The 72,089-nt window shown below is 34.9% G+C and overlaps 2 protein-coding genes across 2 annotated transcripts; both read left to right on the forward strand.

Moving 5' to 3' along the window:
* The first annotated feature begins 23,630 nt into the window (after nt 1–23,630).
* LOC141720971 (uncharacterized) lies at nt 23,631–26,215 on the forward strand. The gene is made up of 3 exons (XM_074523688.1): nt 23,631–24,090; nt 24,233–24,519; nt 25,195–26,215. Exons 1-3 carry the CDS (start codon nt 23,853–23,855, stop codon nt 25,918–25,920), a joined length of 1,251 nt encoding a protein of 416 aa, XP_074379789.1. The 5' UTR covers nt 23,631–23,852; the 3' UTR covers nt 25,921–26,215.
* Nucleotides 26,216–39,038: 12,823 nt separating this feature from the next.
* Nucleotides 39,039–40,996, forward strand: LOC141720972 (thioredoxin-like 1-1, chloroplastic). Its single transcript, XM_074523689.1, has 4 exons — nt 39,039–39,352; nt 39,679–39,855; nt 39,962–40,126; nt 40,409–40,996. The coding sequence occupies exons 1-4, from the start codon at nt 39,116–39,118 to the stop codon at nt 40,688–40,690; spliced, it is 861 nt and encodes a 286-aa protein (XP_074379790.1). The 5' UTR covers nt 39,039–39,115; the 3' UTR covers nt 40,691–40,996.
* Nucleotides 40,997–72,089: the final 31,093 nt, after the last annotated feature.

A 72,089-nucleotide genomic window follows, 5' to 3' on the forward strand; every position in this document is an offset into this window, starting at 1 on the left:
TCGGCACCTTGGGTATTTCAAGGCAGTCTTTTCTTTCGATGGAAGGCGTCTTGGATTCAGTGAGATAGATAGAACCAGTTAAGCTCTGTGTCTCAGCCGAAGCTAGCCTAGATGGGGCGTCTTCCCGGTTGTTGTTCTCCCTTCCTATTTGTCTTAGTTCAAAAGTTTCAAATGACAGAGTAGGGTCTTTTACCTTAGCAGCATAGACTTTCATACGGGGATCCCTTTGTTCATATTCTCCTGAGAAGTGCTTCACTACCAGCATGGAGTCTCTAAATTTACTTAGATGTTTCCCTTCAAGGCTTCCGGCTAGTTCCATCCCAGCTAAGAGAGCTTCATATTCTGCTTCATTGTTAGTGAGGGGGAAGTTAAACCGAATATCTTGGCATATTTCAAACCCATCGAGACTAGTGAGAATTAGGCATGCCTTACACTTCTTCCCGGCAATCGAATCATCCACGAAGAGCTTCCATTTTACCCGAGTCCGAATGAGTTGTTCCTCAGGTGCGAGGTCCTTCGGTCCTGAGAAGGTGCATTCGACCATAAAATCTGCCAGTGCCTGAGCTTTTATTGTTGTTCGAGGAATGAACTCAAGGTTGTATTTTGCCAGATTGATGGACCAAACTACAGCCCTTCCCGAAGATTCTGGCCTTGTCAGAATTTTCTTCAATGGTTGATATATGAAGACTTGAACCATTTGGCCCTGGAAATAGTGTCGCAATTTTCGGGAGGCCATAACCAACTCATATGCAAATTTTTCGGCATTGGGGTACCTTTTCTTAGCGTTCTTCAACACATGGGACACATAGAAGACAAGATGTTTGTTAGTACCTTAACAATATGACAATAATTATAAAAGGGGGGTTGAATGGAATTCTTGAAACTCTTTCTTGAAATAAAAATGTTCTAACTCGAATATATATATAAGTGTTAATTGATTAGCACAATGCGAAATAGTTACTTAAATGAATCAAAACACAAGTAATTAAAAACAAGAGTCTTTAAAAACTTTCTGGTGGATTTGAATGATTCCACCAGAGATATATAATATATATCGAGAGAACCCTGTGTGCAAAATGCTCACAGCTGCTTACAAATATTGAACAACTAAGAATGCAGAGAAATGCTAAGAATTCTTCTTACAAATATTTCTCTGCTTGTTTCTCAGATAATTCCTTAGTTTCTACTTCTTGGTTTATATATCACCAAGATTATAAAGTAATGAGACAGGATAATAAACCAAAAACTATCTAGTCTATTACAATGCTACTTCATTACTCTATTCCAGCATCTTTGAATATCTTCATAATATCATGGAAATGGCAATGCTTCTTTGTTCTCGAAAACCCAGTTGAATAGGCTACCACATTCCATTTGAATCCACTCGACGCATGTGACTGTGTTGTCACTGTCAACAGATATTTGAATTCTTTATCCATCGGGTTCATGATCATCCGTCGAGTTATTGATCATCCGTCGGGTTGTTGATCATTCGTCGAATTCATTGTTGTTTATCCGTCGGGTAGCAATCAGGCACTTGACTTCATTTCACTTATGCAGAATTACAAGACATCATCTATGTACAATTAATCAACCTATTCTGCATATCTAATTAAAGTCAACATGACTTAAGTACTACTACAGATTCGAAACAATGTGTATGCAGAAATGTGCTACAGACTTATTGTTACATAAGCTACTCACTCGATGGATAATAAGTCATCATCCGTCGGGACTATATTAAGTCATCCGTCGGGACTATAAACCTTATCCGTCGAGTGCTACATAATTTCACTAAGTAAAATCTACCAAGGTATTTTGTTCATGAAATCATCAAGTACACAACATATACACAACAATCTCCCCCAATTTATGTCTACTGGAATTGTAGCCATAAATTAAGAGACACTTGATGATAACAAAACACCTTAAAAATACAACTTTTAAAAGATAGTAGATAATACTGAAAAGTGCTTCAATTAACAAAATGTACAAAGTTTTGCTCACAGTCATTTTCAAGATGCTCATCTAGCCTGAGAAGATTTATCTAGTTCCTTAAAGGTCTGGATCTCTTTCCAAGCTTTCTGTTGTTTTCCTCAATCTGATTAACTGGCTGTGGAATTCCAGTTCATCGAATTCTGAGAGATTTAGCTTTCCTTGCATTTCCAAAAGAGTCTCATTGATGGAGATGCTCAATTGGTCTTCTAATCTGAAAAATCTTCTCACTCCTTTGTCATCCATGAACTCCATCAGCCAGTAGGGCCTTAGATGCACTCTTCTCCCTGTGTAAGGAATGATTAGAGTCTTTGGGAGTGCATCTTTAGCTCTAACACTCCTTAGCTCTTCAATCTTCTTCAGTACCAATCTTCTTGCAGTAATATTGAACCCAAAGTTCTTCTTGAAGGATGAATAAACTTTAATCAGTACAGCTTGGCTTTCTTGAAGGATCCTGTGAAGTGGCCACTGATTCTCCTTTCCTCCCTTGTACTTGAACACTAACCTTTCAGGTAGGTTTCTGTATGCATCAATTCTTCTCACTTCATCTAGTTCATCTAGATAGAGGTTTAGATCAGAAAATTCTTTGATGTCACACAAGTACATGTAATCTCCCTTACCGACTTTAGATTGAGCTTTGACTAGAGATTTGGATTTGAGAGGTGACAGCTTCACTTTCTTGACTGCTCTTGACTTTGTTCTCTTTGGCTTGTTAAGGATTGGCAAATAGAAGTCAGGAATTGGTATGTTCTCCCATTCTACTGGTTCATCCTTAGGCACTATAGGTTCACCATGGATGTTCCTGTAGGGATCCACCACTTTGATATCTTCAAATACCACAGAGGGTTTTGATGCTTGAGTTGTAGTTGGAGTGGATTCCTTGGGAAACTGATTCTCCAATTCCTTATCAACAATGTCCAGTTTCCTTTTAGTTCTTTTAGCCAATTCCTTGATTCTTGGAGATTTCTTCTGTTGTTCAACTTGCTTCTTTGATTCAATAACTTCAGATGGTTGAGAAGGAATTTGTTGTGATGAATTTACAGCATGTAGCTTGGCCAAGATAGCAATTTGCTCTTTCTTTTGTTTAGACTTTTTAGCATCTAGAGCAGCTTGCATCTTTTCCTACTTCAATCTAGCCTTTTCTTCTCTCTTTGCTTGGGCAAATTGAGGATGTCCAACCACCACACAAATTTCTTTCCCATTCCTGAAAATTTTATCAATTCTCCTTTTAGAAGCTGAATCAGCTGGATCTTTGTAGAAAGCAATTGATCTTGATAATACCTTCTTTTCATCAGGCTTAGGTGTCTCATACACAGTATCCAAAGGGTTCTTCAATGATGATTTTGAGTAGTTCACCCTTTATTTCAGAATTGTTTCAGTCTTTAGAGATTTGATGCAGGATGGCTGTCCCTTTTCCAGATAGTTCATGCTCATCTCATTCACACTAATTTTCTTGACTTAAGAGTGATGGATGACTGACTTTACTGGCTCTTTGACTAGTTCAAACTTCTTTTGTATTTCCTCATCAATCTTCTCCTAGTTGACTAAACTCAACTTCTCCTTATCAGCTGCTCTTATGTTGGCTGCTGCTGTATTGATCAGATCTATACTGTCTGTAATTGGTGGCTTTGAGATAGTAATTGAAGGCACAATTACTTTACTGATTTGAATCTGAAGCCTCTCCCCCTCACTTGGTCCTTTCTCCCCCCTTTTTGTTATCATCAAGTTGATTAGAGGAGGGGGTTTGAGCAACCACCAATTTTTGAAGTAAATATGTCTGTTGAGCTTGATAAAGATGAATGGCTATCAAAGATGCTTCCATAGCTGACATTCTTGTATCTAAGGCATCTATCTTGGTTGCAAGATCAAAATTTTTCCTTAATTGCCTCTTGATGTCAAGCATTGTAGTTTCTGGAAGCTTAGAATCCATTTTGTCTAAAATGGCCTTCTTCATCTCCTCAATATCACTCTTCATGGTGTTTACATCCCTAGCATGTTGGAAGCCCTGGATTTGTTGAAGTTGCAGAGAGGCTAGATGTGCCTGAAGGAGCTTCTTGGTGCTGGCATTAGTAGTGGTTTGCAGAGCAGTATTTGTCTGATTGATTAGTTGGATCAGGGTTGTCTTGAAGTATTGCTCATCACAGTTCTTTGAAAATGCCCATGATGTCATACCTGATCTTGAACTTGAACCTACTTCTCCACCTATGTTCATTGCCTCATCTTCACTATCCCCACTCCCATCACCAAAGAAATCAGCTGAGCTACCAGTCTCATAGTCCACATCACCAGCTGTAGAAGGCAAAGCTGTGATGGCATCCTTGGCTCTTAGCATAGACTGAGTAGTATGCACCGGATTGAGCATCCTTTCTGCATTGTAATTGCCCTGTTCACCTAGAAGTTGATAAGCTGGAACAGGGTGAGTAAATGCCTCAGCATCAAGAAAGGTGGAATCTATAACAACTTTAGGTTACTGAGATAGTCCCTCCATGTCTGCATCCTGGATATTTATTGACTCACTAGCAATGACATCCATCCTTATAGCTCCAGTACCTGCATTTCTCTCGTTTTCTCTCTTTAGTTGCATCAGGGTCTCACCCTGGCTCCCCACCCTCACACCCTCACCTTCACCATCTAAGGTGGGACTCCACTCACTCTCTTTTGCCAATCCTGAAGAAATGGATTGCATAGTTTCACTCATTTCCTCTCCTTTTTCCTGGGAGTAACCCAGACTCTCACTCAAAACACTCTTCTCTCTCAGTCCTAATAGTGACTGTACAACCACTAAATCTTCTGCACTTGAAATAAATGAAGTTTGAAGTTGTGCAGAGATACTTGACGGATGAGTGATATCCATCGAGTGAGTGGTTTTGCTATCCGACGGATAACTGCTGTTAAGCTTATCCGTCGGGATACAATCACTACTCGACGGATGAGCAATATCCATCGAGAGAGTAGAAATGAATGAACTGGGAATAGAAACTATTGTTGACTCTGTGCTGATTGAAGATATTTTGGGCACAGATGATACAACAGTTCCTGAAAGAATTGGCAAGTGAGCCAACAAATCATCTAAAAGATGATGCTCACTTGCACTAGATTTTGGCTTCCCTAACAGAGTTAAGGAAGGGGAATCAGGAATTGATGTGTTTACCATATCCACATCCAGAGAATTTATTGGTGAGTTTGGTGTTTAAGGTGCTTCTATGACTAGAGATTTTGGCTGTGACTCCATATTTATTGGAGCCACATCAAACTGAATTTGTGAAGGTGCAGTAACTGTGTCTTTAGCACCAGTTTACACAGCGTGTGTACCCTGTGCATCCCCAAGAGTTTTAGATTTCTTCTTTCTGGCATAAGTTTGGGGTGAGCTTGTGTCCCTAACCCTCTTGGCCTGTACTCTTGGTTGAGAGCTATCCTTTTTGAGCATTGCAGTTTGTTGGGAAACTACAGTGTGGCTAGGCTGGGATCCACTCAACTCTCCATCCTTATCCTTAGGGTTTCTTTTATGTTCACCCCTTCCCTCACCTATCTTTCCCTCCTTCACACTCCCCTCTTTGGTTTTAGTGGATTCGCAACTGGCATCTTTTGGGAGATACCAGAGGGGGCTTTCTTTGATTTGGGTTTGAAAATATTTGCAGTTGTGGTAGCTTGGGTAGGCAACTGTTTGGTCATTGACACAATTGCCATAGCCACACTAGAACTCAAAGAAATTAGTGAGGTTGAAATAGTGGTAGGGATAGATGAACTTACCTCAATTACCTGAGGTGCTTGCATTACAGGAAAATAGAACAATGGCACATCCTTGTGATGATTGGCCCTGTTCAAATCTGCAATGAGCCTTCTCTCTTGAACCCAACAATCGAATTTGTTGTTTGGGTTCTCAAGCACAATCTCTTCACAGAGGTGGTTAGCTAACATCATAAGGAATCTAGCATAATACACATTTTTACCTCTTTTATTTAACTCTCCTAATTTAAAACCTAACTCAAACAAAACAAGGTCACTGAAATTATAGAATTTATCTGTAACTAGCATGTAGAGTATGTGAAGCATTGAGATATAGACTGAATCAAAATTACTGACTTTTCCTGAAAAGACCTTTGTCACTACATCACACATAAAACTCCATTCTTTCCTAAGACCCATTCTCCTAATATCACTTAACTTAGAAGTAGAAAGAGCATAGTTCATGGAATTAAGCATATTGATTATATCAGTGTCAGTGTGTGGTGAGGTCACGGTGTTATCAGGAATCTTGAAACATGCTTTTATAACATCACTATTGATACAGAACTCTTTACCTTTAATGGTGAGTGTGCTTGTCTTATCTGTTGAGTTGTAGGTAGCAGTGGTCCACATCTCTTCAACAACTTTATAAAAGATTGTGGGTGATTCTAGCATGGCATAGTTAAGCTTGCAATTCTTCACAAAGTCCATCATCTTGTGATAGTCACCAGATTGATGAATACCCTTGTTCACTAGTGCAGTGAAATTATTCTTCTCATAAATGAACCCAGTTTGAGACATAATCTTTACAACAGGTGCCATTGTTAGAGAATAAGAGCTTGAAGAGAAAGGGAGTAAGTGCTTTGAGAGAGAATGAAATTTGAGCAGTTGATTTGAGAAAGATAAAAGAAAAGCAATTGAAATGAAATAAGCTTTTATACTATCTCAAAAATAACTATTAAAAATAATAAAGTAAAATAAAGTAACCAATAGAAATTGCCTAAAATAGCGGTTTAAAAATAAACTGTAAAAATTCCACCCATTATCCGTCGTGTTATGCTTACAAACTGTAAGTATACTCGATGGATAATGTACAGGGAGTTAATGGCTGAGATTAAGACAATTCGACGGATGAGGATAAATTGTTATCCGTCGAGCCATAAAATATTACAGAAAAATAATTGATTTTATTAGTAAATAGTATACCGACGGATGATCAAACTCGATGGATAAAGATCACCCGTCGAGATGTAAATTTTGACTTAGCCAAAATTTCATCCCAGACTGAAAACTCAATTAAATTTCTGGCTGTATTTCAACTTGCAAATTAACTCATATAGATTTAAGAATAATTAAGCATACCTAACTCACTTACCAACCTTGAAAAGGTGGATTCATCCAGTGGCTTGGTAAAGATATCTGCAAGCTGGTTCTCACTTAAAACAAAATGTAGTTCCACAGTACCATTCATTACATGTTCCCTTATGAAGTGGTACCTGATGCTATATGCTTTGTCCTTGAATGTTGTACTGGATTTTCAGTGATGGCAATTGCACTTGTGTTATCACAGAAAATGGGAGTCCTTTCAACTTGCAAACCATAGTCTAGCAATTGATTTTTTATCCATAAAATTTGTGTATAGCAACTCCCAACAACAATATATTCAGCTTCAGCTGTTGAGGTAGAAACTGAATTTTGCTTTTTCCTGAACCAGAACACAAGCTTGTTTCCTAGAAATTGACAGGTTCTTGTTGTACTTTTTCTATCAATTCTACAACCTGCATAATCTGCATCTGAATAACCAGTTAGATCAAAACCAGAATCTCTAGGGTACCAAATGCCAAGTTTTGGTGTTCCCTTGAGATATCTGAAAATTCTCTTAATAGCTATTAAGTGAGATTCTCTTGGATCAGCCTGAAATCTAGCACATAAACATGTAGCAAATATTATATCTGGCCTACTAGCTGTTAAGTACAAAAGTGATCCAACCATGCCCCTATAACTTGAAATATCCACAGACTTTTCAGTAGTGTTTAATTCAAGCTTAGTTGCAGTGGCCATGGGAGTTTTTGCAGATGTGTAATCCATTAGATCAAACTTCTTTAAAAGATCAAAAATGTATTTAGTTTGACTAATGAATATTCCATCACTAACTTGCTTAACTTGTAAACCAAGAAAGTAAGTCAGTTCTCCCATCATACTCATTTCATACTTACTTTGCATCAATTTGGCAAACTTTTTGCAAAGTTTCTCATCTGTAGAGCCAAAAATAATATCATCTACATAAATTTGAACAAGTATACTAGAGCCATTAACATTTTTAAAAAATAAAGTTTTATCTACAGTACCTCTTGTGAAGTGATTTTCCAAAAGGAACTTTGATAAAGTGTCATACCAGGCTCTAGGTGCTTGCTTCAGTCCATAAAGTGCTTTCAAAAGATAATAGACATGTTCTGGAAAATTTGAATCTTCAAAACCAGGAGGTTGGCTGACATAGACTTCCTCCTCCAAATCTCCATTCAGAAAGGCACTTTTGACATCCATTTGATAGACTTTGAAATTGGCATGGGCTGCATAGGCTAAGAAGATTCTGATGGCTTCAAGTCTTGCAATTCAGAAAGGCACTTTTGACATCCATTTGATAGACTTTGAAATTGGCATGGGCTGCATAGGCTAAGAAGATTCTGATGGCTTCAAGTCTTGCAACAGGAGCAAATGTTTCATCAAAATCTATTCCTTCTTATTGACAATAGCCCTTAGGAACCAATCTAGCTTTGTTCCTGACTACTATGCCATTTTCATCCATCTTGTTTTTGAAAACCCATTTGGCGTCTATTGGATTCTTTCCTTTAGGCTTGGGCACCAGCTTCCATACATTATTCCTTTCAAATTGGTTTAGCTCCTCCTGCATAGCTAAAATCCAATCAGGATCCAACAAAGCTTCTTCTACCTTCTTTGGTTCTTCCTTGGAAAGAAAGCTGTTGTATAGACATTCTTCTTGAGTTGCTCTCCTTGTTTGAACTCTAGAAGATACATCACCAATTATGAGCTCCAAGGGGTGATCTTTTGTCCATTTTCTTTATTGAGGTAGATTAGCTCTAGATGAAGAGGCCTCATTGTTGTCTTGATGTGTGATTGAGTTTTGATTATTAGAAACTCCCCTGAGTTTGTGGATTTTTGATTTGAGAAAGGGGAACTTTCTTTAGGTGATCAATCTTGACTTCCTGCTCCTTTTGATAACCCGAATGATGGTGAATTTTGAGTACCGACGAATGAAGCTGGTTGTCTCCCGACGGATAACACAAATTGCCTCCCGACGGATAACACAGATTGGTAGTAGACTTTTCTGCATTATCCTTAGATACTGTTTCTTGATCACTTTCATCATCACTATCATCACTAACCATCTCCACATTGTCGAATTTGAGGCTCTCATGGTAATCTCCATCTTGCAGTCCTTCAATCTTTTTATCATCAAACACAACATGTATTAATTCCACAACAATGTTGGTTCTTAAATTATAGACTCTATATGCTTTACCAACAGCATATCCAACAAAAATTCCTTCATCTGCTTTAGCATCAAACTTCCCATTTTGATCAGTTTAATTTCTCAGAATATAGCATTTGCAGCCAAAGACATGAAGAAAATTTAGAGTTGGTTTTTTGTTCTTGAACAATTGATAGGGAGTCATGCATCTTGCTTGATTAACCAGAGAAATATTCTGAGTGTAGCATGCAGTATTAACAGCTTCAACCCAGAAATATGTTGGCAGTTTAGATTCTTCAAGCATTGTCCTTGCAGCTTCAATAAGTGATCTGTTCTTCCTTTCCACTACTCCATTCTGTTGTGGAGTTCTTGCTGCTGAAAACTCATGCAGAATCCCATTTTCCTCACAAAATGCTCTCATGATAGAATTCTTGAACTCAGTTCCATTGTCACTCCTCATTCTTCTAACCTTGAAATCAGGGTGATTATTGACTTGCCTTATGTGATTGATGATGATTTCACTAGCCTCGTCTTTAGACTTTAGGAAATATGTCCAAGAGAACTTTGATAAATCATCTACAATTACTAGGCTAAATCTTTTCCTTGAGATATACAACACATTGACTGGTCCAAAAAAATCCATGTGTAGCAGTTGCAAAGGTTCTTCAATTGTTGAATCAAGTTTCTTCCTGAATGATGCTTTAATCTGCTTCCCTTTTTGGCAGGAATCACACAGTCCATCCTTAGAAAACTCCACTAGAGGAATGCCTCTAACCAGTTCTTTCTTTACTAGCTCATTCATGGTCTTGAAGTTTAAATGGGATAGCTTCTTGTGCCATAGCCAACTTTCATCCTGACTTGCTTAACTGAGAAGACAAGTAACAGATTCTGCATTAGATGAGTTGAAATCAGCTAGTACACATTTCCTTTTCTCACACCAGTGAGAACCACTTTGTTGCTTCTTTTATTAGTCACAACACAGGCTTCTGAGTTGAAGGTTACTGAGTTGCCTTTATCACAAAGTTGGCTGATACTTAACAAATTATGCTTGAGACCATCCACTAAGGCAACTTCCTCAATGATGACATTGTCCTTTGAAATCAAGCCATTATTCACAGTGTAACCCTTGCTGCCATCTCCAAAAGTAATACTTGAGCCAGCTCTCTCCTTGAATTCTGTGAGCAAGGTAAAAATCACCAGTCATGTGTCTTGAACAACCACTATCCAAGTACCAAAGATTCTTTTTGTTTCCCTGCACACATCAAAATCAAATCAAGTTAATTTTGGTACCCAAGTTTCCTTGGGTCCTGCCTTGTTAGCTTTCTTTTTCCGTTTCTTAGGCTTTATCTCATTTGACTTGGGGATATCAGATTCATCCTTGGTCATTTGAGTTGGGCCTTTGAAACCATTCATTGCAACAGAATTATCATGCATATTATAATCAACAGGGAATGACATGCCATTAGTAAACATGTTATTCCAGTAAGGCATGCTAAATGGCATTTGTGGCATACTAAATGCAGCATAATAAGGATTAGGTGCAAATGACATATTAGCAAACTGTGCATTCATATTCTGTGTAGACATAACATTCATAGGCATGGGAGGAATGGCATTCATGTTAGGAAAGTGAGGTGGCACATATATGGAAGTAGGCATGGCAGATTTACAATTAACAGACAAATGATTTACACTACCACACTTGACACAGATTTTTCTAGGAGCATATTTATCAGGTGTGTAGTTATTGTGTTTGTTAATCCCTACTTTACCATTTCTATTATTTTTCTTTTTATCCTCTATTTTTACCTCAATCTTTTCAAGTCTGTCACTTAACTGTTTGACACTCATGTAACCAACATTAGCCTTTTTCCCTTTCTTAACTTGACTCGATTCTCCTGAAACAAAGTTCTTGGAAATAGATCCATACTTTTCATTTAACTTAACAAGTTTCGCTTTACTGATAGGCTTGCTTACAGCCGACGGATGAGGATTTTCATCAGTCGACGAATAACACTTTTTGTTATCCGATGGATGATCCTCATCATCCGTCGAGTCTACAGCTGTTAGCACTCCATCCACCAAATTTGCTTCTAGTTTCTCTTTGTTCTTTTTCCAGGCTTCATCACAGAAAGACTCAATTCCTTGAACTTTGGTGATTTGAGCATGGACGTCCCTAGATGTTTTCCATGCCTTAATCACCTCATGTTCACGCTCGAGCTGCTTCTTCAAAATTTCTTCTTTCTTCAAAGACTCGGTTAATTCCTCCTTGGCAATCTTACACTCAATTCTTAACTTTTCAAAATCAATGAACTGAGACTCAAGCACATTATTTCTCTCACTCAAAAACAAATTATTTTATTTGATTTTAGCATTTTCTTTAGTAAGAGACTTAAGTGTAACACACAAATGATATAACTCTGTAGACATGTCATTTATAGCATCATTACACTCAGCTTTAGATAAATGCGCAAGGTTTGTAGTAATTACCTGATTACTTGAAGAACTTGTATCTGTCTCATCAGACTTGGCCATTAGGGCTAGATTAACATAGCTGACATCTTCATCCAGACCATCTGCTGCCCAGTCATTTTCTTGTGTTATGAAAGCCCTTTCCTTTTGTTTGAGCAGTTCAAAGTATTTTTGCTTATAATCCACAGGCTCAAACTTTTTCTTGCTGGAATCTGGCTTTCTACGCTCACTAGCAAAATGCCCTGCCAAGTTACATTTGAAACATTTGAATTTTGATTTATCCACCATGTTTCTATTTGGCTTGGCTACTCCAAAGTTCTTTTTGAACTTGAGCTTGGAAAATTTTTCTGGAAAGAAATGCTAAATGTTCATCAATGTCTTCCATGTCATCTTGGCTCAAAGAATCTTCACTTTCTACTGCAAGCCCCTTGCCCTTGCTTTCACAGACCCTTGAAGTTGACTCAACATATTCCATCTTCATCTCCTTCTCTTTCCCTAACTCAGCAACTAGTGCAATGGACCCTCCTTTCTTCTTTCCTCTCTCCATCCTCTTATCTTGTTCTATTTCAAGCTCATATATTTTCGGGATGCCATACAGTCTCTCCAAAGTAAACTCCTTATAATCTTGTGAGTTTCTCAATGAGACTGTCATTGGTTTCCATTCCTTTGGAAGAGATCTAAGGAATTTCAGATTGGAGTCTTTTGTCTGATAGACCCTTCCATGCAGCTTTAGAGCATTTAGCAGTTTTTGAAACCTACTAAAAATGTCAGTGAGAGACTCACTTTCTTCATTATGAAAATGCTCATATTGCTGAATCAGTAGCTGCATCTTGTTTTCTCTAACTTGCTCAGTGCCATCACAGATGATCTGTATTGTATCCCAAACATCCTTGACAGTTTTGCAGTTGATAATGTTGTCAAACATATCACCATCAACTCTATTAAACAGGATATTCATGGCCTTTTTATCCTTCCTGACTTGGTCAATGTCAGGATCAGACCATTCATGCCTTGGCTTGGGGACAGATGGCTCATTTCCAGTCGCAGCTCTCATTGGAACATGAGGGCCTCTTTCTATGCAGTCAACATAGGCCTCATCTTGAGAAAGCAAATAAAGATGCATATTTACCTTCCAATGATGGTAATTATCTTTATCCAGAAAAAGAGATCTTGACTCCAACATCCTTCTTGTTCATCTTGCTGTATTGTTTTGATCTTTAAACTCTTTGTAAGTTAAGAGCTTGCTCTGATACCAATTGTTAGTCCCTTAACAATATAACAAGAATTACAGAAGGGGGTTGAATGGAATTCTTGAAACTATGTTCTAACTCGAATATATATATAAGTGTGAATTGATTAGCACAATGCGGAATAGTTACTTAAATGAATCAAAACACAAGTAATTAAAAATAAGAGTCTTTAAAAACTTTATGGTGGATTTGAATGATTCCACCAGAGATATATAATATATATCGAGAGAACCCTGTGTGCAAAATGCTCACAACTGCTTACAAATATTGAACAACTAAGAATGCAGAGAAATGCTAAGAATTCTGCTTACAAATGTTTCTCTGCTTATTTCTTAGATAATTCCTTAGTTGCTACTTCTTGGTTTATATATCACCAAGATTACAAAGTAATGAGACAGGATAATAAAACAAAAACTATCTAGTCTATTACAATGCTACTTTATTACTCTATTCCAACATCTTTGAATATCTTCATAATAGCATGGAAATGGCAATGCTTCTTTGTTCTCGAAAACCCAGTTGAATAAGCTACCACATTCCATTTGCATCCACTCGACGCATGTGACTGTGTTGTCACTTTCAACAGATATTTGAATTCTTTATGCGTCGGGTTCATGATCATTCGTCGAGTTATTGATCATCCGTCGGGTTGTTGATCATCCGTCGAATTCATTGTTGTTTATCCGTCGGGTAGCAATCAGGCACTTGACTTCATTTCACTTATGCAGAATTACAAGACATCATCTATGTACAATTAATCAACCTATTCTGCATATCTAACTAAAGTCAACATGACTTAAGTACTACTAGAGATTCTAAACAATGTGTATGCAGAAATGTGCTACAGACTTATTGTTACATAAGCTACTCACTCGATGGATAATAAGTCATCATCCGTCGGGACTATATTGAGTCATCCGTCGGGACTATAAACCTTATCCGTCGAGTGCTACATAATTTCACTAAGTAAAATCTACCAAGGTGTTTTGTTCATAAAATCATCAAGTACACAACATATACACAACAATGTTGATTTCTCGCATGATTTTTTTACAAAAACCGCTCCAAGAGTTCGGTCAGATATAGCTAGGTATAGCTGAATAGTTTCCTTCAGATCAAGTTTCATTAAAAATGAGGCCTTGGTGAGATATTCCTTTACTTCTTCAAATGCTCTTTGGCATTCCGACCCCCACTCGAAATTTTTTGACCCCTTGAGTACGATGAAGAAAGGATTGGCTTTCTCGGCTGACCTGGAGATGAATCGTCGAAGGGCTGCCAATCGGCCCGTTAGTTTGTGGATGTCTCGAATACACTTTTGAGCTTCCATGTTGATAACAACTTCAATTTTTTCTGGATTTACCTCAATCCCTCAGGAACAAACCATATAACCCAAAAACTTCCCATTTGCAACTATGAATGTGCACTTATTCATATTTATCCTCATATTATTTTTTCAGAGTGTCTCAAAGCACTCTCTCAGGTCTTCGATATGGTCTTGAAATAGGGACTTTACGATCATATCATCCACATAAGCTTCCATATTTCGGCCTATCTGTTCCTTGAACACTTTGTTCATCACAATTTGATGATAACCAGAAAAAACATCAAGAACACTAAGTACCTGGTATCCAGCCGTGGCGTCTATTAAATGGCCGATGCTGGAAAGAAGGTAGTGGTCCTTTGGACATGCCTTGTTGAGATCCGTGTAATCCACATACATCCTTCACTTTTTATTAGATTTTTTGACGACCACCACATTAGCCAACCAGTCGGAGTACTCTATTTCCTCAATAAACTTGGCTTCCAACAGTTTTTCCACTTCGGCCTCAATGACTTTCTGTCGTTCGGCTGTAAAAGTCCTCTTCTTCTTCTTGACCGATTTGGCCTCGGGTTGTACTTTAAGGCAATGCTTAGCCGTCTTGGGATCCAAACCGGGCATGTCATCCGCCCCCAGGAGAACACGTCATGATATTGTCGAATGACTGTAACCTCCTTCTTCTTAAGATCATTCTCCATGTTTCTCCCGATTCGAACCATTTTTCCCGAATGTCCAACATATAGTTCGACTTCTTTTACTTCAGTGGCTGGTTCGGCAATCAGACTAGAGAGATCTACACGAATTTCTCTAATTCAATATTCAGGGTCTCTCTACTTTTGCTTGGCTCAGCTTTAGACCTCTTTCTTTTCCCGGTCTCGTCTAGTTTTTCATAGGCCTAATCCTTCTCCAAATCTTTCAGCATTATTATTCTAGCAGTCTTCTGATCACCCCGCATTTCTCCTACCCCTTTCTCTGTTGAAAATCTAAGCTTAAGATGGGGTATAGATTCCATCGCCTCGAAAGTTGACAAGAATGGTCTTCCTAGGATCGCATTATAGAGACTCTCGATCCGAACCACATAGAATTTCATAGGATTTTCGATATTATATGGAAATTTACCCAAAAGGACATAAAGAGTAGTTGTACCTTCAAACTGTATTGGGTGTCCACCGAAGGCGTAGAAAGGGACTTCGTCGCATGGTTCCAATTGTTCACCCACCAGATTCATCTTACAGTAGGTTTTGTGGAACAAGATATTGGCCGAGCTACCAATATCTACAAGTACCTTCCAGATTTTGTTCTACCCGATTAGAGGATTGATGATGAGGGGGTCTTCATGTGGACGGATGACATCCTCATAATCTTATGTGCTAAAGGTAATAGGCATATAAGGTTTCGCCTGGCTGAACTGGTAGAGGTTGTACACTAGTCTAACATACTTTTTCTTTGTCGTCTTATTATCTCGGTCCATTATACTGCCCCCCAAAATTGTTCTCACTTTGCCCCTTATCCTGTATCTTTATTAAGCTCTTCAACTTCTGGCTCTTCTTGATTGTCCTTCGGCCCCAATTTATATTTTAGATCTCGGACGAATTGATTGATTTTGCCTTCTTTGATCATTCATTCAATAAGCTTCTTGAGGTGGTAACATTCATCAGTATTATGTCCCCTGTCCCTGTGGTAATCACAATACTTATCAGGATTTTTCTTATGATTCGGGACCTTCATCTTAGCTGGCCGAACGAATCTAGGCTTTCCTTTGATCTCGTGAAGAATTTGGAGATTGGTGCATTCAAAGGGGTAAATATAGCTGAATCTCTATCTAGACGTTATTCGGCCTCGCGATTTGCCTCCTTCCTTTCTTCTTTCCTAATATCCCATCAGTCACCCCTAGACCTTGAGTTATCATATCTCTATATTCGCTTCGGACGGTCATCCCTTCGGGAATCTTTGTAACCTCCAATGCTTTCCATTTTTCTCCAAATATTTTCTTCCCTCATATAGAAATCATTGAGGGATTTGGGGAGAAAATCATTAAGAGAGGAGCGAAGCTTTTTACCTTTATAGGGGTCCAGCCCCTTCGTAAGAAAGCCCATTTCTTTGACCTTGTCCAGGTTAGTGATCATTCCAGCTTTTTCCTTAAACTGGGCTAGATAATCCCCAAGTTCTTCGTTCGCCTTCTGCCTGCAGTGGACTAAAGCTTCGGTATCCTTCTCCTTCCGACATATATGTGAATAGTACTTCAAGAATTTTTTCTTTAACTGTTCATATGAACCGATGGACCGGGGTTTGAGGGACTTGTACCACATCGAAGCTGAGCCCTTTAGGTAAGTTTTGAACATTTTGCAAAGCATAATGTCGTTATGATCTATCCTTATCATCAGCAGTTCATATTTTTCACAGTGGTCCTCCGGGTCGCCCTTTCCGTTAAACTCATTCATCTTTGAGAATTGCCTTTCCTCGTCCAGATGAGGTCGGTACTGCTCAATCTCCTCATTCACGATTGGTTCTCGGTCTACCATCCTGTCGCCGAACATGGCTTTTTCCAGTCGAGTTAGCCTGATCCAGGACCCATCGGGTTCTTCATCTGAATCAGATGAAGATAACTTTGCTTCGTTCACTTCCTTCTGAGGTTCAAATCAGAGTCAGACTCATCTTCTTCGTCATACACCTTTCGCCCTTTCCTTGGCTTGGTGACTATCACTATCTCATCGACTTGTAACGCTTCACGAAGTGCCTTCTCTTGTAGCTCAATCTCTTCTCTCTGGAGCTGCAGGGCCTTTAATCGCAGTGCCTCAGCCTCTCTTCTCTCTGTTCATTTTTTTTGGATTTGCCTTTCTCCACGGCTAATTTGTCTGATCGGGTCTTTAGGAGCAAAGCTTCTTCTTCGGGAGTCAACTTGATGACTCCGTCTATATCAAATAAGGAGAACGTTTCCCCCCGTCATGAGGAGTGAAGCCATGTGGCGGTGATTTTTCGTGGATTGGGTTTGTCATTTTCTCAGTATCTCGTCACAAATCTCGTACTTCCCACAGACGACACCAAATGTTACGCCCAGATTGCTTCGGCTTTGACGAATAGGCTTCGACCCTCCAAAAACAGCCTTCGGTTTTAACCTAAAAAGGAAAAGAATGCGAGGTATTGTCCCGTCGATTCACCTCTACTGTGAGAATGAGTAATCTGGATGTAGAATGGGTTTCTGAATACAGGAACATAGAGAGAATTTGAGAGTATGTGTGTTAAGTTGTCTATCTCTTACATTACATGGGTATTTATACCAAAACTTGTAATAAATGTTCGTTCGTTATGCGTAAAAGACAGATGAACGTTTGAGGCGAGAAAGAGGGAGCCATTTTGATCCTTTGTTGTACGTCTTTGTTAAAGTGGGCCTTCGGTCTATGAGCGTATTGGGCCTTCGGCCCAATAGTTTAGCCGTCCGGTGGGCCTTCGCTCGTTGGACCTTATTGGGCCTATAACTAATAATAATAATATTATGGTATAATTAATATAAGGGGTGTACACGAGACAGTTTGATTATGTTCGAGAGTCAAAACCTATCTAAACTGCATCTTGTAGTTTACAAAGTAAACCTACATCTATGATCAAATCGTTGATAAATAGAAATTAACCAAATTCACGTTGGTTGCGATTTTTTTTACGGTTCAATCGCTAAAATAGTTTTAAAGAAAAAAAGGTTAACTTTAATTCATATTGCATGTGTAAAATGAATTATAGAGTTTTAACTCAAAATGGATCTTTTATCACCTAAATCTGCATAATATTAATAGAATAATTGTGATAAGTCAAGTTTAAATACACAAGTTGCTTCTAAATATATGTATATTATATATATATATGTATGTATTATGAACATATATTAATTTATATATTGTGCAATTGCAGTTGGACCTTTGCAATTTTAAAAAGTGAATCTGCAACCATATCTCAAATTAACGGTTATCTAAAATTCTATTCACGATCGCCCAAATTTTTCAGTTATCTATAATATACGGATCATTTAAGAGTGATTATTGCGATTGATGCGATTGAGCGGCTTAAATATACGGCCGTAATAAATAGCGCTCGCAATATTCTTCTCAACGGAACAAGAATACTTATAGTGTTCTAGTAGTGGTCTTATAACAGATATAAAATATAGTGTCCTATTAGTTTATGAAATAATTCATGTACATGAACTTCAATAATTTGCTTTATTATTAAAATAATAGAGTAATTATATGAATACCACTTTTTTATTGAAGAACATTTTTGTTCTGTAAGTGAAATCTTGCATAAAAAAATTGCAAAATGAATTATTTTGAGAATCATATTCTGCAAAAATCATTATTTTATTCAAAATCTTAAATATCATATATGTATTGCATGTATAATATTATAAAATATTTTATTCTACGAAACATGTTTAGTTTGCAGAATATTTGTTCGGTTTGCAAAATATACACATTCTACTTATTGAACTTACAAGATCCTCAACAATTTTAAAAAATCGGTGATATTCGTATAACATACTTGACAAAATAATATATTTTATAGTGTTTTGACTGCAGAACGTAGGTGGTTTCCGAAATCTCCGATGAAATAATAGCCTCCATAGAATTTTACTCTATTATATAATAATATAATTAATTAATAATTGGAGTAAAGGAAAAAGATGAGAGGAGAAAGATATATAAAAAGGAAGAAAATTTATTTTTTATTGATAAAAGTGAAATAAGACATATATAATGGTGTCGTACAAATATGGCTTGAAAATATTGTCTTATAAGATATAACTAGAATATCGTTGAATATAATTTTTTGATCAAGTGCCCTAAATTTTAATTTGGAATAACATATAAATCACTTATTGGACTTGCTCCTAGGATAAGACTTTTTGCCCCATAAGTTATTGCTGAAATATAATTTTACTTTGAAAAGTAGTTATTGTGCATTCTTCAAAATTTGTCATAAGTCATAAATATTTTGTATATATTTATATTGAAATCTTAAATTTTTATTAATTGGAGGGAATAAATGCTTGTTTATATGTGTTTGAATTAACAATTTTGAAATTCTAAAATTTTTAATTATTAAAACATATATTTAATCCTTACAAAAAAACATATATTTAATCAATTTAAAAGTTCTGTAAAATGCTAATAATATACTTCGAACCTTAGAGATAAAAAAATTCGCAGCATGAGTCAATCATTGGAACACCCGAAATTCCCAGTGAATTGCATCATATTTTAAAATTTGAAAAAGAATGAAACTACATAAAAAATTTGTTGGCAAATCCTATATATGTAACGTTCTTCTTGGTGTATCCAACGACCAAGGCCGTGTATACCTTGCCAACATGCACACACCACGTATTGTACGCGTAGAATATTAAGAAGGTGGTAGCGTATATGCAGATCCGCAAGCACTGTGTGATTTCTACTGCCTAATGACATGAAGACTTTATCACTATCACTCTATCATCAAAATTCATGCTAGTAGTACGTACATCAACTACTCATCATTAACTTCTCCTTATTCCAGTATTCATCCACGATTTTCGCATTTCCGAGTGTTGGGGTTGGTCAGTAATACCTTGTATATAATACCTTATTATTTATCATTATATATAATCAACTATTTTATCCAAATTTTCAATATAATTTTAGATTTTATTTTTTTCAAAAAAATGAAGATAATTAAATAAGAAAAAGTCATATTGTATCCATAACAAAAATAAGTCAAACAAACATATATAATATAAGATCAAATCAATAGCCTTTAACTTTATGAATAGATAATCAAACAATATATATGTTGAATATAATTTGTTAACAATTATCAGTTTAGTTAGAACCCGTTTAACTATCCACAGTTATAATTTCATAAAACTCTAATAACTTAATCAGAACTTATTAAATAAACTCACCAAAACAAACAAAGACCTAAATTTTATATTGAAAGTCCAAATAAAACGAATAGATCTTACAAACGAAATCACCCTAAAAAATGATCGACCTCTCAAATTTAATAAATTCAGTCCCAATCGAAAAAGAAAAGGTAACTTTGATGATTCAATTTTTTTTAAAAAAAAAACTAAATAGATAGAATTACTTAATCCAAAAAATAAAAAGGTTACTGAAAAGTAAAAACTAACCAAACAAACAAAATAAATGCGGCCAGAAAGTTTGAACAATTGAACCCACAACGGGTACATGATTGCTGATTTCTATGTCAGACTTCTAATTAAGTTCTAACCGGGCATAAGTTTTAATAAATAGATGATAGCATTCTGATGTAAAATAAAGTAATATTTTATATTTTCATGGTTTAAAGTTAAATAGAAGATATATTAATACAAAAGTTGTATGTATCTTTTCTATTTAGTTTCTAAATAATTTTATTTGAAAAGTATTTTTGAAATAAAATTAAATATTATTTCGTGGATTTTTTTATTAAAATTGTCAAAATCTTATTTTTAAAATTGAAGTTGGAGTCAAAATAAAATAGAATAAAACCTGATAAATTTATTTATTTAATTTATTTCTACTATTTTAAATTAACAGATACTTTCTCTTTAATAAAATATTAAAATCGTATTAAAATCGATCTATATACAAATCAGAGTCAATATAAAATTAAAGCAATTTTTTATTTAGTCATTTTCATTATTTATCTTTAATTATTTCAAATAATAAAATTACATTTTCGATAATAAGATATTAAAATTGATCTAATTTAAATTATATTGCACATGTTATAAGTTGAAAATACACCTAGAGTGGGTGAATATGTGATAATGGTTAATTAAGATTAGTTTTAAATTTTACCCAATAATAGCTTACGACCTTCTTATATTTCTACATCTAGGATTCGACTGGTATTATGGAGACTAATAGGAAAATTACGGAGATTTTATAAACAGTTTAAAAGCTGAGATGACTAAATGTAGTGCAGAAAATAGTATGCAGAAAAGTAATAAGAACACACAAGAATTTTAGCCAGGCTCGACCCCTTATCTCCTACGACCCCTAATCCGCTATGATCTACGTCCTCGTCCCTTACCAACTTGGTAAGAGAATATATTATTGAATCACAATAAATTTACACCTAGAAGATATAATAATATATCCCCCTTATCTCAGCTGCTGATAATGGCTTGCTGAAACCCTGTTTCTGAACCTGCCCTCTAAGTACTATACAACCTGTAGTACACACTTCTCTAGCACTAGTTCACCAAACCCTTGTTCCCTTAACCAACTATCCAGCAACTACCCAATACAAATTTGAACAATACAAATCGAATAATAAAGAGATTACAACTCAAATTATAGACTCTCTCAGATATAACGTGTATATATAATTAAATGCTCGCGAGTATTTTGAAATCAATAAATTTCAGTGAATTGTGAGTGTTCTTGCTGCAATTAATACTCTATAAAAACTGCAAGAAAACCTCATATATAAACATACACTAACGTTCAAAATAATCTCAACAATTTACAACGGTTATAATCCAATTCTAACGTTTAAATTAGTTAGGATGATTTTCAACATTTAGGTATCCGTTTGATAGATTAGAGAAAGAATGTATAACGTTCAATAAAAGGCTCTTCTATTTTGTAAGAGTATTAAACATTTTTAATCAGATTTGTAGGAAGTTTGAAGATAAAACAAATTCATACAAATTAGGAACTGTTTTAAAACTAGAAAATATTTTATATGTGAGCTCTATTATATATAAAACACGTATAATATAATAGAGAAGTCCTTACAATTTATTAAAAGAAGTTCCTGAATTTTTTCCTTTAAAAACAACTTCCATGTTGATTCTGAACTGTCCATCTTGACTTGTTGTTATTGTGAAAAACGTCACTGTCTTATGACAGCTTGCTGTCATGAAACTTAAACAGCAATGACATTAAACTGATATATCCTGCAAACAGTCTTAAATAACATTATGATAGCTTAGTGTATTGTGATTATCAAAATTAAGGAGTTACATAAGTTAAATATAATAAGTGCGAAAAGTAATTTTATCGAATTTTTTTGATCTATTATAACCTTAAATTTTAAAAAAAATGATGAGAACAATTAGATTTAAAATTATATATATATATGTATGTATGTATGTATGTATGTATGTATGTATGTATGTATGTATGATTGTAAATAAGATTATAGTTAAATATTAAAAATTGTATTTTAATAACTTAAACATAGCAAAAATAGCTTTTCAGTTGGAATACAATTTTTAGTCTTAAAATAAATCTAAATCAAATATAAATAAGTTTTTTAAGTTGAATAATAATTTTAATGTAAAAAATTGTATTTTTCTATGTTGGAACAATATTAACGATTAACCTAACAAGAAGCTTGTTTGTTGAGTTTTAAATGATGGATAAAATTCTAAAAAATTATTTTGAAATTACAAGATAAAGTCAAAGTAATATTGATATTATTATATATAAATATTAAAAGTTTTTAAAATTTTAAAGAAATTTTAAAATTATACATTAGTATACTGTTAAATTTAAAAAGTATTATATATTGTATAATTATAATAAGCTTCCGGTTAATCACATATAAAATTAGGTACAAGAAAAATATTGATAAACTTATGCAGGTAATAGGAGATCTGTGTTCTTCAGCAAATTAAATCTAAAAACCTTGTATTAATTCCCTACTTAATTGCATTAATGCGGTTGAATTTAGTTTGATTGAATTTATACGGTTTAATTTAATTTTACTTTCTTGTAGTGATTGTCATTACTATTTTTATTAATTTTTAATGATACTATATATATTTATCAAAGTTAATAATAATTTATAGTTAAAATTTACTTTGTACTTAAAAATAATGAAAACACTTTAAACAACAGTAGAATGCATTTTTTATCCATAAAAATAAATTACCTTAAAACTCTTTTTGAAAGAAGCATATACCTGATTAAGCCATGAGTCAGCTCCTCCTTGAATCAAATCCTGCATTTATAAGTTTGTTTAATAAAAGAATGTTTGTAGAAATTAAAATCAAACTTAACACCAACTTACCTCGCAAGTTGACACTTAACATTCCTTACTGACATATATTATCAAATCTGTACAAATAATAATGGCCTTTCATTTCACAGTCGGCTGTTTATCAAACACCTTGTAGAATACTATAACAAAAAAAATAAGACAAATGGAAAAGAGAAGAGAGACCGAGACAACAAAATTAAGTTTTGAAAGCTTGTTCTGACCAAAAAAAAAAAAAAAAAAACTTTGAAAGCTTGTCTCAGAAGTTTCCTTGGAGCCTACGTTTCTCTTTGCTGTCAAATGAACGAAACAACGAACCTTGATCTATCTTTCTCTATCAATCCCTGCCTTTCACTATCATTCTCTCTAAAATTTAGTTTTCATATATAAACACACACTTTCTGTTCTTCTTTCTAAAGAATAATCCTCATCATCATTCTAACTTTACATAAAGATCTCTCCCCCCACCAACAAACTGCTCGAGCTCCACACTTCTGCTACATCATTTACACAGTCCTCGCTAGCTAGCTAGCTCCATATATTATCGTTGGTTTATTCTAATTCATCTAAGTTTCGGAAAATGGAAGGTGCTGCTGTTAATCAATTAGGAGAAGACTACGATATTAATACCAATACTATTATTGCTACTAATCAAGGTGATGTTGATCAGCTGGATTTGCCTCCGGGTTTCCGATTTCATCCAACAAATGAAGAACTTATTACTCATTATCTAGTTCCGAAAGTCGTCGACTCCAACTTCACTTCAACTGCAATCGGGGAAGTTAATCTCAATCGTTGCGAGCCATGGGATTTGCCAAGTAAGCTCTATTTTCGTTATGTTTACATATATGCTTCTATTTATTTTTATCGTTGAATTATTATCCATATGGAATTTTATTGATTTGTATGTTGAAAGCATAAGATGTTAAATTTTAAGATTTAAATTGCTAAATTGTGCAGAGAAAGCTAAGATGGGAGAAGAAGAGTGGTATTTTTTCTGCCAGAGAGATAGGAAGTATCCGACTGGGACGAGAACCAACAGGGCGACCGGAACAGGTTACTGGAAAGCCACTGGAAAAGACAAGGAAATTTACAGCAAAACCGGTAACAGCAGCAGGAAGAAATTGGTTGGAATGAAGAAGACGCTTGTTTTCTACAAGGGAAGAGCTCCCAAAGGAGAAAAGATGGATTGGGTTATGCATGAATTTAGACTTGAAGGCAACTACAGCTTCCCCAACTCAGCAAAGGTAATTTCATCTTCAAGCTTTGTTATTCGGATGTTTTTAAACAGTCTTGTTATGATACTTCTTGGATTTTGATTCACTGATGTATGGTTAAGTTTTGTATTAAGTTAATTAGAGTGCATATGCATCTTTCTCGTTCAATCTTTAGATTTACTTTTAATTTAGTTGTTACTTCCCTTGGGTATCTCAATCCTTTTCACACTTAAAAGGATGCCTGTACTTTGGTGATAACGAATTCAGTTACTGTTTACGTGTAGTGACAGCAACAAATTTGAATGGAACATATATACATATTATGCTACATGGCATCAGTCTAATTTATAGATCATGATGTAGTACTTCTTGATTCAGAAATTAAACCAGGAAGCGTTTAATTACATGTATCGCTCAGTCAAACGGGTGTCCGGTCCTTATTTACGAACTTACAATCAATATATATCAAGTCCTCCTCCTCCTCAAGTATTGTTAAACAATACTGAAACTCTTAATTGAAGAATGATTTTCTTCGTACTTCTCACTCTCATAAGGATTTTCATGTTATATTATTGAATTTTTTGTTCTTTTTGTCTGGTTTAATTATCAACGATAATTGTTTGTAGATGCAATCCTGGTTACTTCCCAAACAAACCGTACATTAATTCATATAATTGACTGGTATACTTTTCACCAATTTTGTAGGATGAATGGGTTGTATGCAGGGTTATCCACAAAAAAGCAACAATGATAACAAAGCCAAGTTCAATGCTTGACCTCACAAGGATGAACTCTTTCATCGAAGGTCTGTTGGATTCTCCTTTATCGCCGCCACCTCTTTCGGATTCTCCTTTTCCCGCAAAAAATGAAAGACCAAATGCTCTAAAGTCTTCCAACATCAACAATATAAATACTTCTTTGAGCAATATACAAGATTCTAGAGGAACAGCTCTAGCAAATTATCCAGCAAATTATCCGATAGCAACTAAATCTTTAGATGCAAACACTCTGTCTGTCTACTACCATCAACCTCAAATGCTACCCCAACATTACAGTAGTACAAGTTTCAACCCAAGTACTAATTACGACAGGATGCCAAACTCATCAATATACTACTCGCAAAATCCTTACCATACTTCTGCAACCACTCTTGATAATCTGTTGCACCAACAAAGATTAGACGATTTCGTACCAAATATTCCTGGATCATACAATCCTCCGCAAATTACTGACGAGGCACTTCCTAGGCACTGCAAGGTTGAGCAATTTTCGTCGAATCAATCAATGCTCAGTCGATCTCAAGATACAGGCCTCAGCACTGACGTCACCACTGAGATATCGTCAGCAAAAAACAACAGAGATGATGTTGGAAGTTTCCATGAGATTGAGGATGGCCCGCTTTCAGATTTGGATTCATTTTGGAGTTGCTAAAGAATTAAAAATAGGAAGCAACCACAGAAGTATACGTATAGTGGTAAGTTACCAGCGGAAACTGGTACCATCAAATTGTTTTGTTGAGGTCCTTGTGAGGATCATTATTCCAAGATTATAGAAAGTTTCATGGCATTTTCATAGAATGTTTTCAAGTGATTTGACTGATTTAATTTGTTTGTTGGTCGACATTGCTCAAACTCAATGTTCAGTCAAACTCAATGTTCAGCTGTTATTTTTCTGATTAATACCGGAAGTGTAATAATTTGATGCATGAATACTCGTTTTGTTTGTATATTTCTTAGGCAAGAGCAAGACCAATGTTAACTACTCGATTGATACTGATTAATGTATCATTACTTTCAAGCTCAGAATCAGACATCCATACTCTCAAGTACGGTTCTATAATTTGTTTTGAAATTTAAGTGTTTTTTATATTTATAAAAAATAAAAATAAACCCAATTTCAGCTACTGGAATTTTCAATTGTACGGCAGAACCTCCCCGTCCATTTTTGTCTTAAGTTGGAGCATATAGCCCCCTTTTAAGTGTTGTAGTAATCTTTCTTGCTGGAATGGTAAAATTTAGAATTAAAATTTTTAATGAGACACATTTACACTCGGACAAGGTTAGAAGGCACCAGTAAAGGAGTAAGAGGGTCTTTGAAAAGACAGAATATAAAAATATAAGTTATCAATTTCAAATTCCAATATTCATATTAATATTTAAATTTGAATTTTCAAGTTATTTGATTAAATCATTATTTTAAATGAAATTCGGATTCTGAAACTGCGCATAAACACCATACAGGTAAAGTTGGGAATTATATTTTCTAAACAGATTTTTTTTGGCAAAAAATTGATGTCAACTTTCATGAGATTCCAAATTGAAATATTATCAAAATTATTAGTTTCTATAAATAAAAATATAGTCAGCTTAAAAATTTAATTCTTTTACATAATCCATAATCACACTTAAAATTGTATGTTATTTTATATATTATTTTAGTTAATGCAATCTAGTTATTTATTTAGGTATAATTTTTATAAAGATACCGTACATTTTCTAAGTTAAAATAAACTAGTCGGTAACCCCTGCGACGGGTATGATATTTACAATAATATTGTTATTCCATAAAGAGTTCTGGTTTCTTTTTGTTGCAATGAAATAAAATCTTAAATATACAACTGTGTTTTGAATATGGAAGAATGCAAATAAGAATTTGAAAGTATTCAAATAACACAAAGTAAATAAATACAAGAATAAAAATAGCTTTATGGTGGATTGTCTTTTGTCTTTCCACCTGAGATATATATATTGAGAAAATTTTTGTGATGCTAAAATGTACACAACTGCTTACAAGTAAACTTTATAACTTAAAACTTGAGAGTACTAAAGATATAGCTTGCTTTCTACTTGTTGTTTTGGTTGGTTAAGTTTTAAGTTACTTGCTACAATTGGACAAAATAATATTCTTATCAGCTAAGTCCAATTCACATATTTTTTCATTTCTCTGTTCAATGCAATATAAAACGGTGCAATATGAAGTGAAATTTAAAATTAAGGGATGCATTCTGCCAAAATTAAAAGTTTAAGATCAAACCGAAAAAGTGAATAATTATAAGGGGTGCAAAGTGTCATTTACTCTTTTTTTAACACTTGCATTCAGGCTGCCACATTCCTTTTGTGCACTATCAACCCATGTGACTCTGTCAGCTTCTGTCAAAATCTCTTTCAACTGCTATCTGGTTGATTATCCGTTGAAGCTTGTTAGATGTTATCCGTTGACACTATAATGGTGTCATCCGTTGAAGCTTTCTTTATAATATCCATTGATAGTTTTATCTGTTATCCGTTGAAGCTTGACTGACTTATCCGTTGAGGGCATATAAGTTATCCGTTGAAACTTGTAGAGTCATCCTTTGAAACTTTGTAGATTAGCAGTTGAAGTTGTTCTATAGCAGTTGATACTCTTTCACTTAGACAAAGTTACAAGGGATTTTATATTTACACTTAGCCCACTTATTTTGCACATTTTGCTAGTAGTCAACATCACTTAAAAACTATAAAAACTACCAAATACCCCAGCTATTCTAGTGTACAGAATGTGCTACATACTTATTGATATAAGCTACTACTTCAACGGATAGATAACTGTGGATAGAAAGGGTAATTATGTAATTAAAGGAATGACCGTAAAGTTTTGTATGTAATATGATAATATAGATAGCTAAATAATTCGACTTCAAAAATCAAATAATTTTTTTTATTTTGTTTATGTAATTGAATTATAAGATAATGCTTATTTTAAGTATATATGTATTTACATTGATAGTAAAAATTATATAAAATAAATATTTTTTACTGTGAACCCGTACAAAATATATCTGCGACAGCTAGTAATTAGAGGTGCAGATAGTTTTGACTTTTGCATTGTTTTAAAAACAGAGGGTTTTTGCATTGTCTTAAACGATGAGATTTGATTGTTGTTGTTGTCGAGAAATAAGGATAATAATGCTAAGTTGTTCTTGTAAAACAAATAAGAATTTATGGATTGCTAAAGTCACGGAGCTTAACAAAGTATGTAAGTAAAATAATTATTAAATAAAATATACAATTAAATAGCTAAAAAAGGTAATTTATTAGTTATTAGTGGTTATGATATTATTATTTTATTTCACTAAATAAACTTGTTCGTGATATTTAGAGAAGTTGTTTTAATTGAGATAAATAAAAAAGGTAATGTATTGTAGTTGAAAATGATTTTTATTTCTTTTTCTATTATAATTAGACTATTAAGGCTAATAAATTTTTTAAATAAAATAAGGTTAATTCAGTAAATTCAGCATGTACCAAAAAACAGGTACCGTACCAAATTTTTTAATGTTTCACCTTTTATATAATAGTAATAGATATAGATGAATTTAACAAAAAGTTAAATCTATATTTATGAAAAATATATATAAGTAAGGATATTTTGGTAAAATTATTGTATATAAAAAATAGGTACATGCGACCAAACTTTTAATGTTTTGTTTATTATTCATTAGTGTAAAACAATAATATAAATATTTATATATTTATTGTTGGCGGGATTTGAACCTAGAAACTTGGGTGTTGTATATTTTTTAGTATTTTGATCTAACGGTCCTGATCACTTGATTAAAAAGATCTGACAGTTATAAATATGGATAACCAAACCGATCAAAAAAGGCATATCAAATTATATCTCATTATGATTATTATAGTATAGTACATGTGAGATGCACATATCTTTTTAATATCTCTTCTATATATAATACACCAACAGGATATATAAATTAGTGAGAAATTTTAATCTCAAGAAATGACAATTTTGCCCATATGTTTACTACATTTAAAAATATGGTTGTTAATGGGAATCGAACACGGGTACACTCGTTCACCAATATATATTTATACCACTACATCAAATTATGAATTGCGTTCATCATCGTAAATATAATATGTGAGAGTCATTTAATTCTAAGATATTTTGTTTAACTTTAAACAAAATTATTGAATTATTTTTAAAGTTAATTTTGACAAATTGAATTTAAATATGAGTTCAAACATAATATATTAAAAAATCATTACCTTATTTATTAATCATTTTAAGTTAAAATATATGCTTTAAACCTTTTTAAAATAAATTAAATTCTACAAATTCATACATTTTCTTAAAATTTACTGAAAATTGAATCAAATACACACACGCGCGCGCACATACACACATATATAGGCTAGCGTTCTCTCACACACACACACTGATATATATATATATACATATTATTTTTACGTTTAAAATTTTAAACCTTTTTATAGAAATTAAATTTTACAAATTCATACATTTTCTAAGAATTTATTAAAAATTGAATCAAACACACACACACAAACACACACACACACATACAGACTATAAAGAGTCGGTGTATTTCACTTGAATTCAAAATTATAATTTGACCCAATATTTTTTTTAAATAATATTTGAAATATTTCAACTTAATTTGAATCTAGAATATAGCCCAGTTTTTTTATAAATATTCGTCATTTGGCTATGTGAATCGATTCACTGCATAGTTTTAATCAATTTAAATTACGAATTATACGAAGACATCTGATCAATAAGACAAATTTTTTGTAATATCTTATATCAATAAATATGTTTGATAGTTTTTATAAGTTCAATTTAATAACTAATATGTATCAAATTTACTAATAGGGTCGCGCTCCAGTAAGAACCGTTACAACCGGTCATTTCTACAATTGAAACTGGTGATTTTTTGAAAAGTCAAAATTTGAATTTGGTAAATTGATGATTTTGTACAAACCAAATTTTTTAAATTTTATAAAATCACCTATTTTGACTACGAAAAGCACTAGTCCTCACGGTTCTAATTTGAGCAGTAGCCTAAATAAATATTATTATTGAATTAGTATATGAAAAAATATTGAAATCATTCATGAATAAAAGTCGACATCGATTAAAATAATGATATATTAATGCATATAGTATAAAACAATCCATGTACGACCTATATTTACACGAGCAACACTATAAAATATTCTAAAATATATATATCTCATACGGATACCTATATTATTAACTACATGGGGTTGTCATGAAAATAACAAACTTCTACCGATACTTTAATACGAGATCACTCAATTTGGATCGAGACATTACCGATTTTAAATACAACAAGTTTCAATTACCTTACACCTATAAATATCAAACCTACACAAATTGCAATTAGTATCGATATATCTTTAACTCAAAGATCACGTATACTCAAAATACTTATCGTAACCACAATCATCAAAGCCTCAAAAGAAAAAAAACCCGTAAACTATGCACAATATTTCATTACTCAACGGTTTAAACAATCATTGAGTATAAGTTATTTTGCATGATATTTTTCATAAATTTCAAATAAAGTTTATGAAAGACTGTATATTTTATTTTATAACAAACCCCGCACAAACTAAAATTCAAAAATCATACCCTCTGCATTACGAGATATTGCTAGAAAATGGTTATGCCTCGCACGGACTATTATGCTAGTTATATAAATTTTTTAAAAAAATTAATTTCAATTTAAATCTTAAATTTGCTCCTTCAGATTTTTTAAATGATATGATTTCACGATAAATATATTAATACATATATATGGTCATAATTTTTTTAATAAGAGAAATTTGAAAAAGACAAAGATACTTATTGAACGATATAGTTTTATTGATATTTCTATGTACTTTTACCAAAAAAAATGATTATATTTTAATTAAAAGTCAAGTTTTATTTTGGATCAATAATATATGAATTATACTTAGTCTGATATTAATTTCATTTATCCTAAATCAATAGTTTACATTATTGTGTTTTAACCTGAGACTAATTATTATTGGTTTGATTTTAATTTTTTAAATCTGGTTCAATATGATAATTTTTTTTAACGCAGACAGATAGTATATATGATTTTGTTTTAGCTAGTCAAATTATATTTTGATAAATTTACTTTTGATTATATAGAAATAGATATATATATAATATCTATATAATAATTAAATTATTTGGTATAGTAAATATTGTTATAGAAATTAACTAAAGCAAAATTAAATTGGTAGAATAAGTTGACTTCAATATCAATTAGAATAATATCAATATCAATATGAATTGAAAATTTAAATTTGTAGAAGACTTGATTTTAATATCAAATATTATAATACATAGTTTAATATGAATTAGAATTTAAATTGCTAGAGAAAATTGACTTCAATATCAATTAGAATTAGGTTGACTGACCGATCGACCAACCAAACTTTTAATGTTTCGTTTTTTATAAGATAGTAAAGATATTTGAATAATATAGGCATCAATATGAATTAGAATTTAAGTTTGTAGAATACTTGACTTTAATATCGAATATAATAATACAGAGTTAATGTTAATTAAATTTAAATTATAGAGAAATTTGACTTCAATATCAATTAGAATTAGAATGACCAACCGACCAACCAAATTTTAAATGTTTAATCTATTATAAGATAGTATAGATAAGAATTTAAATTTGTAGAATACTTGACTTTAATATCGAATATAATAATACAAAGTTTAATATAAAAAAAATTTAAATTGATAGAAAAAGTTGAATCCAATATCATTTAGAATTATAATAACCGAGCGACCCCCAAACTTTTAATGTTTTTTAATGTTTCGTAGGAGTGATTATCAATCCGCACAAATCGCACAAACCGTCTGCATTGGCACACACTGCACTGCAAAATGCGATTTTTAATTTGTTGTGATGCGGTTGCGATTTGAGTTTTTGACAAACTGTGCGGTGTGATGCAGTTTGCGATTTGACATTTTAACATTGCGGTTCAAACCGAACCGCACCGTAATTTCATATACTCCATCTGTCTCATATTATATCTCATTTTTTGAATTTTATGTAGTCAAATTGACTAGTTTTTGACTGATAATTAAGAAAATTTATGTATTATTTTAAAAAATTGAATTTTTTTTTAAAGAGAATTAGATATATTTTCTAATAATGTAAGTTTTTAAATTTATTTAATAATAAATTCAATGTAATTTATGGTCAAAATATGATAAAGTTGACTATACATTAGTCAAAACAGGACACATAATATAAGATGGAAGAAGTATATATATATATAAAAATTTATTCATGATATATATTTTTGTATATATATAATGTATATACATATATATTTATATATTTTAGATTCATTTCTTGTTTACTATAGTTTTGTATTATAAATACTGGTTACATATTACAAATTACCGACATATTTTTTTTAATAAAAAAACATATTAATTTTAGCTTTCTTATTAACTAAAATTTTATTATATTTATATGTAAATATTATTTTTTTGAATAAATAAATCGCACAACTCCGCATTACATTTTCGTGATGTGAGTTTATGTGATTTTTGAGATTACACGGTGCAGGTGTAATTTGAAAATTTGATCAAATCTTATGTACAGTTTGGTTTGCGGTTTGCCACACCACCTGTACTGCGATCACCCAACTATCTTACAAATAGAGCAAGACAGTAGTATAGTATTAATGTGTCGAGGGAAGAATACAATACTGAATAAAATTTTCAAATTTTAATTTTTACCTATCACTTCATTGGGTCCAATATCTGTTGCCTCGTGCGGTGTTGCAAGCCCATGATATTTATTCATTTTTCCGTGCCTAACCTCGTCCCAAATATGTATATAGTATTTATCAGATCCAAACCAAAAATTGACATTTACATTTTATTTTTAGAGATTTTCAGTGATGATTTTAATACTTTACTTTTCTCGAGATATTTTAGCCTGCAAGTGCATCATTTGAATAATAATAATTTTTGAGTTATAAAATACTCATGCTAGCATACGTCGGTCAAAATTCCAAGTAAAAAAAAGTTAAAAAAGAATGGTATTTTTAATGTGTGCCCAATAGCACGTATTAGTTACTAACTCTAATAAAAATGGTCTCTTTTTATGGGTGAAATTGATGTGAATGCAGGAGCATTAAAATTTATTATTCAACTACCAATAAGAAGAGTCAATTTCTATGAGAGTTAGTGACTATTGTGTGCACTTGGGCACGCCATAGAAAATCCCAAAAAAGAATTTAAAGAATTTATAGAATTAATTAAGAACAAGATATCGAAAGTTCACGGCATTCATAAAAAGTTATTTCGAATGAAAATTCTTACAAATATTGATTATTATTTGATGGCGCGAATTCGAAAAAGTCAGGTACTCTCTCAATAGCTCAGCATCGTTAGGTAAATAATTCAAGCTATATTTGGCGAAGTATATAGGAGGCTCAAAATCTATTGAGAGGCCGAGAACATGAAAATGTATAGTTTCGGGAAGTAGTGTAGATATAATTGGGGATCAACGGCTCCCGGAAAGTAATAACCCTAAGATAATTTCTGACCATGCTACTCTTTTACATCAGAAGGTCTCTAGTATTATGAAGACATGAATGAAAGAGTGGGATGTTGAAATATTGGAGGATTTGTTTTATGCTCGCGATTTTAACCTCATTAAAGCAATTCTTCTATCTGATTATCTAAAAGCTGGTATTTGGCTACGAGAACAGTGGAGTCTACTGAGTTCGAATTGCTTACAAATATCTCCGGGAAGGAAAAGCAAAGCGGAGGCCCACATGGAGAACCATGGCCGTAAACCAACCATATGCCCATGGATGTTAAATGCGGAATCTCATAAGTTTACTTTATTTTGATTGGTTCATATTTATTAATAACAGTAAATCCCAAAAATTAGTCAAATTTATGATATTCCACACTTAACATATGTACATGGACACACACCGGAAAAACCGTTTAAAAATAAACGTATTTTACATGGCCTTGTACATTGGGAGTTTACTCAAAAAACATGAATTTGCACCTCTCTCAGGTTTATTTAAGCCTAGTGATGGTATCGAGAGGTGGAGTAAGCCTCATTTAGACGTAATCAAGGTGAATGTAGATGAAACGATTGTCGAAGACGAAAGAGTATTTGTCTTTGGATTGGATGCCAGGGACCATAATGGTAAATTAGTACAGGCCAGAAAATGTAGTCGTGAAGGTAGTTATTATCTAGAGATTGCAGAAGCTAGCAACTCTAACAAGCTCTTAATATTTTGCTAAAAATGATATAAAAAACTGCCTACTAATGATTTAAGATATAAAAATAACTCCAACAATTCCTCTTTCTAGCCTCTTAAATCAAAATTTGAGGATTTTGGCATAAAAATGGTCTCCAACAATCTCCTAAATCATCCTAAAAATTTAGGATCTCTATATCCTTCAATAATAGTGAAGAGCTCCTACCCTTTGCTCATTCAATTTATATTAATAAATAATGTGTTCTTGGGATTTTCCTATGTGGTATTTTCATTCAATTGAAAGAATAAAAATATAAATAGAGAGTGAGTCGAAGAGGATTGTTGGAGAAAGAGTAAATTTTTCTCTCTTAAATAATTAAGAGTCTTTTAATTATAATATTTGTAGAGAAAAATTTAAGAGTCTCTTGAAGTTACTCGAAGGTTTACTTATCATCTCCAACAACATCTCTATTCATTACTCTTAAGTTAACATTATATTATTAAATGTATTTATAAATTGTAAAAACGGAATGGGATATTTGGTAGATAGTCGAGAGGAAGTGATGTATATTAATAAAAAAATAAGTAGGAATAGGAGAGAAAGTCTTAAATATGAAGAGGATGAGGGGACTCTAAATTTTTTAAAGAAGTTTGATGAGTTTGTTAGAGTTCGTTTTCATTTCATCCTCAGGCAAATTTTAGCTTTAGTAGTTCATTGAAAAATTTCTTGGAGATGTTCTATTATAAGGAGGAAAATTACATTTTTTATCATCTAAAGGTTCACTAGGCTGTTATGCATTTCTCTAGTCCAATTACTCTTTTATATTTGTTATCTTGTTAAGTCCATTGTATGAGGGGACAAGGTTGTTAATTGCTTTTGTCTTATTACACTCACTATAAAAGGACCTGAGCTGAAAATGATAATGCACGCTGAATGTTTATCTTCTTCTTCAAACATTGTTTATTCTTTAATGGTCTTATCTCTTGTGCTTCTACAATGGTGATTCGATTATTATTGCCATTTAGTCTATATGGTATCAGAGCCAGCCATTGTAAAGTTGCGTTAGGAGAATATATATATATATATATATATATATATATATATATATATATATATATATATATATATATCAGCCTCATATATTTTTAAAACCCTTCTGTTGTCGTTGTGTTTCGATTACTCGTCTCAAATGGCAGGAAACAGAATCCCTTTTCAAGATCTGGTAAACCCAATGTATTTACACCATTCTGATGGCCCGACTTCAGTGGTGATTGAAAAACTTCAAGCATTTTCTGACTACAGAGCTTGTAAAAGAGCCATGAAGATAAATCTGGCTTCTAAACGAAAGCTTGGTTTTGTGACCGGAGGAGTGCCAAAACCAACTGATGTTGTACATGCTGAGCTCTGGGAAACCTGTAACAACATAATAATCGCTTGGTTCACTCATAATGTTTCTCCATCTATTATGAAATCAATAATGTTTATGACTTCAGTTGCTGATATTTGGTCTAACCTAGAAAGACGCTTTCAATTGACCAATGGGTCTCGAAAGTATAAGCTAAATAAAGAAATTTATGAATTAAGGCAACATAATTTATTTTTAAATGAATATTATACAGCTATGAGAGCTTTATAGGAAGAGCTTGATGCTCTAAATACTTTGCCCATTGTCCCTAACCCATCTGCAGAGGTTAAAACACCGTTAGACACCATCGCTGCACCAAAAGATGAGTGTAGATTGTTCCAATTTTTGAATGGATTAAATGATATATACAACCTTCAGCGTAGCCACTTCTTATTGGTTACGCCTATCTCATATGTTGAAATTATATTTGCTGCGTTACAGCAAGAAGAGGCCCAACGTGACCTTTTACAGATGTACAAACTTGATACAGAGTCGGTAGCCATATTCAGTAAAGCCAATATTATTAAGCTTGAAAGGAATGTAGTGTGCACCGTGTGTAATGGCAGAGGACACAAAAATGATAAATGTTGGTATGTTGTTGGATACCCGAAATGACATTCAAGATATGGCCAAAAACCTATCAACCCAAATGTTAATCCTAGAGCTAAACCCCAAGCCTCCTACAGGTGGAATTCTGGTCCTCGAATAGGAAGCCCCAAAACTTCAGCAATAGCCCAAGTTAACACTGAGACTTTATTTTTGTTCACTCCTCAATAGATTGCTCAATTGGATCAGTTAATGCCTCAGCTAGCAATACAACAACGTGGTTCTGATACGGACGAAGAACTGGAACAACCATTATCTGGAATGATGTCCATTAAAACCTCAACAATTGAATCTCTGGAATCCTGGATAATTGATTCTGGAGCCACGAATCACATGACACCGGATTTTCATCACTTACTTCAACCTGCGCCCCTTGGAACTGTTACTGAGATTAATCTCCCAAATGGTGCAACATCTAAAATTTCTCACCAAGGCACTATTAGACTGAGTATTGAATTGATTTTGAAAAATGTGTTATGCGTTCCCTTGTTTACTCACAAGCTCTTGTCTGTATGCAAACTCATTTCTGATAATAACTGTCAAGTACAGTTGTATAGCACACATTGTGTTATAATTGACAACCATACTAAGGAGTTCAAACTGGTGGGCAAAGCTTCTCACGGACTTTACTACCTTATTGATCATTTTTCTGGAAATATGCCAGAGATATGGGTAACCCCTCCTCATTCTAATGCTGTTAGTTCTAATTATTCCCCTGATGAAGCTTCACATGTCGCTGATGCATCTGAACTGGACAAATGGCACCATAGATTGGGCCATGCTTCTGCTGCCAAGCTGAAACTTATTTCTTGTGTGCAACCATTTCTGCACTTACCTTATAAGGTATGTGTCACTTGTCCTATGTCAAAATTTATCAAGTTACCTTTTTCTTTGAGTGATTCTCATGCTGAAAAATCATTTGATCTTATACATATTGACATATGGGGCCCATATAAAGTTTGCACAAAATATAAACACTTTCTCACAATAGTTGATGACAAGACTAGACACACATGAATCTACCTACTACAATTTAAATATGATACTTTAACTGCCTTGAAAACATTTTACAATTATGCTCAAAATCAGTGTAAAGGTGCCATCAAGGTCATTCGCTCTGACAATGTCCTTGAGTTTGATGATGCTTCTTGTCGACAATTCTTTCAGAATAATGGTATTACTCACCAAATGTCGTGTGTAAAAAGACCCCAACAAAATGCTCGGGTGGAGCGTAAACACATGCACATTTTGGAGGTGGCTCTACAGTCCACAATCACTTTACCCGACCGGGAACACATAGGAGTGTTGCTTCTGATCAACTGTACCACCACTAAACAATCTGTTTCAATAGTGACTGCATTCCAACCCTTCTCCTTAACCCAACTCAAGGCCTCTTTAACTGCAATAGCTTCAAGTAGAGTTGGATTCATTACTTCCATAAAGCTGCTGTTTTTTTTCCGGAATTAGGTGGCCTTCATCATCTCGTGCAATGATGTCAATACCAGAAACTCCTTGATCCTTCAAAACTGTCATGTTTGTTGTTATCTGTACTCCATTTAGATGTGGTTTTACCCGGTGTAAGGCACCATCTCCTGTAACAGGAGGATGAAAAGGTGCCCCAAGTCTCCTTACTTGGGCAAATATCCACTGTGAAAGATACTCCCATACCTTTGCAACAATCTTGATTTACGTTCATATTTTACCACTTCATAGCATCTTTTACCACTTCATAGCAAATCGTTCCTTCCTGACTCTCTAGATTGACGAACATAATATGATAGTTCTAATAATATGTTATTTCCATTAGAATTTAGAAATTCCAATAATATGTTATTTCCATTTGGCCATTTGGATGGGTGGTGCAAGATTGCAAACGTTTGATTGAATGTTCTTATGAGTAAAATTTTGTAAAATGATCCGCAACCAATGTGACCCATTTTCTTGCTGGGTCATCTTATTTAAATATTGGTTGCCTAGAGAGCAATGTCCTCTTTAGTATCTCTCTCAATATATAATTCTAATTCTGATTTTATCTAATGGAACGATCTTTTGGGTTAAAAAAGTATGAGTCATGATTTATAAATGTAGCACTTATTCAAAAATTAGATAAAAACAAATATTTAGATTTTAATAAATATAAATAAGATGTAACAAACCAAAAGTTCAGTAATGGGTGGAAGTTGTTTAAGAGAAACAAAAAAAACTATAGAAGGAACATGTAAATACAAGTCGACTCATTATTTGTGGATAGAAAGGAAATGACAAGTCGACAGATAATTTGTGGATAAATATATACGCAACTGTTGCTTATACAGTTATGTAACTGTCCTACATTGTTTGTAACTATGCATGCGCTGTCATTCTAGACTCTTCTTTCTTCTTTTTTCCTTTCCAACTTGTTTCCATCTTTTTCATTCATTCATCATATATTTCTGTGATCGCAAACATTCATCATATATTTCAATCTATTAATAAAATTTTAGAGGTCATAACCAAGAAACCCTTTGTATTATTTTCGAGAACATGGCTGATATTTTGAGCAGAACTAATGTTTTCTCTAACAATTTTTACCATCAATATCATAGAGTACGTCCATGGGCCTCTGTTTCTGGTGATAATAAATCTGTTCATGTTTCTTTTAAATCTTTGGTTGGTAGATCATCATCAACTTCTTCTTCTTTTTCAAATTTTGATGGTGGTAAAGTTGTCACTGGTAGGCCAAATGCCCGGAAAAGTGCAGCTGGTGCTTGTAGTTCTCAGGTTTGTTTTTGTGTTATCTTGATTACAATTTGACAATCTTTATGTGTTTGTGTGTGTGTGTGTGTTTGCGTGTGAATGTGTTTAAATTTCAGGCCGGAATGTTTTCTGAGAGGTTTTTGAAATAGTATCATTTTGTGTTTTGTCTACGTTTTTGACACTTTACAGTTCATGTTCTTGTCTGGCACTCTTCATATCAAATTTTACTGATTGTCTGTTTTGTTAGATTATATATGTACTTCGACAACCTGGTATTTGACATACTGATTTCGCGGTAATGATATACTTTTTAATTTGATTACTTATCTTTTATTTTGTGATCTAAATAGATGAGCATCGGGCTTAAAAAAGTTCAAGGTTGGTGGGAGAAAGGGCTTAAAACAAACATGAAAGAGGTGCAGGGACCAAATGACCTTGTAGAATCTTTGTCGAATGCGGGAGATCAGTTGGTTGTTGTTGCTTTCTTCTCCCCTGGCTGTGGAGGCTGCAGAGCACTTCATCCCAAGGTTTCTTGCTATTCCACATATTTGCTTCTTCGTTTGGTTGTCTAATTTGTTATTTTGGAGAGAGTGACATGGTAAAAATGAGTAAAATTTGGGTGTTTGTTGGCAGATATGTCAATTGGCAGAGATGAATCCGGATGTACAATTTCTGCAAGTAAACTATGAAGAGCATAAATCCATGTGTTATTCGCTAGGTGTCCATGTTCTCCCTTTCTTTCGCTTCTATAGAGGGGCTCATGGTCGTCTTTGCAGCTTTAGCTGCACCAATGCCACGGTTAGTTGCCCCTCCTGGCATTATCGTTATGCCTCTTGCTAAACCATTGAACACTTTAGTAGGATGTTCTTAGTGATGGTTTGTTATGTATATTTATGGTTTATGTCTGAGTATCTTGATCTTAAGTTGAGTTTAATAGACTGTCACAACTCCTAAGGTAAAAAATTATAATCGCTTGTTTGATCCCTACATCTTATTTTATAACCCTTAACTTAAGTCAGCTTGTTATTCTTGCTAGTTTGATAGAAATTTGTGCTCATGTGAATCATTAAAACATCTCAGATCAAGAAATTCAAGGACGCTTTAGCAAAGCACAGCCCAGATAGATGCAGTCTAGGTCCAACGAAGGGTCTAGAGGAGAAAGAGTTGGTTGCACTTGCTGCGAACAAGGATCTGTCATTCACATACAAACCAAAAACCGAGCGACCCCTGGAAAAGATATTAACAGCACCGGTATCAGCATCTGCGATTAATTCCTACCCCCCTCTTCCTCTTCCCCGTCCTCTGAAATCAGAAATTAAGGAAACCGACAACAAGACATTGACCACATCTGGAAGATTATAAAGAGAAGTCCTACGTCATCCGCGTATATATTTGTACAGTTTATGTTTTGGTATGATCGTGTTGCATTAAATTGTGTGGTAAACTCAACTCAGAACCACATTAGACAATGTTCAAAGTGAGTTGCAGGCTTCGAGATCTTTTCATTTTTCATCTCCCCTGATCCAGGCCAGCAAACATGAGGGAAATGATTAGTGTATTAGAGTTAATCTCTCTTTCTTTTTTGTTTAGGGAGAATCATTTCTGCAGTAGTGTATTGGTCTGTTGCAAAAAGGATGAATATCTTAAGCTGCTTTTGCATTTCCTATATACTGTTATTGTTAAGTAACGCTAATTAAATGGGAATAGCACGACTCGAACTGAAACCTAAGAAAATTTCTCAATGAGACGGTGACAAATATTGTAGGTTTGAATTATGAAGTCGTAGCATATCTAGGTTCGTCGTAGATTTGAATTATGAACTCGTCGCACGCCTAGGTTCAAATCTATGTCTCCCTCAACAACGGAGAAACACAAGAGGGCTGCCCGATTAAGAAGAGATAATTTTAAATCTGGTGGAACAAAGTGATTTTACCAAAAATGCTTGTAGAAGTTGGTATTTGTATGTACCACAAGAAGTTGCATGGATCACAAAAAGAAAAAGAGTTATTTGGATAACATAAATAGGTGTCTGGACCAGGTGCCAACAGGTGAAAGAAAGATTGTATGGGTCAAGAAAGAGATGAATGTGATTTTGCTGTTAGTGGGGACGGACTCGCCCAATCTTAGTATAACGTGGCCTTCATTCCTTTACACAAAAACAAACAGAGATATGTGTCTTGTGATCTTTTGTGAACACAAATTTGATTGTTTGTACTGGCATAGATATCTCCTGTGAAACTTCTAAATTGTTATGCCAGAAATTTGGTATAAACCTTATTTTGGTCAAAGTCAGGTAATGTATTTAAAATTAAAATATGTACATCTAAGTAATTAATAAAGCCAGTTTCTTTAAATGTCAAAGTTAGAAGGCGCCCCCCTTAATCAGGGAAGGCGCGCCCTGGGCCCATCAGGTTGATTTGTCAACTACTTGTTTGGAAGATTTGGCTGATTCTTTTTGTCAGAAGAAAGCGTGCCCTGTTTTTGAAGAATAAGCTTATTTGGTCCTTTGAAGGTTATAGGGCGCTCCCTAACGAATTGTGTTTATGATTATAGATTTCCGAGCGGAACATAGAGTATCCTCCACCTCGAAATACCCAGAAAAATTTACGAACCCAATTCCATTTTACTGTTGTGTTGTGAAATGATTGTTTTACTATCATTGCATAAATACCATGCTTGCCATGATACGTAGTAATTGAATTTTTCGCATAATGTAGCGATGTTGTACGATAAGGATATATTGTAAAATATTTAATTTTCGCTTTAAGTGTGACGTATGATTATAAGACCGAGAGTCGGTCGGGATTTTAAGATGAAAACCCGGGAATCATTCCGGTGATATTATAGGACGATTACAAGTCCATAATAGTACGTTTTAAAGGGACTGAACGACCACTTACGAAACATTAAAATACCTCAAACTTTTGTTAAAACGATTTTCCAACAATCATATTCCCTCAACTATATTTTATGGTTCGAATAATAAATACTATATACCTAATCCTTTATTATGGGAGTAGTATACTCCAACGATTATTTATTTCAAACCTGATTAAACATTAAAGATGATTAGCTACGTAGACAGAAACTAGTTGAGGAATATTATATTAAATATTCTTTTAGAGAGTAAACTCATTCGAGGTTTAATTATTTATCGATTATCGTGTAATTATTTATTATTCATTAAAGGGTTTATTATTGATTTAAAAATTATAGATCCTGATTTAAAATATACTTTCTGACTTCGGAAAATCATTCGAATATTTCAGATCGTCGGAAAATATTATCTCGACTTATTTAATATTCTGAATATAGTTTGAAGGAGAAACTTTTCCCCCTTATTAAATTATCTATTGACAACGGTCAACTCACATCCTTAGTACTTCCTCCGAAAATCTCGGAAGTACGTATATAAATATATACATTTATATCTTAGTAAGATAAATTGTTTCTATCAACAAGCAAAACGCTTGGGGAACTTCGATGTGGTTCGAGTTCTCGAGATTGATGGAATTCTTTTTAAAAGGACAAGGGAGGGGTAGACTCTGGTACTATGTGTGCTAGATGGACTACCAAACGTACCGCAGGCGAAGGTACTCTGTGTACTCAGGAACTTGTGAAGTATGTGTATACCCAAAAATGGGACACGTAGCCCGAATGCGGCAAGGGTGATAACCGAGATACGAAGGTGTCGTCCTTCTACTAGTAGAAAAGGTTACTATTATCGTATTACGACTGAACATCATATACGGTGGCTCCAACGAGTGTCCAAATTCTTCCAATTGGAATTGTGATGCAATACCGTAACCCAAGCCTAGGTGCTGCTGGATTTACTATTAAGGTATTCGCAAGATAATAAAATCCCCTAAAGAATTATTTACATAAGAAGGTGTGTATCACCAAGGAAAACTATTTTTGAATAAAACATAATTATCATATATGATGTTTTACGTAAGTTATCACAGTCATTTTCATACTGTACATTATTATGTTGGGCATTATAGCTCATACTTGTTTTCTTAAATTGGCACAACACAACAGTGAATCAAGATGCCTGCCATGAGAACCACAACCAGAAAATGGGTAGGAAATGGCCAGCTGTTCCGTAGATTATTTGGTGATGTACCACAGGTAGTCCGAATAAGCTGGATTAGTTTTCAGTTGTTTTTAGTTCGGCTTATTTATATATATGACTTATGTAAGGTAATAAATAAGAAACGTATATTTGTCCGACGGACTAGCCTTACTTAAAGGTTACTCCTCGGTAAGACTTAATCACTTTTGGGTTGTAATAATTCTCACTTGATGGTTGAATTACTCTAGTTATGAATGGTTCGTTTTCAAGACAATAACCTGTAAGTGTGTGTGTGCGTATGATAAGTGTGGGGTCGTGAAGCGTGAGTATTTATATATTGTAGTGTGAGTTATGTGGTTGTAGTAGTTTAGATGGCGTGGCCTCCGAGATTCCTGACCCCGGATTTCGGGGCGCCACAAAAATGGTATCAGAGCCTTAGGTTATCAAATCTTGGAAATGATAGGATATAAATTATGTAGACATGGGAATAATAAAATAATCAATTAGAACTCAAGTCGAGTTCGTCGTCGGGCTACATGGGTAGTCTTGACAGTTTTACCCTCAAGAGAATTCCGACTCTAAGTTAGTAACACCTTGCATATTGTGCCAGGTACCAGTGGAGCCTATGAGGGAAGTTGACCCTGTTGAGGATGTTATGGTTCCTGAGCGTGACCCTACTCCCGAGCTAGAGAACCCACCCATTGATGATTCAGATGAGAAGAATGACCTTCTGGTCCCCATAGCTAATGGCGTTGAGATGACCCAGGGAGATGGCGTAGGCTGGAGGGATGTAGAGATTTACTCTCACCCGACTATTCGCTCTCCTACCCCACCCCAGGGATTCAGAGCCCTATACCCTATTCTGATGATGATGACGAGGATGGGATATATGCACAGGTCTACGAGGCTTACGACATATCCTTTAGCGACCCAGACTCACCTCTACCACCCCCGGCGACCATACATGTAGTTGTACATGACTGGATGGTGGCTCAGCTTAACACTGAGATTACTGCGGCATCTGCTCGCATTGCGGAGTTACGCCAGGCCTTGACAGCTGAGAGAGCCATCGGACTAGGATACCCAGGGGATTTCAGAGCTGCTTCCTCAGCCATAGCCCACAGAGAGATCGATGGGATCGAGCTCTGTACCAGGGTTCAGATGAGAATGACAGCAATTGGAGGATACATCCCGGTAGTTGATGCAGAGTTGATGTTGGCAGGAGCGATGAGGAGGGTGTGTGACCTCACGCGCAGTGATAGTGACTGAGGGACTAGTGACTAGATATGGACCTTGAAGAAGGCTGGGTGACTTGTCACCAATTTTGATAGGATAGCTAGTAGTAGATAGCGTTCCTAGCCCTTCAGGGTACACAGCTTATGTATTTGCATTTCAGTATTCTGGACAAGTAGTAATGTATTGTAATCATGCATGTATTAACTTAGCTAGTTGTTTTGTCCCCCAAGATATACGTGGGAGACCTTACGAAATATATATCTAAGCAGTTATTAAGAAATGGATGTCCATATTATTGCACTTTAAAAAAAAGGGAAAACATGCTAAATAATGAGCGACATGCTTACATATGAATAAATTAATCCAACTGTTATAATTACAACTATGTTGACAAATTTTCATTATCAGAACAATGCCACTCCGTAGAAGAGGAACCAGGGCACAACCCACAGAATCTGTAAACCAACAACAGAATGAACCTGACCATGTAGTGAATGAAGACAGTAAAGAGGACCTAGACTATAATGAATATGATTAAGAAGATTATGTAGAAGAAGAGGCTGAGGATCCCATCAGGGAGGGAACCCCATGAATGAATTTATGGAACTGTTAAGAGCAAATCTGAACCAACAGCCTATTCCACCACAACCATATGCTGCCCAACAGACTGCAACCACTGCCTTTAGGGCCTTCACATCTCTCAAACCCCCAGAGTTTCTTGGAACTGCTGACCCCATTGAAGCACGGGCCTGGCTCAAAGAGATAGAAAAGTCATTCGAGATACTAGGTGTTGAGGAACGATACAAGACCATTTTCGCTTCTTACATGCTGAAAGGAGAAGCTAACTACTGGTGGGAGTCCAAACGAAACCTAGAGACTGATGCTGTGATCCCATAGGATAGATTTACCCGACTGTTCTTAGACAAGTATTTTCCTAGGTTTATGGAGACCCAAATGGAGATTAAGTTTCTGGAGTTGAAACAAGATAAGATGACTGTAGCAGAATATGAGGCCAAATTTACTGAGTTGTCGAGATTTGTGCCTGAGTTTGTGAATATCGAAGAGAAGAAAGCGCGAAGGTTTCAGCTTGGTCTGAAATAGTGGATCCAAAACCGAGTGGCGGTGTTAGAGCTGACAGACTATGCCACCTTAGTGCAGAAAGCCTCGATTATTGAAGCTGGCAGTGAGCAGAGTGTGAAGGAAAAGGAAAATAGGAAGAAGAAGATAGGAAGCCAAGGGATAGGAACCGGGAACATGAGCCTTCCAAGCAGGTTCGTCCGGGGAGCGGCGTCCCAACCTGCACGAGGCCCCAGATTCAGAAAGGCCCCGAGTGAGAGTGTTTGTTGGATTTTAATCGCAGCGGGGGCATGGCAAAACACTTTTACACATATAAAATCCGAATAAAAGCATATAAATCGTGAATAAAAATTCGAGGGATCGAATCTAACCTTTTAAAATAATTCGGAGACAACGATCAGAGATCCTTAAAAGTTGCTCCTCAAGTGTGAAGCACTCCACCGGTATCCACCAAGAAAATGATGTTAAAGAGGAGGAAGGAGGTGGAGAGAATTGGGTTTTCCAAACTTTTTGGGTTTTCGGGTTTGATGTGGGTTAGAATAAAATAGGGTCTATAATAGTGTATTTATAGGCAAAATTTTCAGCTGAAATTTTCCCATAAATAATATTATTATTATCCCATTTATTATTCTCATTAATAATTAAAACACCTTTTAATCATTAATCCTTTTTCTAAATACTTTAGAAATAATTCTCTCTCTTGATTTAATTTCCAAAAATTAAATCCTTTAATTAATAATATTAAGAACTTTTCTTAATTAATTTACAATCAATTAAATCTCATTTAATCAATTATTAAATTTGCCAATTAATTATTTATTTCATAAATAAATAATTATTTAGCCATTATTAATTAATTCCTCCACCATTAAATCATTCTCTTTTTATGGTGTGACCCTGTAGGTTCAATATTAAGCCGGTAGTAGAAATAAATAATAATAAAACTATTTTATCATTATTTATATAAATTCTCTAATTTATTAAATATGATTATTTAATTAATCACATTTATTCTACATCGTGAGGGATACTTCTCAGCATATCGCGACTATCCGGATAATATGAATTCACTGCTTAGAATACCAAGAACCTATTCAGTGAATAGTTACCGTACAATAAACTCCTTCTACCCTATAATGTCCCGATTAAATACAAGGCATGGATCTCGTGTCAAGCCTATCTAATTCAATCACTTGCTTACCATTTACTATCCTTAGTTCTATGCAAATTAGAAACTCCTTTCTAATTTCATTTACTCTGGCCAGAGATTCCTGAACTAGCATAACTGGATCAGCCTTGAACATTCGCTTCCTTCACTGGAAGGGGTAGATCCTTTATTGATCATACACTATCTTCGTGTACAAATTCCTATACCCAGAAGAGCCCTAATAATTGTCCCTGGAGACTAAGAACTAAACCAAAGCATAGTTCAGTGTACACAAGATGACTATGATGATCTCAAGTCTAAGGATACTTGTACAACTATCACTATGTGAACAACTGCTGACACGTGAGTGAACTCCATTAGTTGTTCAGCTGTGCGAGTCATGTTCAGTGAACTTATTCCATAATAAGCACCTAAATACTAGCTATAGTGTCACCACACAAATGTCTATGAGAACAGACATCCTTCATAATGAAGCAAGCATAGTATGTACCGATCTTTGCGAATTATTAATTACCAGTTAGTAATCCTATTTCCAAGAACTATTTAAGTTTAGAGTTATCATCTTTTTAGGTCTCACTATTATGATCTCATCATAATCCATAAAAAGCTTTACTCTAAACTATGGTATATCTTATTTAAACACTTAAATAGATAAAGCCCGTAATAAAAACAAAACAAGTCTTTATTAATATCAATGAAACCAAAACAGATTACATAAAAGTTATTCCTAAATCCTAATACATGATTGGACTTAGGACATATACCTTTTAATCTCCCACTTGTACTAAAGCCAATCACTCTGGTATCTAATACCCATCTTGTCTTTATGACGATCAAAGTGACTTTCATAAAGTAGCTTTGTGAGTGGGTCTGCTATGTTGTTATGTGTGTCAACTCTATTTCAGTACAATACAAGAAATGTTACCGCGCTCCCACTAACCCTTTTGTAGACGCATGGTTCATCTTCGTTTTTGATAAAATCAAACTCTTTGATTTTCTCATCAAAATGAATGTTCCATCTTCGAGAAGCCTGCTTTAAACCACATATGGTTCATAGCAGCTTATACACTAGGTTTTCATTTCTCTTGGAAAGAAAACCATCTGGCTAATTTCCAGATCTCATAGTCGTAGTAAGCAGCATTCGCAAGCAAAATCCGAACTGATTTTAACAGGGCTACAGGTAAAAGGTTTCATCAAAGTCAATCCATTGCCTTTGTTTGAATCCTTTTCCCAAAAGCCTGGCCTTAAAGGTCTCCACCTGGCCATCTGCTATAATCTATCTTTTGTATATCGTATACATAGATTCCATTCTGGATTTCATGGCACTATGCCATTTCTCTAAGTCAACACTACTCATAGCCTCATTATAGGTCACAAGGTCGTCATCATCAATGATCGACAACTCATTGTCATTCTCAATGACAAGGCCATATTACCTCTCAGGTTGGCGAGACACTCTCCCTGATCTATGAATGGGCTGTTCTACAAAAGGTTGTTCAGTCAGAATAGGTGTTTCCACTTGATCCGTAGTAGTTTATGCTTATTGAACTTCATCAAGGTCAATTTTGCTCCCACTGTATCCTTCAAGGATAAACTCCTTTTCCAAGAAGGTAGCATGTCTGGAGACAAACACCCGATGATCGGTGTAAAAGTAATACCCTAAAGTCTCTTTAGGATATCCCACAAAACTACATCTTACGGATCGATATTCCAGCTTATCTGGGTCAACTTACTTGACATAAGCTGGACATCCCCAAATCTTAACGTGTTTAAGACTCAGTTTCCTTTCTTTCCATATCTCATACGGAGTTTGAGGAACAGATTTGGAAAGCACCTTATTCAGTAAATATGCTGAGGTTTCCAATGCATAACCCCATAGGAATACTGGAAGATTTGCATAGCTCATCATGGACCGAACTATGTCTAACAAAGTTCGATTTCTCCTTTCAGATACCAATCTGGAGGAGTCCAATGGGAGACTATACCATTTACTTTGAGATAATCTAGAAACACTCCATTAAAGTATTCACCACCTCGATCTGATCGGAGAGTTATAATACTATGTTTGGTTGTTTCTCCACTTCATACTTATACTCTTTGAACTTTTCAAAGGCCTCAGGCTTGTGTTTCATCAAACACATATCCGAATCCAGATCTATCATCTATGAAAGTAATGAAGTATGAAAATCCACCCATGGCTTGCTTAGACATTGGTCCACATACATCTGTGTGTACCATTCCTAGCAAATTTGCAGCCCTCTCTCCATGTCTACTAAATGGAGACTGCAATGCCACTATAAAGTGAGATTTTCATCATCCCTTTTCTTTTATTAGTTTGTTCAATATGAAATAAATTATGTCACATACATACAGACCATTATTTAAAGTACCACGTCCATAAAGAATATTATCTCTAAGAATAGAACATTCATTATTCTCAATAATAAATGAAAATCCATCCAAGTCTAACATGGGAATAATATTCCTCACAATCGAGGGAACAAAATAACAATTATTTAAAACAATAGTCTTTCCCGTAGGCATATGTAAATGAAATGATTCTACATCTTCAGCAGCAACTCTTGCTCCATTTCCCATCAGTAGAATCACCTCCTCTTCTTCAAGAGTCCTACTTCTCCTTGGTCCCTGCAACAATTGCAGATATGAGAACCACAGGCGGTATCTAATACCCAAGTAGAAATTTGATTTAATGATATATTCACTTTTATCATGAACATACCTGAATCAGAAGCGGTAGTCTCACTACCCTTCTTCTTCAATTCTGCAAGGTAAACCTTGCAGTTCCTCTTCCAGTGCCCCACCTTGTTACAATGAAAGCAAACAACTTTGCTCTTGGGGTCTTCAGGTTTTGGTGGAACCGGCGTTTTCTCACCTACTTTCTTCTTCTTGGACGGGTTCCTCTTCCTTTTCTTAGGATTGGAACCTTCACCAATTAGAAGAACAGAACTCTTCTTAGGGGGAAAATTCGATTCTGCAGTCTTCAACATGTTGTGGAGTTCAGGCAGGCTGACATCCAACTTATTCATGTGAAAGTTCACAACAAACTGCGAGAACGAACTCGGAAGCGATTGCAAGACCAAGTCTTGGCTCAGCTCCCCATCCATGGCAAAACCAAGTTGTCCAAGACGTTCAATCAAATTGATCATCTTAAGTACATGGTCATTCACAGATGATCCCTCAGACATCCTACACCCGAACAGCTCCTTCGATATCTCATATCGAGCTGTCCTCCCCGCCACATCATACAACTCTTGTAGATGTATGAGGATAGTGTGAGCATCCATATGCTCATGTTGCTTCTGTAGCTCAATGTTCATGGAAGCTAGCATGATGCATTGAGCAACATTTGCATCATCTATCCACTTACGATACACAACATGTTCATCATTATGCGCATCGCTAGCAGGTTCGGTAGGCTTAGGTGAGTCAATCACGTATTCCAGCTTCTAAATCCTGAGAACAATTCTCAAGTTTCGAAGCCAGTCAGCATAATTAGGACCAGTCAATTTGTGAGCATCCAGTATGCTCCTGAGTGATAGTGCAGAAGACATAACATACAAAGTAAATCTGTAAATGATAAACACATAACAACACTTAGCAAATATTCGATTTCATTTCAAAACACTATATGAATCGGGTCTTTATTCATAAGTGGCTCCCACTAGTTTATCTAATTTATTCAACCCCCTACGTGAAAAAATTAAGCATTCATAATGCTAGTGGAAATAGGGATCCTACATTCCATTACACGACCCCGGCTGTAGCACGAACCGCCATGTAATGTTCTATAGATAGACAACTCTTGTCAATTACATCTTATATTATTCCCTAATTAAACTTTAGCCTCTTGAATAATTGAGTCTCGGCTGTAGCACGACAAACTCAATATTCTAAGTCAAGTCTAACCCAACATTCCGTACAGTTGAATCAGTCCCCAAAGGCCCACGGCTGTAGCACGTACCGACCTTTAGATTCTTATTCAATGTACACATCTCTATGTAATAGACAAGTATTTCTTTTTTCGAAATCAAAGCCCTCGGCTGTAGCACGAACCGACAATGATTCAAAAATAAGAACTACTTTTCTATCATGTTGGAAGGCTATGACCGACACAAGCCGGTTGTGTCATTGGCCAATTACTACTTAATATTATTTAATTTTAGAGGGATTATATTATGTTACAATCATAATCATATTATAAAGAGATTCTTCCTTTTAAATTAAATATTTCAAATCAATAATCAATAATCAGATGATTCCCAGATCGGGTGGAGCATTGTCAAGAGGCGTCACTTAATAACCCTTTCTTACAGATAGAAATCTGTTGTTGACAGAATCATCCTTTCTCTCATATCGAAAATTCATATTCAATTACGTGTTTCACAAACACAAGAATCTCATGATTGTATTCATAATATTGTTATTAAGGTTATGAAACAATTTCACTATACTAGGTTGTCTAACAAACGCCTTATATTTATTTAAGTTCACCTAAATCTATCATTGCATGATAAACTAAGCATATATCACATATATAAACATGAATAAACATCAAGGTAGGCATGTTATATCATCTAGCACATTAGTCTAAGCATTATACATCTCTATGTATCACATGAAGCATTTAAAAGCAATTAAAACAGTCAAAAACATCTTTAAAACACTTCATGGAAATATAAACAGTTCAAAACTTTTATATAAACTAAAATTGATCACTACATTAGATCCGTCTCGGAAAAACGAATCCAACGGTATATTGCACGCCCAAAACGGAGTTACGAAACTCCCAGAAAATCAATTTTAAAATCAACAGACGGGCTGTAACGCATTACAGGAACGCGTTACAAGCCCTGTAACGCATTCCGGTGATGCGTTACACCCCTTTTAAGCCATTAAAGGGTGTAACGCATTCCGTGAATGCGCCACAGATGTGTAACGCATTCCCCGAATGCGTTACACCCCTATTTTTTTTTTCTTGTTTTTCAGCAGCCGCCGCCGCCCTTTCTCGAATTCCGTGCAAGTCAGACCTGACAGCCTGTTCTTTCTTTCTCCGTGCCAACAGCAGAGTAACAGACAAGCAGCAGTACAAACAAATATACTTACAATTCATATATATATATGATTATTTAATTACGAATTTAATTGTAAGAACTTCAAAAATTCATAATAAAAAATCTATACATCCTAAAATTATAAAAAAAATACCCAGACGATCTACAACACTTGTAGAACCCAGATCAACATTCAAAATTATTCTGAGAAACGATTTCTCATCAGACAAAATTAATCCATGATATAACTTGTAAAAATCATAATTAATTCATACAAGCACATAAAATTCTGAAATTTTTACCACAGATCTATATGCATACAACCTATGCTTTGATACCATTGTTGGATTTTAATCGCAGCGGAGGCATGACAAAACACTTTTACACATATAAAATCCGAATAAAAGCATATAAATCGTGAATAAAAATTCGAGGGATCGAATCTAACCTTTTAAAATAATTCGGAGATAATGATCAGAGATCCTTAGCAGTTGCTCCTCAAGTGTGAAGCACTCCACCGGTATCCACCAAGAAAACGATGTTAAGGAGGAGGAAGGAGGTGGAGAGAATTGGGTTTTCCAAACTTTTTGGGTTTTCGGGTTTGATGTGGGTTAGAATAAAATAGGGTCTATAATAGTGTATTTATAGGCAAAATTTTCAGCTGAAATTTTCCCATAAATAATATTATTATTATCCCATTTATTATTCTCATTAATAATTAAAACACCTTTTAATCATTAATCCTTTTTCTAAATACTTTAGAAATAATTCTCTCTCTTGATTTAATTTCCAAAAATTAAATCCTTTAATTAATAATATTAAGAACTTTTCTTAATTAATTTATAATCAATTAAATCTCATTTAATCAATTATTAAATTTGCCAATTAATTAATTATTTCATAAATAAATAATTATTTAGCCATTATTAATTAATTCCTCCACCATTAAATCATTCTCTTTTTATGGTGTGACCCTGTAGGTTCAATATTAAGCCGGTAGTAGAAATAAATAATAATAAAACTATTTTAACATTATTTATATAAATTCTCTAATTTATTAAATATGATTATTTAATTAATCACATTTATTCTACATCGTGAGGGATACTTCTCAGCATATCGCGACTATCCGGATAATATGAATTCACTGCTTAGAATACCAAGAACCTATTAAGTGAATAGTTACCGTACAATAAACTCCTTCTACCCTACAATGTCCCGATTAAATACAAGGCATGGATCTCGTGTCAAGCCTATCTAATTCAATCACTTGCTTACCATTTACTATCCTTAGTTCTATGCAAATTAGAAACTCCTTTCTAATTTCATTTACTCTGGCCAGAGATTCCTGAACTAGCATAAGTGGATCAGCCTTGAACATTCGCTTCCTTCACTGGAAGGGGTAGATCCTTTATTGATCATACACTATCTTCGTGTACAAATTCCTATACCCAGAAGAGCCCTAATAATTGTCCCTGGAGACTAAGAACTAAACCAAAGCATAGTTCAGTGTACACAAGATGACTATGATGACCTCAAGTCTAAGGATACTTGTACAACTATCACTATGTGAACAACTGCTAACACGTGAGTGAACTCCATCAGTTGTTCAGCTGTGCGAGTCATGTTCAGTGAACTTATTCCATAATAAGCACCTACATACTAGCTATAGTGTCACCACACAAATGTCTATGAGAACAGACATCCTTCATAATGAAGCAAGCTTAGTATGTACCGATCTTTGCGGATTATTAATTACCAGTTAGTAATCCTATGACCAGGAACTATTTAAGTTTAGAATTATCATCTTTTTAGGTCTCACTATTATGATCTCATCATAATCCATAAAAAGCTTTACTCTAAACTATGGTATATCTTATTTAAACACTTAAATAGATAAAGCCCGTAATAAAAACAAAACAAGTCTTTATTAATATCAATGAAATCAAAACAGATTACATAAAAGTTATTCCTAAATCCTAATACATGATTGGACTTAGGACATATACCTTTCAGTGTTGACCAGGGCGGCGGACAATCTAGGGACACATTTCATAGGCAACCCCGTGCCCCAATACCCGAATGTCAGACATGTGGGAGAAGACACCTTGGAGTGTGTACCCAGGCGAGAGCCCCTCTGAAATGTTACAGGTATGACCAAATCGAACATCTTGCCAACAACTACACCCGACCCAATGTGACGTGTTTCCAATGTAGGAAGGTAGGACACATGAGAAATGATTGCCCGACATTGAGCCTCAGGGATGAGCAGAGCTGCATCCAACCGACCCCCAACTGCTAGGACATTCAACATGACCGTTCAAGATGCTGTCTGAAACACTGATGTGATAGCAGGTAACCTTTTGTTAAATTCTGAACATGCAAATGTCCTATTTGATTCTGGAGTAACCAAGTCATTTATATCTCAAGATTTTACTAAAAAGTTAAAACTTAACACCGTACCCTTACGCGAGGTATTACAAGTGGAAATAGCAAACAAAGAAATAATTCCTGTGAATCAAGTACACCCTAAGTGCAAGTTGAAATTAGAAGGGAAGGTCTTCGAGGTTGACCTAATTCCATTTGCGTTAGGAGAATTCGATGTAATCCTAGGAATAGATTGGTTATCCAGTAACGGAGCGCAAATAGATTGTGAACGGAAGAGGGTAATGATAAGAGTGCAAAATGAAAAAGAAGTAGTGTTTAGAGGTCAACGACAGAACCAGAAATTTCTGACCATGCTATAGATAAAAAGGTTGTTAAGGAAGGGTAACGAGGCCTATTTGGCTTATGTGGTAGATACAAAGAAGGAAGTCCCTAATATATAGGACATACCCGTAGTAAACGAATTCGAGGATGTGTTTCCAGAAAACTTACCAGGATTGCCACCTGGCAGAGAAATAGAATTCGCTATAGAATTAGTGTAACGACCGAGAAACTACGCTTATATTATATCATAATAAAGATAAATTATATGTATTATTATGTGATTAAAGGTGTTGAGTCATTAAACCCTAATTGCTATGTGCTAAGAGTTATCTGTTTTGATCGGAACGTGTTTTAGATATTTATTGAGTGTTTTATCGTAAGTTATATACTTTATATCAAAGCCCGTACAGCTCAAACCGTGTTTTAAAAGCCCGTATTTCAAACAAAATCATTGGCCCTATTTTTCCAAAAACAACCTATACCATATCGCTATTCTGAACCCCTAGACGTTTTACAAATTTACCTTTTTCGCGAAAAATGACTTTTCCGGACCCCTTCGGGTACTAAAAGCCCCACAAAAATCACATTTTTATTTTTATATGATCATGAAATTATCATACATCATTTTTCTTTGCATTTTTGTAATATTCATAATTTTTGGGAATTTTAGCATTAATTTTGTATTTATTGGATATTTAAAAATTCATTATTAATACCCAAAAATTATAAAAATTGGGGCCAAATATTTTTATTAGATGTGTAATTAGCCCCTTAATTTTATTTAGGGGTATTATTTTAAGTACTATAAATAGCTGTTTTATTATTAATTGATTAGTTAATTATAATTAAAAATTCAGAAATTCAAGAAATAATTAGTGTTGGTGGAGAACATTCAAGGAATTCAACTGCAGATTTGAGAGTGATTCTGTTATCCAAATCAAACATGTGAGTAACCAAAACGATCCTCTTGATCTCTACTTTCTATTCATACCATCAATTTCGTGTTTTGTTGATTTGATTTTCAATTCAATTTTTAGGGTTTATGCTTGAATTAGGCGTTTGTGATTTGAGAATCGTTTATTTGTTTTGATAAGTTATATAGCTTTATATCAAGTTAAGGAATGATTTTGCAGGGTTAATTGATTCGTATAATCCCGGGAAGGTAGTTCCCGAGTTCTTGGGTTTTTAGAAATTTTTGAATTCGTTTTTGGTGATTTTGGTGATGTTTTGATTGTTATTGAGTATTGAGACTGATTATAGAACTCAGGAGCTTCGATTTCGTATAATAATCACTGAGTTTGGTTTCGTTTTTGGGGAGGAGCTGTTTCCGATTGTCTCGCCGGAAAGCTTCGGCCTTTTGGCTGGAGATGGTGGAAAAAAAATGACGGGACGGCGGTGGTGTGTTGGGGTCGTTGCTGCAGTCACGGGGAATCAAACGGAACCAAGACCATGAAGAAACGATGATCTGTAAGCTGAAATGGGGCTCGCCGGACAACGCAGGCGGTGACCGGAGCTTTTTCCAGTTTCCGGCGGGTCGACCCAGTTCTTGGTGACCCGAATACGACCCGTTTTTCTGAAAATAAAACCCGGTTTTGATCTTCAAAACCCTGAAAACATTTCCTGAAAGCTGTTTCTGATATTTCTATTATTTATTCTTATTTTATAAAACCAGAAATTAGTTTTATAAATTCTAAAAATCTAATAAAAAATTAGATTTAAATTCTGAAAATTATTATTAATAATTTTTAAATTATTTTATTAATTTAGGAAATTCGAAATTAGTTATTCAATTAATTATTTAATTATTTATCTAATTATTATTAGTTATTTAATTAATTAATAATTAGGTAATTAATTAATAAATAAGGATTAAAAATAATTGAATAATATGATTAATAACTTGATAATTAGTTGAATATTACGAGTAACTAGTATCTATACGAGTAGTGATTCGATAATTAAAATTATTATTCGAAGAGTGTCGTAATGATTATTCGTATCGAATAATTAAATACAAATAATTAATTAATCGTATAAGTTATAATAATAATAATAATAATAGTTCGAGGAATGCGAGTAGCTCGTATTTGTACGAGTAGTTGATCGTTGAGTTATATTATGGTGCGAGTAATAATTAGTTATTCGATAAATAACGTATTAGTTAATTGTATCGATTGGTTATTTGTAAAAAATCGATCTAATCGAGTAAGTGATAATAATTTGTAAATAATTATAATAATTTGTAGCTAATCCTAATAATTAAGGATTAATTATTTTAAAATGCAATAAATATCAAATAATTATTTAAAAATATAATTAAGGAATATTTATAATTGATTATTAATTAATTAAATCTTGTTTGATTCGTAGTAATTAAACCGTTAGTCCGATTTGAGCGAAACGAAGACCCTTAGACTCAGAAAAATGAAACGAATCCAATAAAAATAATTGTAAATCATAATTTCGTCTGAAAGAGAGTGGTCTTTTGTTGGTTAATTGTTTATATGCCCTAATAGAGGTAGAATTGAGTCAAATAAATTCTGAAAAATTATAATAAAATCAAATAGGGTTAGTTAATACAGGCATGATTCTAGTATCGATTCCAAAAATATTTATAAGTCCAAAAAAAAAACCAATTATGTGCTTTATGTGCTATGTGCTTTACATGATTCTATGAACCTTATGTGCTACATAATTATATGTGTATGTACGCGAGTCAGATATAAATGCATGGGTAGATTATTAGGGTTACGTGGTATCAATTCGAGATACGCATATGAAGTAAGTTATCTAAACGACTATCTTTCTATGATTGATCCAGTATCAATAAGGCAGATCAAGCAGGAGATAAAAGGTGGTGAGTTGAACCAGGTTAAGTATGCGCAAGGCAAGTTTTTCCCCTATTCTAAGTCCAGATTAGTGAATTATACCCCATTTTCCATATCAGTTACATTTTGATAATTCTTGTTCATATACACTGTTACGCAATTATTGATTCTTGTTTCTATTTCATTTTGATTCTTGATTTCTCCTAATTTATTGAATCCCCTATTCATATTCCAATAATTTTTATCATTGTTATATATACTCTGATATATCCTGATGTTGGGATATATCAAAAGCATTCCGATTGTTCCGGATGCTAAGCTTTGGACTGGATGGTTACGATACGGGCTGGGTTTTACCCAGACCTTTAATTAATAGGCCATAGTTGCCTGAGTACTCCTTATGTTGGTCGGGTCTATGCAGTTGGGTATAGATCCACACTGTATCCTGACTGATCAGCAGGTTATAGTGCATATGTTGGTTCTTGTTTCCAGTCTTGTTCATTTGGCACTCGCCAATATTGGCAAATTGTTATTCTTTACAGAAACAGATGGTTGTTCAAACCAGCAGCTTACCGATTCATTTATTCTTCTCCTTTCCACTATATATATTGTTGCAGGCTTGTTGAGCAATTTTGGCTCATCCCCTTTTATTGTTATTCCTATTGTTTTATAGTTAAGGTAGATAATGAAACCCATCAGATTCCGCATAGTCAAGAAGCGAGTCAAACAACGGGACCCTCTTATACCAAGAATGTTCATCCCTATTCCAGAAGAGAGCTTTGAGTTATCAGATCAGGTGTAACAGGATAAGTAGTAATGTTGGTTTGAATAAAAGTTGTGTGGTGAGAATGTAGATAGAATAAAGTTTTGTAATAAAGATAGTTCTTGAGACAAATTATTTTTATTTGGGTTTGTAATAAAGTTAGTATGTCGTTCTTGTTTTCAACTCTTAACCTTAAAAGATCCTGAGTAGCAGTAGTTTGGGGTAATTATTATATTTATATTCCGCTTGTGCAGGTTTAGTTTGTAGTTAATTTTTAATAATGCCCCAAATCTATACCCCGGATTTGGAGGGTGTTATAATTAGCACCAGGAACGACACCAGTATCCAAGGCCCCATATAGGCTAGCCTGGGTTGAGATGAAGGAACTAGCTTCTCAACTGTAAGAGTTATTAGATAATGGAATGATAAGACCCAGTGTGTCACCGTGGGGAGCGCCAGTACTGTTCGTAAAGAAAAAGGACGGCAGTATGAGATTATGCATAGACTATCGAGAGCTGAATAAGCTGACTATTAAGAATAGGTACCCTCTCCCCAGGATTGATGACCTATTCGACCAACTCAAGGGAGCTGTACATTTTTCCAAAATAGATTTGAGAACAGGATATCACCAGTTGAAAATCAAACCGGAAGATATACCGAAGACTACTTTTCGCACTAGGTATGGGCACTATGAGTTCTTAGTCATGTCGTTTGGATTAACCAATGCACCCGCAACCTTTATGGATTTGATGAACAGAGTGTTCAAAAAGTACCTGGATATATGTGTGATAGTTTTTATAAATGATATTCTGATCTACTCAAAGATAGAGCAAGAACATGCAGAACATTTGAGGACAGTCTTAGAAATCTTAAGGAATAAGAAATTGTATACCAAGTGAAAGGCCTATGTCATAGCCTATTTGTTTATTCGAGGATTTAAATCAACTCAAATAAGAATGTAATAAGTAAATAGCAGATCCACCGTCAAAGAGATCTCTCAAAGTAACATATGTCAAAGGATTCAGAAACAAGGTTCATCCACAGACTTGGGGAATTACTTCACTGGAAGAAGTTCAAGAAGTTGATCAAGCCTCAGTGATATAAATCAAGATTGTGGATTTAATCAAGTTACAAAGATCTTGTCAGGGTATCAGATAATTACAGGGATTTAATCTGAAGAAAATCAAGTTATCAAAGTCAAGACATGAAGAAACGTCACGAAAGTGAGTCACTCATGAACCAGACAGTACATCGAGTGTCAACATTGAAGTGGTGGAATTGATTCGTAATTGACAGTGATTTTTAGAAGATTTTCAGAAGAATGGTTGCTGTTCAAGAGTAGTATTAATTCTCTATTAATTAATTAAGTCATATAATTTAATTAAGAAAATAAATTAAATCTGCAAAGATTAATTTATTGATTAATTGAATTAATTGATTAATTAATTCTGAATTAATATTAACAATTTTCTGAATTATAATTGAATTAAAATCAGTTTTAATTCAGCAAGACAATTGAAATTGAACTGGCATGACAATCTGGATTGTCATACCGATTGTCATGCCAGACCATTTAGGATTGTCTCACCGAAAGTTATATTGGAAGGAGGATTGTCTTGCCAGTTCATTCTGATAGTCTTGCTAGTTCATTCAATTGTCTCACCGAAAGTCATGGTGGTTCAACAGATTGTCTTGCTAGCTCAATGATAGTCATACCGAAAGTCACGCCAATCCATAAATTGTCTTGCCAGTTCATTTCAGTTTTGTTGATTAAATTTAAAGACAAGCAGTAGACAATTCAACAAACTCTCAACTTCATCAATAACTCAAGAACAAAAGAAAAGCAGAGCCGCAAAACATTTCATCTCTTCAACTGCTGAAATTCAGATTATCATTTTCTAGTTTTAAAGTTAAATCCAAACCTCTAGAAATCATTCTATTGTTCTTGTGTAACTATCTAGCGGATTATAATCCCTAGAACTTAATCTCAAATTGTGTTTAGCATTTGATTCTTTTTATTGCAAAAACAGAAAATGTTCATGTCGAATTTATTCTAGATTTGTGATAATTAATTTGAGATTAATCCCTTGTAATCGATACCGTTGTTGTAACACCTTTCAAGTTTAATAACATTTTTATTTAACTTGAATTTTGTTTCAATTTTTATTCCGCACTAAATTTGATTAAACGGTATAGTTTATATTCAACCCCCCTTCTACAAACACATTGGGACCTAACAATTGGTATCAGAGCCTTCTGATTAACGAACAAATCAAGATCCTAGACTTTTGTGATTTTTCAACTTCTTGAATTTTTATTTATTCAAAAATTCATAATGATTTCACAAAAAGTTAGAACCGTTAAAATTCCACTATTTGATAAAGAAAATTATATTATGTGGAAGAAGAAGATGCTCTTGTTTTACAAGTTGCAAATCCCAAATATCTGAACTTGTTAAAGAAGGGTCCAAAAATTCCGATGGTTATTGAATCAGAGGTGATAGAAGATGATGTTGTAATTACCAAGGCTAGAACCTATGCAAAAGAGCCTGAGGATTTTACTCCTGCTGAAAAGGAAGAAGCCTCCTTGGATGCCATCATTCAGTTAATTTTAGTTGATTCCCTCGATCCCTTGATGAACAGACACGTGATGAACTGTAAAAATTCCAAACACATCTGGGAAACTATTGAGGTGATTAACGAAGGTACAGAGGAAGTTAGGGAGAACAAGTTGGAGATCCTAACCTCTGAGTATAAACATTTTAAATCCAATCCAGGAGAAGGAATTACTGAAGTGTTTGAGAGGTACACGCATTGATCAACAACCTGAACATAAATGGAAAATATTATTCAATCAGGGAGGTCAACAAAAAGTTCCTTTTAACACTGCCAACTCATCTTGAACATAGAATTACTGCCATAAAAGAAGCTAGAGATCTGAGTGAGATTTCTTTAGATAGACTCTATGGTGTGTTAAAAACCTATGAGTTGGAGTAGATTCAGCAAAAGGAAGTCTACGGAAAAGATAGAGTGGTCAACACATCTACTACTCTAGTAGCTGAAGGTTAACAACAACAACAACAATCTTAACAGTCAGAGAGAATGGTACAGTTTTTCAAGGCTGAGGAAAATGTGTTAGTAGCAGAATATGATCCTCTTACTACAAATCAATCTAGTGATGATTTTTACTCCTTGGAAGAGCTATAACAATTGGAAGATGAGTCAATGGCCCAGATTGTCAAGAGATTCTCCAATGTCAGATTCAAGAGAAATCCTAAGTTCAATTACAAGTCCAACTACAACAGATTCCAGACAGGTGGATCTTCATCCTCCAACACCAGTAGTGGTGGATACAAAACAGGGATGGTTGATCGGAGTACCATTAGATGCTATAACTACAATGAGTTGGGACACTTTGCCACATAATGCATGAAGCCAAAGTAAGTAAGGAAGAACTCTTATGATTCAAATCAGAAGAGTAACTCTGAAAGGGCTTATCTGGCAAAGGGAAGAAGCTGGGATGATACTGACAGTGTAGATGAAGAAGAAGGGAATCTTGCTCTTATGGCTATTGGTGGAAATACTTCATCGTCAAGAAAAGAGGTAAAATTTACTGATGCTGAATTAGTTTATTATCTAGGAGGTTCCTTAGATTGTGCTCGTCGTGATAATGAACTGTTAAGTCAGCAGATCAAAGACCTTGAGAAAGAGGTCAATGAATTAAGACTTGTGCACATTAATCAAGACAAATTAAAAGAACAAGTACCTTTTCTAGAGAATAGAGTTAACTGTTATAGACAACTCGAAACTATTCTCAAAGACAAGATCACAGGTCTTGGGACTAAGGTTAAAGCTTACTTTAATTCTTGTTCGAAGGCTAAAGAGTTCTACAGTAAGCAAGCTGTTAATCAAACATCTGGAATAGATTTTGATTATAATGCTGCTATTGGAGAATTGGGCATAAACTCCCCTCCTCATGTCTGTGCTAAAGGTAGGGAAGTACCACATGTGCTTAAGGGTGTTGATAAACCCCTCTATAAAGGATCAATTGCTGAACCATTTGATGAGACCACCTTTATTATTCAAGAAGAAATACGTGCTGAAGATCTTGCTAATGAGAAGGTTGTTTCCAAGTCAAGTGTGTCAAAAGTTCCAGTCAAAGTTGTGAAAGCAATTGAGACTAACTCAGACACACATGAGTTGGATAACAAAAATGCCATGTCTACCATGCATAATTTGCCTGTTGTTAATCCCTCTCATAAAGAATGTGGTGTTCCTAATTGTATGTCTTGTGCTTTCAATTTGATGTATGCTTATTTTAATGGTAAGCATGTTTCTAGTGATAAGACTACTCCTCGTCATCATGTGAATAATAGGAAGCATGATAGGTCTAAGACTACTAGTCCTTCTAAGGCTAGAAAGGAGACATTTGTGCCTAAGCCTAAACAAAAATTTGTTAAGGCTGTTTACAAGGTCAAATGTCCAGTCATTGAGAAAGTTGAGAACATGAAAATTAAGAATGTTGTTTTGCCTGACAAAGGCCAATTCTACAAGTATGCTGGGCCCAACCAAGTTTGGGTTCCGAAGAAGGTTTAATTCATTTGTAGTGCAGGGCATTAAATAGGTGGAACCGGCAGTGTCGATTCTTGACAGTGGATCGTCAAGACATATGACCGGAGATAGAGCCCTACTATCAAATGTGGTTGAGAAAGCTGGCCCAGTGGTTACCTTTGGAGATAATAGCAAAGGTTTAACTGAGGGATATGGCTGTTTGCAAGCTGGTAATGTTATCATTGAACTCAAACTTCTTTCAACATTAGTGATTTCTTATTTCAGTTAAAATCTTTTGAAATCACTATTGTACATCATTTCTCTCAAAAGATTAAATGTATAATTTTCATTCATTATAGATCTTAAGTACATTTTATCTCTATTGCCATATGTTCCGTGATACAGGTTCAGTCTCCAATGGCTTTCTTTCATTGACAGTCATGAGGTTGAAAACCCACTACTTCTATCCCAGACTGTAAAGATAAACACAGAAATAGAACCAACCAACACTCTCTTACCACTAAAATGAAGTATGAATGAGCGTGAGGGAGATAGTGCCTTAGTGCACCACATAAGGAAGGTTCTAAAGTCAACCCAGCAACTCTGTCTCCTACATAGATGAGTAATATTTAAACCGAGACAACTGCTAGCCCCCATACATCTTCTCAAAAAGATGTAATGGCTGAAAAGGCACAAAAACAGTTACTAGATTCATTCTCTCAACAAAGTGCGTCTATTGAAATTTGCCTGTCGGACAGGGTATCCGTTATAGTGTCACCACCTCAAACATAATCAATTCTTGATGTACAAGGAAAGGTCATACACACAAAGGATGAGTTGACGGAAACAAGAGTTTCAACCATTTTAAGGTCAGATTCGATTGTTCAAGGTTCTTTAATGGACCAATTGCCTTTACAGGTGTTAGGAGAGGATACTGATCCAAAAGCCATATGTCAGTGGTCAGTGTCTACCTCCCCAGGCTTAAATCCCCTGTATGCATCTATGGATAGTGGATCTGACATATGTGCATATCGGAAACTTGTTGACAATGATTCAGATATTACCTGATGAGTCACAAGGAAATGTCTTCATAGACATTAGAAGGGAACTTTGATCTTTATGCTAAATTCTTTGGATCATTGTTTACCTTCCCAGAGTTCAAATCTGGAACCCTAAAAGGGAAACTAGCAACTTGTAGATTATGACTCAGATTCATCTGATGAGTTTAACAAGGATGGGGATTTGTGAACTCCCATTGCACCACCTATGACCTCCTTAAGGATGGCTAAGGTGATTTTCCTTGCAGGTACAGCTGAATTTTGGAGCTATGAGAGGAGTGATACACTTGTGAGAATGAGTGTAAACACGAGTGGAGAGAAGAGTGAAACACACGTGAGGTACACTAAACAGAATCACACACTCACAGTGAGGAAGAAAGAGAAACTACTTGTTATTTCTTTTCCAACCAAGTGAAATATGAGAACTCCTTCAAATAACGGCATACATTCCTTCTCTAAGGGGGAGATAAAAGCTTAAGTAATAGTTTGGAGGATTTCTCAACTAAGGGGGGGAAATAGCAGGGAGGAAGAAAAAGATCCTACATATGTACACTACACCACACCATTGTTGTTTATAACTACGGATCCTATTGTACGGGAGAGGTGGTAAACACAAGGTGATTTCCTAGTAAGGGAAGAAGCTGTTTTCCAAAAGGGGAGTACCATTGGTTTTTATCTGCGGATCCTATTGTACGGGAGATGTGGTAAACGAAGGTGATCTTCTTTAAGCAGTTGATTCCCATAGGGAGAGAAGCAAGAGAGATATGCGCTTCTCATCAGGAAATGTGGTTGTACAAAAGAAGATGAAACTACTTGAAGATATGTTCAGTCTAGAGGAACGTCTATTTGGAATCTGGAAAATGTTAAATATAATTCAGAACTTTTCTGCTATTTACTTTTCATTTCTGTTTATATCTTTTTCTTATTTGTTAGTTGAGTTATCCTCTAGGTATTTGTTGTTATTGTCTAACAAACAAATAGGGGGAGATTGAAAGGCATATGTCATAGCCTATTTGTTTATTCGAGGATTTAACTCAACTCAAATAAGAATGTAATAAGTAAATAGTAGATCCACCGTCAAAGAGATCTCTCAAAGTAACATCTGTCAAAGGATTCAGAAATAAGGTTCATCTATAGACTTAAGGAATTACTTCACTGGAAGAAGTTCAAGAAGTTGATCAAGCCTCAGTGATATAAATCAAGATTATGGATTTAATCAAGTGACAGAGATCTTGTCAGGGTATCAGATAATTACAGGGATTTAATCTGAAGAAAATCAAGTTATCAAAGTCAAGACATGAAGAAACGTCACGAAAGTTAGTCACTCATGAACCAGACAGTACATCGAGTGTCAACATTGAATTGGTGGAATTGATTCGTAATTGACAGTGGTTTTTAGAAGATTTTCAGAAGAATGGTTGCTGTTCAAGAGTAGTATTAATTCTCTATTAATTAATTATGTCATATAATTTAATCAAGAAAATAAATTAAATCTGCAAAGATTAATTTATTGATTAATTGAATTAATTGATTAATTAATTCTGAATTAATATTAAGAATTTTCTGAATTATAATTGAATTAAAATTAGTTTTAATTCAGCAAGACAATTGAAATTGAACTGGCATGACAATCTGGATTGTCATGCCTGGCCATATAGGATTGTCTCACCGAAAGTTATACTGGTAGGAGGATAGTCTTGCCAGTTCATTTTGATAGTCTTGCTAGTTCATTCAATTGTCTCACCGAAAGTCATGGTGGTTCAACAGATTGTCTTGCTAGCTCAATGATAGTCATACCGAAAGTCATGGCAATTCACAGATTGTCTTGCCAGTTCATTTCAGTTCTATTGATAAAATTTAAAGACAAGCAGCAGATAATTCAACAGACTCTCAACTTCATCAACAACTCAAGAACAAAAGAAAAGCAGAGCCGCAAAACATTTCATCTCTTCAACTGCTGAAATTCAGATTATCATTTTCTAGTTTTAAAGTTAAATCCAAACCACTAGAAATCATTTTATTGTTCTTGTGTAACTATCTAGCTGATCATAATCCCTAGAACTTAATCTCAAATTGTGTTTAGCATTTGATTCTTTTTATTATAAAAATAAAAAAAGTTCATGTCGAATTTATTCTAGATTTGTGATAATTAATTTGAGATTAATCCCTTGTAATCGATACCGTTGTTATAACACCTTTCAAGTTTAATAATATTTTTATTTAACTTGAATTTTGTTTCAATTTTTATTCCGCACTAAATTCGATTAAACGGTATAGTTTGTATTCAACCCCCTTCTACAAACGCATTGGGACCTAACACCAAGTTCTTGAAGTGCGAGTTTTGGTTAAGAGAAGTTCAATTTTTAGGACATGTGGTGAGTAGCAAAGGAATTTTAGTTGACCCTGCCAAAATGGAGGCGGTATCCAATTGGCAAAGACCAACTACCCCAACAGAGGTTAGGAGTTTTCTGGGTTTAGCAGGATATTACCGAAGATTCGTGCAAGATTTTGTTAAGATAGCCGGTCCACTGACTAGACTTACCTGGAAGACAGAATAGTTTGTATAGATTGAGAAATGTGAGGAGAGTTTTCAAGAGCTGAAAAGGAGGCTGGTGTCAGCACTAGTGCTCGTTCTTCCCGATGGAAAGGGAGAGTTTGTGATATACATCGACACATCGCTTAAAGGTTATAACATATGCCTCTCGACAATTGAAGGAGTATGAGAGGAGATACCCGACGCATGATCTAGAATTAGCAGCCATAGTGTTTGCCCTAAAAATTTGGAGACACTACCTATACGTTGAGAAATGCGAGATCTACACTGACCATAAAAGCCTCAAATAAATTTTCACTCAGAAAGAACTGAACATGAGACAGAGGAGATGGTTAAAGTTGATTAAGGACTACGACTGTGAAATTTTGTATCACCCGGGTAAGGCCAATGTGGTAGCTGACGCCCTTAGTAGGAAGGAAAGATTCAAGATGATAATGACATCGGAGAAGCTAATTAAAGAATTCAAGAAGATGGAAATTGACGTAAGAATGACCGGTAAGGGAACGGAAGGATTATTTGAGATTAAGCTAGTGCCGGAACTGACTGAAAAGATACGAGTATGCCAGCAAAAGAAGGCGAGTGAAGAAGGAGAAACATTGACCGGTGAAGAAGTGAGATCCGAGAAGGACGAGAAAGGGATCATGAGATATGCGTCCCGAATTTGGATTCGAAATGTGCAAGAATTAAAAGCCGAGCTGCTACACGAAGGGCACAACTCCAGATATTCAATCCACCCAGGAAGTACGAAGATGTACCGTGACCTTAAGGAATATTATTGGTGGCCTAACATGAAGAGAGAAGTAGCAGAGTGGGTCAGCAAGTGCTTGACATGCCAGAGTGAAGGCTGAACATCAGCCACCTAGTGGACTATTACGGCCCCTGGAAATTCTGGAATGGAAATCGGAGCATATAGCCATGGATTTTGTGACAGGCCTACCAAGGACGAAGACTAATCACGACGCCATATGGGTTATCATAGATAGATTGACCAAGTCCGCACACTTCCTACCAATCAATGAAAGGTACACCGTAGACAAGTTGGTGGACATTTACTTGAAGGAAATTGTAGTGAGACACGGCGTTCCTGTAGCCATAATGTCAGATAGAGACCCAAGGTTTAATTCTCGATTTTGGAGAAGCTTCCAGGAATGCGTAGGCACCGGACTAAACATGAGTACCGCTTACCACCCCCAGACTGATGGACAAAGTGAAAGGACTATTCAGACCCTAGAAGATATGCTACGAGTATGTGCCATTGATTTCAAAGGAAATTGGGATGACCACTTGCCCCTGATCGAATTCGCTTACAACAATAGCTATCACGCTAGCATAGGAATGCCTCCGTATGAAGCTCTTTATAGACGGAGATGTCGCTCTCCCTTATGTTGGGATGAAGTTGGAGAACACAAGATATTAGGACCAGAGTTAGTCTAACAGACCAGGGAAATGGTGGGACTCATCAGGAAAAGACTGGTAGCAGCCTAGGACAGACAAAAGAAGTACGCCGACCAGACCAGGAAGGATAGGGAATATGAAGTAGGAGATTCTGTGTTATTAAAGGTATCTTTGTGGAAAGGACTGATAAGATTTGGGAAGAAAGAGAAGCTGAGTCCCAGATTCATAGGACCCTTTGAAATTTTGAGGAGAATAGGACCTCTAGCTTACGAGCTCGCCTTGCCTCCTAATTTGCAATAAGTGTACAATGTGTTTCATGTGTCCATGTTAAGGAAGTACCTTGCAGATGCATGACATGTAATAGAATACGAGCAGGTAGATTTACAACCAGATCTAACCTACATCGAGCAGCCAGTAAGGATAATGGACCAAAAAGAACAAGTGTTGAGAAACAAGACTGTGAAGCTGGTTTGAATCTTATGGAGGAATCAAAATGTCGAGGAGTCAACTTGGGAACTTGAAGACGCAATGAGGAATAGATATCCCCACTTATTTACTAATTGATTCCGGGACGGAATCCTTGTTAGAAGGGAAGAGTGTAATAACTCGAATTTTTGAGACCTTGTAAAAGTTTAATGAATAGTAACCCTGACGAACGGGAAAAACTTTTGAGCCCACACTAGGTAGTGCATGAGAAAATGAGTTTCGGAGTTGATATTATGATTATACGTACCAAATGAGTTTTTGTAAACGCTATTAGTTTTCGAAGAAAATGAACTTTGAAAAACGACCGTATTTACGACTTATCGAGGATTACGGGAATCACAATATAATTACAAGATTAAAACCCTACAGATTTATATCCAAGTACGATAATTTAAAATATAAGGAATAAATACGAAAGGAATTACCTCGCAAACCATTTACGAGTAAGTATTACGAAAACGCTTAAGCGACCGAGCGAACGCGTAAACGATTAAATAAACGTAACGCACTAACTAACCATGGTAAGAAAGTAATCATGGTCACTTTATCAAATAGTGAGCTAAACATAGGATGATCAAGCAAGCTAGCCAAATAGTGTGTTAAGGAAGCTAGCACATGTAGTTTAGCTTGTAAATTAGCAAGCTACTTGGATTTGTCCCCAAGATTTGCAGCAAGGAATAAACCTAGAATTCTATACTAGGAAGAATAAAAATCAATAGAAAGATATCACCATCCCATTTCCTAGAAGCACCCAAGGAAGCAAGCTTAAACCCCCCCTCCACATTGCTTCCATTCGGCCATTTCATCCAAGCCAAGAAATCCAATTCAAAATCTCAAGTTCTAGCCATGGTAAAATCATCCCATTAATTCTCAAGCCTCCTAACAACCAAACTAAGGTAAGCAAATTCTTTGATCTCTTTTTCAAGTGAAAATAATGATTTTTCAATTTTATAAAAATATCGGAGCCGAGACCGCGCGATTAGAAACCGTAGAATCCATAAGCGGAGCCGACGGCGATAATGAAAATGAACCTAAGGTACTTAGAAAAATGAAGCGACCATGATGTGAATAAGGACTTAAAGGAATAATAAGGGTAGTACAAATTGAGAAGGTGCATAATAAGTAGCGCATGAGTGCGAGTCGCTGTAAATTAGAACGGGACCTAACGAATTGTGTTTATGATTATAGATTTCCGAGTGGAACATAGAGCATCCTCCACCTCGAAATACCCAGGCAAGTTTACGAACCCAACTCCATTTTACTGTTGTGTTGTGAAAGGATTGTTTTACTATCATTGCATAGATACCATGCTTGCCATGATACGTAGTAATTGAATTTTTCGCATAATATAGCGATGTTGTACGATAAGGATATATCGTAAAATATTTAATTTCCGCTTTAAGTGTGACATATGATTATAAGACCGAGAGTCGGTCGGGATTTTAAGATGAAAACCCGGGAATCATTTCAGTGATATTATAGGACGATTACAAGTCCATAATAGTACATTTTAAAGGGACTTAACGTCCACTTACGAAATATTAAGATACCTCGAACTTTTGTTAAAACGATTTCCCAAAGATCATATTCCCTCAACTATATTTTATGGTTCGAATAATAAATACTATATACCTAATCCTTTATTATGGGAGTAGTATACTCCAACAATTTTTTATTTCAAACCTGATTAAACATTAAAGATTATTAGCTACGTAGACAGAAACTAGTTGAGGAATATTATTTTAAATATTCTTTTAGAGAGTAAATTCGAGATTTAATTATTTATGGATTATCTTGTAATTATTTATTATTGATTAAAGGGTTTATTATTGATTTAAAAATCATAGATCCTGATTTAAAATATACTTTCTGACTTCGGGAAATCATTCGAATATTTCAGATCGTCGGAAAATATTATCCCGACTTATTTAATATTTTGAATATAGTTTCAAGGAGAAACTTTTCCCCCTTATTAAATTATCTGTTGACAATGGTCAACTCACATCCTTAGTACTTCCTCCGAAAATCTCGGAAGTACGTATATACATATATACATTTATATCTTAGTAAGATAAACTATTTCTATCAACAAGCAAAACGCTTGGAGAACTTCGATGTGGTTCGAGTTCTCGAGATTGATGGAATTGTTTTTAAAAGGACAAGGGAGGGGTAGACTCTGGTACTATGTGTGCTAGATGGACTACCAAAGGTACCGCAGGTGAAGGTACTCTGTGTATTCAGGAACTTGTGAAGTATGTGTATACCCAAAAATGGGACACGTAGCCCGAATGCAGCATGGGTGATAACCGGGATACGAAGGTGTCGTCCTTCTACTAGTAGAAAAGGTTACTATTATCGTATTACGACTGATCATCGTATACGGTGGCTCCAACGAGTGTCCAAATTCTTCCAATTGGAATTGTGATGCAATACCGTAACCCAAGCTTAGGTGCTGGATTTACTATTAAGGTATGTGCAGGATAATAAAATCCCCTAAAGAATGGTTTTCATAAGAAGGTGTGTATCATCAAGGAAAACTATTTTTAAATAAAACATAATTATCATATATGATGTTTTACGTAAGTTATCATACAGTCATTTTCATACTGTACATTATTATGCTGGGCATTATAGCTCACACTTATTTTCTTAAATTGACACAACACAACAGTGAATCAAGATGCCTGCCATGAGAACCACGACCAGAAAATGGGTAGGAAATGGCCAGCTGTTCTGTAGATTGTTTGGTGCTGTACCACAGGTAGTCTGAATAAGCTGGTTTAGTTTTCAGTTGTTTTTAGTTCGACTTATTTATAAGTATGACTTATGTAAGGTAATAAATAAGAAATGTATATTTGTCCGATGGACTAGCCTTACTTAAAGGTTACTCCCCGGTAAGACTTAATCACTTTTGGGTTGTAATAATTATCACTTGATGGTTAAATTACTCTAGTTATGAATGGTTTGTTTCCAAGACAATAACCTGTAAGTGTGTATGTGTGTGTGTGATAAGTGTGGGGTCGTGCAGCATGAGTATTTATATATTGTAGTGTGAGTTATTTGGTTGTGGTAGTTTAGATGGCGTGGCCTCCGAGATTCCTGACCCCAGATTTCAGGACGCCACACCTGCACTTTGCACCCAAAAGTTTGGGATCACTTGTCCAGCAATCTGGTAGGGGCTCTTTATCCGGGGGCCAATGATGCGTCCAATATTTGGGGTGAACCACGGTTATACCCGCGTTCACAGATTAGAGAAACAGCTGGTAGTGGAAGGTTATCCTTGACCAAGGAGATGCCTTATCCATGAAGTCTCGAAGCCGCGGACGAGCCTTGGGCCTTTGTGTTTGGGCCTCATCGGCGGACATTCCTAAAGCTAGTAGAAGACGGTTTTTGTGGCGCCCTCCAAATCCGGGTCAGAAGTTTAGGGTCCACACACACACTGATTACAACCTGCTTATAACAATAATAAAGATAATAATAATAATATGCAGTGACCCTACTTACCAACTACCACGGATCGCAACAGGTTAAAGTATGCACACAAGCCAAACACATAATATATTACATACCGATTAAATCCCAACCATTCAAACTCAAACTGAGTATTAAACATATTACAAACTTTTACAAATTTACATTATTCCAAAAGAAGCCTACTAGCTCAGCTTCAACAGCCTTAATCCCTAGCTCTCGCACTGGACTGGGGATCCTTGCTACCAACTGGTTCCTTTTTAACTAGAAAGAGTATAAACAACATCGCACAGATGAGCTAACTAGCTCAGCAAGTCAC

The sequence above is a fragment of the Apium graveolens genome, chromosome 4, assembly GCF_009905375.1.
Source record: "Apium graveolens cultivar Ventura chromosome 4, ASM990537v1, whole genome shotgun sequence".
NCBI lineage: Eukaryota > Viridiplantae > Streptophyta > Magnoliopsida > Apiales > Apiaceae > Apium > Apium graveolens.

What these genes read in the sequence shown, in the direction of transcription:
- LOC141720971 (XM_074523688.1), top strand. Translation starts at nt 23,853, where the DNA reads ATGGAAGGTGCTGCTGTTAATCAATTAGGAGAAGACTACGATATTAAT. An exon ending in CGAGCCATGGGATTTGCCAA is followed by an intron (nt 24,091 to 24,232) that starts GTAAGCTCTATT and finishes TAAATTGTGCAG; the next exon opens with AGAAAGCTAAGATGGGAGAA. An exon ending in GCTTCCCCAACTCAGCAAAG is followed by an intron (nt 24,520 to 25,194) that starts GTAATTTCATCT and finishes CCAATTTTGTAG; the next exon opens with GATGAATGGGTTGTATGCAG.
- LOC141720972 (XM_074523689.1), top strand. Translation starts at nt 39,116, where the DNA reads ATGGCTGATATTTTGAGCAGAACTAATGTTTTCTCTAACAATTTTTAC. An exon ending in CTGGTGCTTGTAGTTCTCAG is followed by an intron (nt 39,353 to 39,678) that starts GTTTGTTTTTGT and finishes TGATCTAAATAG; the next exon opens with ATGAGCATCGGGCTTAAAAA. An exon ending in TTAGCTGCACCAATGCCACG is followed by an intron (nt 40,127 to 40,408) that starts GTTAGTTGCCCC and finishes AAAACATCTCAG; the next exon opens with ATCAAGAAATTCAAGGACGC.